The 60,948-nt window shown below is 43.4% G+C and overlaps 1 protein-coding gene across 1 annotated transcript; it reads right to left on the bottom strand.

The window, feature by feature from the left end:
• Nucleotides 1–5,280: 5,280 nt before the first annotated feature.
• Nucleotides 5,281–31,283, bottom strand: SNX18 (sorting nexin 18). The gene is made up of 2 exons (XM_012756750.3): nucleotides 29,456–31,283; nucleotides 5,281–7,914 (listed from the first exon to the last, which is right to left on the bottom strand). The coding sequence occupies exons 1-2, from the start codon at nucleotides 31,074–31,076 to the stop codon at nucleotides 7,661–7,663; spliced, it is 1,875 nt and encodes a 624-aa protein (XP_012612204.1). The 5' UTR covers nucleotides 31,077–31,283; the 3' UTR covers nucleotides 5,281–7,660.
• Between the last annotated feature and the right edge of the window lie 29,665 nt (nucleotides 31,284–60,948).

The following is a 60,948-nucleotide window of genomic DNA, read 5'->3' as shown; positions in this document are numbered from 1 at the left end:
CATCTTATTTAGGGTTTCAGACTCCAGAAGCTCTGATGGCGGTACGTTCCTTGGCCTTGTCCTGGTGACCCTGGGGCCACCCACCGGGAGGCCAGCCTTCCTCGAGAGTGCTGGGGCTCAGCCTGTGCCTTTCTTTCCCACTCTGCTAGTTGCATTTAGGGAGAACGAACAGCAGCAACTTGGCCTAAGTGGATTTGACAGTCAAAACCACAGCTGTTCACAAATGTCTCAGCAGGGTGTGATGTGTGGTGATATGTCACGACGCTGAGGCGCACATTTGAATCCCGCAGGCCGGTGCACAGATGAACAAAGCCAGCACTGTGGCTGTTCTCTCCTCCGTTCTCCTGCAGCTAGAACAGAGGTCTGTCTGTGAAAAGCTGCTCGAGTAAAAAGGCCGACTGCTTGTGCCAGGGATGCCAAAACTGAGGGCTAGCACACCACCAGTCTCTTTCTTTCACCAAGTGCAATTTAGTATTATTCGCAAATCTGGTGAGTCACAAAGGTCTTCTATCCTTAAAAGCACAATTCTGCTGTATTTACTGCTCATGCCCAGGGTGCTGCAGGCAGCCCAGGAAAGTGTAAGACAGGGACAGGCCGTGTCTCCAGACCACCCCGTCACCTCCTAGCCAGTGCACGCATGTTCGCCTGCTATTCTCAAGTAAACTGCAAAGTGATCAAGAACACTAGCTATGGAGTCAGGTGACTGCATACAAATCCCAACTCTGCCACTTTCTGGCTATGTGACCATTATGGAATATCTATAAGCCTCAGTTTACTTGTTTATAAAATGGATTGTCAGGAGAGTTCTGTAGGTGAAATAATGGTTGCAATCGTAGGTAACCATACCTACCGTTACCAGAGCAAAATAAACATTCGATATATAACTGGTACAAAAAGAAATTGAGGTTAGCCCAGGAGCTATAGGTAATTAGTTGCTAAGGGTAATGGTTCCCAAGGGAACTATTTTAAAACTTTGTATTTTCTAAAACTGCTGGATTGAACAAAAGTGAACAAGGTGTCAAATCAAATTTGGTCAACACTAATAACATATTTGAGTCAAGGCACGGTTGCTCCAAAAGTCACTCAGAGGGACTAAATTCAACGTCCCAGAGTGACTGCGCTGGCCATCATTCTAGAATGTCTACATGCAGCATGCGGTCAGGGCTGAGATACTAAGCATAGAGTAGGTTGCCCCTCTTTGTCCCAGGTCTCAAAGTATGTATTTTTAAGGTGTGAACGAATTCAATATAGTCACTATTAATTTGGTGAATAAAAACAAATTCTGGGCCAGGTGCAATGGCTCACACCTATAATACTAGTACTCTGGGAGGCCAAGGCGGGAGTATTGCTTGAGGTCAGAAGTTCAAGACCAGCCTGAGCAACATCAAGACCCCATCTCTACTAAAAATATTAAAAACTAGCCAGGTGTGTTGGCACACGCTTGTAGTCTGAGCTACTCAGAAGGCTGAGGCAGGAGGAGTGCTGGAGCCCAGAAGTTCAAGGTTGCGGTGAGCTATGATCATACCACTGCACTCTAGCCAGGGTGATAGTGAGACTCTGTATCAACAAACAAACAAACAACAACAAAAAAACAAATTCTGAATTGTCTTCTTCAGATATTCCTGGCTAGAGCTACAGTACAACATCCTAAATGTATTATTACTTAGTCCTCAGAGACCAAGGGAGAGTCTTACTGAAAAGGGGGTTATCTTCGGAGAGCCGAGCCCCTCCCCACCCTCACAGGAGCCTGGGAGTGTGAGAAGCGCGGAGAATTAGGCTGCTAGGCAGGACACAGAGGGATGCAGTGCTAGAGTTCTGGGAGGCAGGAGGCCAGAGTGGGGTGTGGTCCTGTGGCCCCGCTGGGCAAGGTAGGTTAGCTGGTGAAGGAGTCAGGGCTGAAGCAGACCTCTGCCTGCTGGGACCCAAGTGTGGATTCTGAGAATTCAATCAACAGAGGATTACAAATATTCTAAAAAAAAAAAAAAAAATCCAATAAGAAGTAATAGTACAATAAAAAATAATGCAAATTTAAAAACACAATGTAACAACTATGTACATTGTAATACGTATTAAACACAATCTAAAGATAATTTAAAGTATGTGGGAGGAGGTGCATAGGTTATATGCAAATAGTATGCCATTTTATATGACTTGAGCATCCATGGATTTTGGTATCCACAGGGGATGGGGTGGAGGGTGTCCTGGAATTGAGGGACAACTGTACATTCCATTACAGAGAAAACTGGCTCAGAGAGGTTAAGTGACTAGCCCAAGGTCACATAATGTTCAGCGATATAGCTATGATTTATTAAGCACCTACTTCTGGAATTTTTTAACATTTCCCTTCTTTTCTTTTCTTTTTTTAGAGACAGGGCCTTACTCTGTTGCCCAAGCTGGAGTGCAGTGGTGTGATCATGGCTCACTACAGCCTTGAGGTCATGGGCTCAAGAGATCCTCCTGTCTTAGCCTCCCAAGTAGCTGGGACTACAGGCATAAGCCACCGCACCTGGCTGTTTCCCATGTTTTTTATTTAGAGAGTGAGTATTGCAAAATGGTTAAGGACTTCACATGATGGTTAATCTAATACCCTCAATAATTTAATAGAAGTAGGCCTACCATACAATTGAGGAAACTGAGGCTCAGAGATGGATAGTGAGTTGCTCAAGCCATAGAGGGTAGAATCTGACCCAGGTCTCTGGCTCCAAAGTGTTCCCTTTCTCACTGATATGCTGGGTCAGCTTGCAGAGAAGCCCGACAACTCAGCAACTTTTTAAGTTCTGAGAGCCACTTCCTGGAGTGACTGAAAATTTAAACCACTGGCAAAATAAGGTCTGATGCCTCTGGCCACTTCAAGCTTAGAGATCAATTCTGGACAGGCTGGTGGTCACACAGCAATGAAGTAACACACAACTTGAGTTTTTTCAAGCCTATGTGAAAGGGGCAACTTGGCCTTGCCTTTAGCACGTTTCTGGCACAAGTCACCCAATGAAGCTGAACTGTCCTGTAAGACAGACAGGCCAATGTGGCAGTTTTGGAAGCTCCATCTCTGCCACAGAAAAGATGGGATTGGGACATCCTGGGAATCAGGGCCAAGTGGGGAGAACTCGTGATCCCTGGAAAGGCTGGGGCCATGGCCCAATCCCAGATTAAGCAGCCCCACCCAGACAGGGGCAGATGGGCCTGGCCTCCACCGCTGTGTTTTTCTGGGTTCCTGCCCCTGGAGCCCCAGCACAGCAGCACCCTTCTATACACCACCACTTCTCAGCCTCCCCAGTGCTTTCTAATCAGAGAATTCTCTGTTGCTCCCACCTGTGACCAAGTGGTACTCATGGCCAACCCGGATTCTGACCAGCTGGAATGAAACATTTGACCCGAGGTTCTGCCGAGGCCATTCTATGGCAATTGAAATGCGTTTACACTTGCGTGGAGGTGAAAGTAGGGGAGAAGGGGAAACAATCAGGTTTTGGACCTTTTCCCTCTCCCTTCACAACAATCTGGGAGAGTCACACCCAGCGGGCTTCCCGGCCTACGTGGGACTGTAGTCAGCCTTTCCCACCGAGAAAAAGCAGAAGTTCTCTTGGCACCTGCTGTGCCCAGTGCCCAAAGAATGGCAGACTCCCTGTCAATCCAGCAGTGGGGACCTGCAAGATGTTAGGGATTTCTGAAAAGCAGGGAAATGGCATCCAAAGTAATCCCAACTTGAACCTCAGCTCCATCATTTAGTTTGTGTGATCTCAGCAAAATAAACAAGACCTCTCTGATCTTTTTAACTCATCTATAAACTGGAGATATTCTATTCCTCAGTAGGTTTGGATTATCAGATAAAAGTCAAATTAAGAGGTAGCAATCATTTCCTTTCTTCCCTCACATACCCTTTAAAGAAATCCTCTTCTTCTCATAGTCTCCCCAAGCCATGGGTGATCTGTCCGGGTGTCCACCACTGGTCCAAGCAGATCTGTGAACTGAAAGATGTCTTAGCCATTTTAGACATATTGGAAGATGCTAACATAGCCAAGCTACAGAGGAAAAAAGAATAAAATAGACCTGTAAAGATAAGCAGATGCCAGATCACAAAGCCCCCCAAAGAAGGTAAACGCTTAATTCCAGATGGGACTCTGGCCCTTTGTGAGATGCACTGGGTCCTCATCTCCATTCTATTTTGGTTTAAGTGGGTTTGAATTGGCCTGTTTCTGGCAACCAACAGAGACAGCCAGTAACTAATTACTTAAGCACCTACTTTGTGTCACGGGTGGGACTCATGGTAGCTATTATTTCAAACCATCTCACTCACAAGTCACTGCTATATGCTTAATTCCTGATGTTGCTAACATAAGCAGATACTCCATGGGAGTACTTGAATGACTTATGGTTTTAAATTAATCCAATTAGCTATAAAGTTTCATGAACAATTTACATGGCAACTACATATGGAAGCTTAAGCCAGGGAACACACTCTCCTATTTTTCTAAGCCTTCACATTAAATAAATGCCTCCTTGATGAATGGAGAAAAAAATAATTGTAATATTCCATTGAAGCTGAGAAATAAAGCAATCTTTGTTTATTTTTTAAAAGAAATAAACATGACTGATCTGCACTAATCATAACATTTTGAAGGAAATAAAATAATATTAAACATTTCTAGTCTATAAATAAATAATACCCTGTTTTACTTATTCTGTTAACCAAAGATAAAGTTGGAAATGAGGGAACTGAATAATGCTAATGGATTTAAAGGTATCAGACATGGTATTTGATTCTGAGAAAATGAAGACATAAATGGGAAAAATGGCTATAGTAACGAACTTAGTAAAGAATGACATTTAAAGGTTTATACATAAACTTTACATGCTTGACTTGACAGACTAAAACATTTTTCAAGTCCTTAACTATAAAAACAGCAGCAAAATTTAAGACAATTAAAAGTCGGCATTTAAGAATCTGCTGTACTGTTATGAATAAACACAAGACAAACCATATCAGTGAAGCAAAAAATAATCTCAATTACTACACTATTCCAGCCAATGTGTGCTGGCTTTATGTTTCACTTTCAAATGCATTCCCTCATTCTGGATGTGAACCATGTACATCAGATACAACAGCCTGGAACAGTAATGGGGTTACAATGCACAGCTGTAGAACCAGTCTCACTGCATTATAGTTACAGCACAAAAGCAACTCCGCCTGTAATTACAATAGTACAACCAGGCTCAAGTAGACACTCTCATGTTATAAACACATCCAATAGCAGAATCACAAATTATAGAAATAAAGACAAATAATGGAATGAAGGGCATGATAGTTTATTTTAAAAAATTGTACCACACTGATCATGATGACCAGCATACACATGATAATGGCTTTTCTCTTGGGTATTAACATTGCAGTATTTCTGTATACTGAAATGTTTCAATAGGACCAAGAACGTTAGAGAATAAAGATCTTAGATGAAAATGAACATAATAATTCTGGTGTCCTCCCCCATAGAATTTAAACTCCTTATGAAGCAGTGGCATTGTAATGTTACATAGTTATGAAGACTGGAAGTTTTCTTAGAAGTAGGCAGCATGAACTTATACTTCCTTGCATTTTCATCTTTAGTTTTTATAATTTATGTCCACCCTGGCTAAAGTACAATCATACAAGATACCTCAGATAATTTCCATGCTACCATTGCACAATTTTAGTGATTTTACTTAAAAAAAAAGAAAAATCAAACCACCATCAACGTAAAGAGGCAAATAAAAGTGAATTTCAAATTATTTGAAAAGCATAGTGCTTATCTGTCCAATGTAGACTCAAACTTAAATGCTATATTTATAATTTCCAAACTTCTGTAATAAAATTAACATTTATATATATGGGTTTTGTTTATAGAATTGTATTTTGCAATCAACAAGAGAAAGTTACTTTTTAAAGAGCAATATATTTGGTTACAGTTCCACATACCTGTAGTAAAGACAAAGCCACATGATGTTAAATCTGGCTCTAAGTAACCTAAGGTACAAAATTTTGACAAATATCAAAATTATGATAATCTGATCTTAAAAATTCAACCCATGAGATTATTTTTTAGAGAGTAAATGTGCTGTTGAGTTATAATTTCAATAACCTTTTCTTTTTATGACTATCTGCAAACTGACCCTTTTTTTAATCATTGTGACTCACCAATGTTTCAAACTGACCTCTTTACTTCTGTGTTACCACTTTAGTACCCAGGGATTTCTGAGGCAGCATAAGTCTGACTTCATAAAAACAGTAGATACTTTAACCTTTCAGTGACAGTTTTTAAATCTGTAAACTCAATAATCACATTATTTAGCTCAGCAATTATAAAAACATTGAGATTTGGGCATTTAAAGCCAAAATCTCGTTGTGCTTTTTAAATTAAGCTGCTTTTGAATCTTTTTGGTATTTATCAGCCATTTGTATTTCCCTTATAATAATAAAAGAATATATTTAAAATAATTTTTAAGGTTAAATGTTCTGGGGGCTTATCAACACTTTTTTTTAAAACACAGTATAAATTGATTATTCTTTTCCTTCAGTATTTGGAATAGTAGAAATTATTTCTGGTCCCTCCTTAGATCAACCAACACCACTTTTCATCACGAAAAACACTGAAATTTACAGACATCCCTGAAAAGTTTTTAAGTAAACGAGTGAATCACAGTGGAGTCTCAATCAGTTAACAGTGTAGATCCATTAAAAAAAAAAACTGACTATTAAAAGAAAATCTTCAAGCTAAAAACAAAAACAAAACCCTCCTAAGAACTAAAACCAAGTGTGTCACTGATTCTATACTTTCATCCCCTGATTGATTAGACTCCTCCTTCTCCGTGTTGTAAGACATGTTTGATGAAATCTTCACACCAAGTTTTTGGGACACTCGTGTGAAGAAGCTATGCTGCTGTAGCATCTAAGGGAATATAGTGGCACCATTTCTTCCCTAATAGACTTTGTATCCAAGAGGAGCACTGAGTCTCACTCCTGTGTTCACCAGTATCTTATCAGGAGATAATACTTGCTGTGCAGATCAATGACAGCTGATACTCGCACTCCAGCCCCACTGCCAACATGAGGTTACCATCAGTTTGTCATTATATGCACTGGCCTTTCCCTCTTTCAATCAGAAAAGTTGTGTCTTACTTAAAAAGGGGGGAAGGGGAGGGGAGAAATGAAAAACCAAGAGTCTAAAGGCACAAAGTCGCATAGCTGCTCTAGTTGGAGTTGTAAACAGAGAACAGGTTGAATTTAGGTAATCCCAATCTGTGAGAGTAAAAAGGCATCCACAGCAGGCTTTTATCCAGCCAGCTTCTTTGAGACCCTTCGTGGGTTTTGAGGTCTACAAAGTATGCACTAAAATACCCATACTTCAAAAAGCAATAAGGCAAATAGTATAATCATTATTCCAAAAGTTACAATGGTAGTGTAGGCATACATAGTATAATTTAGTTACAATGTGTGGTACTGTTTCTATTACATAACCATATTAACTGTTTATTTCCTACATAATTATATATTCAGCTGCGTTTCAGTTGAACACAAAACCATCCTTGTACCACCACCGATAGTTGGCAATAGCTCTTTGATAGCAGTTTTTATTCTGCTGTAGAAATTATCCTTGAACTTGAAAAAAGTCCACAATCCAATGTCCAGTCATTAAACACTATCGTATTTGTGAAGAGCTTCTTCCAACTTCTGGGTCACTTTTTGGAAAAATATTATTTGTTGTTGTAAGAAATGTTGCATCTGTGATTTAAAGTCTCTTACTCGAATTTGATGGAAGTGGTGAATTTCAGCCAAAGTAGCAAAAGAAATAGTGTTACAGCGATCCTGAATGCCATCAGCCTTCTGGACTTCCATCTTCCCTTCTTCCACGTGTCGCCTACTCTCCTTAACTTTGGTAAGAGCTCCTACAGTTAAAATAATAATAATAATCAATTAATTAATTGCAAATATATACCAATGACACCAATGACCACATACCCCAATGACATAACTACATATTATACAGAATATGGGCATTAATAAATTCCTCTACAATTTAAAGTGATAACTGTAATTACTCATAAAAAAAAGAAGGAATCTGGTAAAGTTTCTGAAAACACCCTCATTACTAAAACTTCTCTTCAAAAAACTAGCATTTGCATATTGACAAAGTATCTGCAGTATTTTTCATCTCTTCCAAGTAAAGCTGCTATATATAACAGATAATAAACTGTAAGGAACTGTCCTTAACAAGACAAAACAAGAAACTGAAGTTTTCACATATTTAAAAGGTGACACCATTATATCCATATATATTAAAAGAATTATATTATATATAAAAATACTCCATAAAGGATGTAAACTTACTTTCTCAGAAAGTCTCACTAAGGAATCATTGTATAAGACTCCAGAACCAGTCTCTGAAACAAGTTAGCACCGACTCAGGTTGTGTTTTGGAATCACGCCATGGTTGTGGGGGGTGTTTGGCAGTGTTGCTAGTCTACACTGGAGCCCTCAGGAAGGCTGGCCAAGCCCAGGTCTTGTCAGCTACAGTAAACGCCCAGCTCGAGTGCTCGGCACATAGAGCGTGCCTTATGAAGAGCTGAATTATGCATGAACGTCTGATTCTGACTCCCCGTCCTTTCAGGAGACCCACCTGGAGTAAAAGTTCCCTGAGCAGTAAGGATTCACCAGTTTTTCTTTAGGGGCTGTAAGGATCAGTGAGTGGCCAGTCCACCTGAATGATGACTTGGGAATGATGCCAGAGGTGCGACACAGCCTCTTGCTAAGAAATATCACCACAGAGTGCTGCAGGGGTGGAGGTCGCATATCAGCCTTTCTGGCAGGCCATATGCAGACTTTTCCCCCAGAAGCAACAGCATATAAAGACACACGGAAGACCAAGGATGTTCAGGAGTAGGAAATACAGGCCCCTCCTCGGTTCTTGGGAATGAGTAATGATAAACCTCAAATCCCTTGAACAAAGCCAGCTTAAGAATTCAGACTTCCCAACTCCACATAGCTCATGCCACTAAATCATGCTGAAAGACAAGACAGAATAGAAAGAGACACAGCTGGGGCACCTGGCCTGGCAGTCTGAGAACATGGCACTACTGAGGGGGACACAGTTAGACTAGGGAGGAGGAAGTCAGGAAGCTGAGAGACTCTGGTTCAGAATGTCCTGTTTTACCTAACAGTGACATATACAAGGGAAGATGCCCTATTTCTAAATTTCTTCAAATCTCTTGCAAAATAATATTGTATAAACCTATATTACACAAAACTCTTAAAGGGCTGGGCATGGTGGCACATGAACTGTAATCCCAGTAGTTTGGGAGGCTAAAGCAGGAGGACTGCTTAAGGCCAGAAGTTCAAGACCAGTCTGGGTAATGTAGTGAGACCCCTATCTCTACAAAATTTTTTTTTAAATTAGCCAGGAGTGGTGCCATGTGCCTATAGTCCCAGCTATCTGGGAGCTGAAGTGGGAGGAGTATCTGAGCCCAAGAGTTCAAGGCTACCATGAATAATGACCACGCCACTACACTCTAGCCTGGGTGACAGAGCGAGATCCTGTCTTAATAAAAATAAGAAAACAAAACTCTTAAAGGTAAAACTGTGGGAGTTTTTTTGCACAATTCAAGGACCTGAGAAATGAAAAACCACTGACAATAAATTTCATACATACATATGTATGTATAGGTATGTGCATACCCACACTTATTTTTGTTCATTTATTCTAAATGAGGTCTTGTCATCACAGTCCTAGAACAGGAGGACCACATGGATACAACAAGGGCCAAGTGCACCGAATGCCCACGTAGCACACCGCTTCCACTCCGCCTGTGGCAGAGACGTGTGCTCCGCTGACCGCAGAAGACCCTGCCCCAGTTCCACTAAGAAGCCATCACTCAGAAAGTATGGAGCTTTTAAGATCTCTACCACGGCTGACACAACCAGAAAAGTGCTAAAATGTGCTCATTTATGTTAAAAAGAGAGAAAGCAGCTCGGGTGACAGAGCAAGACCCTGCCTCCATAAGGAAAAAAACAATAATTTCTTGCATAACACTTCTCTTTGTTATATTTGTACCAGTTTTACATTTTACATACAGAAATGGAAGTTGAAAAGACCAGGACAGTATAGGAGGTAGAACCAAAGGGAAAAATTTTTCAAAAAGACAACTGAGAATATGAAATGATGAAATGCATGTTTAAAAGATGGTAAAAAGAGAACAGGAATTAAGACAAAAATCTCATGTGATTTGACTATTTTTTCGCCTGATTTCAATCTAAGGTATCCAAGGAAGCCATAGTCCAACATTCGAACACAGAGGACAGGCACACAGGGTCCTATCCTGCCTGGATTCTGATCTACCTGGGTAACGGCTGTTGCCCGCATTGGTGATACTCTCCCAGTACTCCCTGCTCTAGTCAGTGAGCCTTGCTTTTCATCAGAGAACAGAGTCCAGCGTGGACAAGCTCTGAAACCTGGCCCAGAGTTATGTGAATGTCAACTAAGGTACAGCAAAACTCCAAATTAGCTCACCATATTTTTAAAAACTACATTCTATCATTTAGAGTTGCAGATGTGCATCTACAACAACCAATTTATAAAGGGACAACTATTAAGTTTTCACAACTTACCCCACTGGCATACACTTTCAAAACTCTTAGATACAGCAACTAGTATTAAAATCTCTCTGAAGCCTAAGGACCTTTCGGCATTTAATACTTTTAAGCCCACTAAGTGTACATACTAACAGAGCCAAGGAAAATTTAAGACTTATGTTTTTAAAAAATCCATCTCACAACCTTCCAATTAGTTTTTCCTACATACATTTAAACAAACAGGGTATTAATATGTTTTCCTCCGTAAGAAAAAGGGAAGCTAATTATTGAAGTTAGTTTACTAGTTTACTGACTAGGAGTAAACAGAAAAAAAATACGACATCTTTTGAACAGCTCAAGCTATCCACAGGAACCAACAGCAAGGGAGTTTTAACACTTGGGGGCTGACACACACAACTACTTCCTAGGGTTCCCAGGAAGCTTCCCACTGAGCTCCTAAGCTCAGAGTTCACTCAAGAGGAAAGTGGAAACATATTTTTCTAATAGAAACGACATTACAAGCATTGGTTAGATGTTAAGTGAAATAGCACTATTATTAGAACTAGAATTTGGGTTTGTTACAAATGGCTAGGTTCTCACCATTGATTCTACACTTCTCAAACTGGGAATTATCTGTACATATTTCTAGACTTCATGTATGTTCATATTCAAAATTTTAAATATTACAAGAGGGCAGAAACAGCAAAATTTTCATTCAGGTCTAGCATTTTGGAGAAGAAAACCAAGGGGGCAGAGTTAAGATCATTACAGACTTGCTACTTCAAGGATAGCTTTAAAAACTAAAGTAACTCGTAGCTGCTTAAGAAACTGCAGAGGCACAATACAACCAGCTGCAGAGCTATAGCAAAGCATTACAGCATCTTGTAAGCATTCTCTCAGCTGTACTGAATTTTTTACCAAACCCAAGAGGAGTGTAAATAAAAGCCTAAAAACATTGCCCAAAATCTAAACAACAAAAGGGACCACACATTTTAATCATGGAATCAACACAAAAACAGGCAAAGGTTTCAAAAGCTCTAATTTTTCGGTGGCTCGTTTAGCAGGAACCTGCCCCCAGCAGCCCCTCCCCTCACAAACACCATATTGCCACACTGCTTTCAAAACAGGAGAGGGAAATGAAAGAGCAGGGTGAGAAATTATACAATGAAGTCTAAGGTCAAAGGCGTCACTGTTGGAACAAACGAAAGGTCCCAAGATACTCGCAGTTAGGGCAACAGTTTTAAAAAAAGGAGAATAATAAACAGGAGCAATCAGACAGAAAAACATTTCAGAAGGATGATGCCAGTATATAGCTATGAAACTGCTTCTTGGGCTAACCAACAGACATTATTAGTTACTTGGATCTGGAATAACATGGGCATATTAAAATTTTATTATGAAAAGAAAATGTGAGCAAGTATTAAGTTCTGGGATTAAATAAGAACAGGCTGGCAATACACAGCAGTGTGGATGTATTCTTAAAAACAACCGTGAAGTAGTAACGTTCTAGTTACCAGAAACTAGTAGAAAAATACTACTTACAAGAAGGTAACACATAAAGTAGTACAGCCTGCAGCAGTTACACAACTGAAAATAAATTCTTAAAATGAATTTGAAGGACAGGAAAAAGTATTATTGAAAGTGAGGCAATATGTTTCAACCACATCCCTTTACTATCATCCCAACAGGCCAAAGGAAGCCAGGCTGTCCTCCAGGGTGCCAGGCTGAGCCTCCAACCCATTTCAATTGTCTCTTCCTCGGGGGAGCTCTGCTAAGGAGGCAAAAAGGAACAGAAAGACCCTCCTAAAAAAGGTTTAAAGGTTGAGAATGAAGCTTCAGTTGGGCATTCAATTTAGTTATTAAATTAGTTTGGCACATTATTAGAATTCCTTCCCAGGATAGAAACTATTCCGTTCAGGAACTAAGGACCGACCTCATTCCTAAAGGAGGAGTAGGAGCCCTGAGGACATTTGTGACAAGACACCCTCTGGGGAAGTGGAGCTAGAGCTGATTCCCAGGTGAGAATGGCAGACTCGGTTCTCAGATTATTTTTTCCCCCTTAAAGTGGAAAGGGCTGTATGAAAACGTTTGATGCAATTCTCTCAATCTTACAAACAGGAGGCTGAGTGACTTGTTCCAAGTCCCACAGCTAATTCATGCAAAGAAGCCGCTGTTTCTACCTGCCTGTCAACCATTCCCAGCAGGGAGTCCTCGTTCAGGAGACCCCTTCTTTGCAGGTACAGATTGAGTGGATCTGTGTTCTCAGGCCTGAGACAGGACTTAACCCTGCTCCACTCTGGTCCTTCCCTTTCCACATTCTGAGAGTTAAAAGGAAAATTTAAACCCATATTTTTACCTTGCTTTAGGACCTGTTATTAATAAAATCTCCTAGACAGCCACGCAGACTCTACACATCCACAATTCCTAACAGGGCTCATTTTCATATTTACTGCAATTGCCAAGGCTCAGAGAAAGGCATTTTGCCCCACTTTTCCATCACCCATCCCAGCTCCACGGAAATCTAATGTAATGTCCTAAATTCACTTCCACTCCCTCCTACCGTTTTTCTTTGTATCTTACCAATGTTTTAGAACATGCTCAGGCTGGAAAGAGCAAAGCAAGAAAAGAACTGCACCCTTGTTTATAATACATATGTACTCAATTTTGAAGGATTATATTACTCATGTTTGCAGTAAATATAAAACAATTAAAACAAAAGAATCTAATCATATGACAAGGTTCATTAATATTATCACTTTAAAGGGCTCAAATTTTAAAAACTCTTAATATAAATGAATTATGATCCATGAAGTCAGCACTATTTTCAAAAGCATCACACTATTTTACACAGTATATCATTAAACTATTTCCATCAGTAAAAACTAATGCCAAAAAAGCATTCCTATGTCGTCGTTTTTCTTCTAAAATGAGAGTAGTGAAACTCTTGGGTCATCATCTAGTCCACCAGCACATACTAAGAAGCCACTGCCAGCAAACGCATTTGAACTACACTAAACCAAACTGTCGATGTTGCTTTGCTTCTGATTTGCAGGGAGGATTGACTTTCCTAGCAACTTCAGGCCCAGCAAAGTGAGACAAGGAATGAAAACCCCTCACACACTGTCCTGCCTCAGCCATTTTAGCCAGGCAGGACCCTGCCCTCCTTTAAAGAAGTTGTTTGGTCTCCCTTTCCAGTTTTCCCTCTTTCTACCCCTCTTCCCCTCTCCTCAGGCCCTGGCAGGGCTTCCGAACCAACCCTGTCCAGTTCTTGCACCTGAACTTTGCCTTCCTTTCCTCAACCAAATCTCTTATTCTCAGTCTGTTTTGTCCCTCCTAAGACTGATTATACAAAAGGCCCAGTCACTAAGCAACAGGAATCCAAAGGCTACACTTTCTCCCTTTAACCAAAAAAAAAAAAAAAATCACCTAATTTTGAGATCATAAATGTGTGTGTGTCAAAAACATTAACTAGATGTCCTGTCTTCCGAGAGCCTTTCCCCAGAAAACTGAAGCCCTGAAGCCCTGGTATAAGGGACAGAGCAGGAGACAGGCTGAAGGGCAGTAGGGACAGCCAGGAGCAATTGCTACAGACTGAATTCAGCCTGTTTTTCTTCATTCCCTTGTACATGTAAAATGTTGAAAGAAAATGCTAATTTGGTCAATGTGGCCCATTTGGTCCTTACCCCCCCCACTGGCCTCCACACCCCCACCTTCCCAGCTCCCTGCTCACTCCCAGTAACTTCTTCCCCTCCCCATTCCTTCCTCCCTTTTGGTCCCCACCCACTTGGTTACCCTTTCCCCCCTCTGCTTCAATATTTACTTTTCAATATTCTTTTGAGTAAAATGTCTCAAAAAACCAAGGCCAACACCCACCTAACGCAGACAGGTAGGATGGCCACCCATGCAGGTGACAATCACACAGGAGCACCTGCTCTGTGCAAACCTGTGCTCTGCACTTTGCATGTCTTGTTTTCTTCTCTTTAACCCTGAAAGAAAAGCAATCATTGCCCCATTTTCAGAGGTAGAAAGTGAAACTTGGGGAAGCTAAATAATTTTACTAATAGTGTCTAGCTGCACGTGAACCCGAGTCTGCCCAACTCAGGCAGTTCACCTGCACATGGCCTGATGGGACTGTTTCACCCATGGAGAGCTCAAAGCCCCAAAGGTCAAAGGTCAGCCTCAACACACAGAGCACAGCACCTGCAGGCCAACCCCTGCCCTGCCCCATACTGTCTCAGGGATACGCGACCCACAAACCACCTCCAGACCCTCAACAATCTATTCCTGCATCACATCATACTAAGTGGGCATATTAATAAACACATTAATAAATCTCTGGAAGGTACAAATACTGATACTGAACTTGAGTAGTGAAAGCGATTTTTTGAAGGGACTAAACATACGTAAGGCCAAGAATTATCAAGATTCAAAGATAACTTAATTTAAAATTCACTTTCAATTATATTTGAATAAATATAATAAATGACAAAGAAAACTTTAGAACCATTTCTAAAAGGAGGTAAGAGGGTCAAGACAAGGACAATATATTGCAAATAGGAGGAAAATAAACCTGGTTGCTTGATGATCAAAAAAAACCAATCATTTAAAGAATTCAGGCCTCTAGGCTTGGTTTGGTCCTAAAGAAAGAGCAAGTAAGGCCGGGCGCGGTGGCTCACGCCTGTAATCCTAGCACTTTGGGAGGCCGAGGCGGGCGGATCGCTCAAGGTAGGAGTTCAAAACCAGCCTGAGCCAGACCCCGTCTCTACCAAAAATAGAAAGAAACTAATTGACCAACTAAAAATATATATACAAAAAATTAGCCGGGCATGGTGGCGCATGCCTGTAGTCCCAGCTACTCGGGAGGCTGAGGCAGTAGGATCGCTGAGCCCAGGAGTTTGAGGTTGCTGTGAGCTAGGCTGACGCCACGGCACTCACTCTAGCCTGGGCAACAAAGTGAGACTCTGTCTCAAAAAAAAAAAAAAAAAAAGAGCAAGTAGTTTGTTCTAGGTAAAAGCCTCCTTAGGTCCTAATTAAGTAGCTTTCACAGCTTCATTCAGCAATCGGCTAATGTCTAAGAGCAGGATGATGTTCAGTATGAATAAAAACATTCGCTTGAGTATAAACACCTTAAAACAGGATTGCTTTTACTCAACATGCATATGTGTGTACATATATATAACCCCCCCCCACATAGTTCACCTTGTTCCAAAAATGGAGACGGAAATGACATGATTGTATCTCAAACAAACTGTTCATTGCCGGACAAATTTATATATATATAATGGTTCTGTGTTTTAGCTTATAATGAATATTAAATATGTAATAAAATTACTAGGGTGATAGTTTCAAGAGTTCTGTAAACACAGTTTTGTCTTTATTTCAGAAGAGTCTTTGGATACAATGGTGAAAATGTTAATTTGTCTATGGTCAAGCAAGGACAGATGAAGACTTTAAAATCCGAGAATAGGAAAGACAAGAAAAGTATATATTGTTTCTCTTCTTAAAGATGTGATACCCATAGAATCTTAGTAAAATGAAGTAGAAATAATATCCTTGATAATGGTGAATACACCATAAAACTTTTAAAAAACTGATCTGGCATAGTAAAATCCATATAATGGCTTAAACTCAGAGAACACAACTGATGCCTGAGGCCTGCAGCTCAAAATTCCTAACTTCCTAATTCTTTTGCTGCCTGAGATGAGCATGGGTACTGGTCTGCACAGACAAAGCGGCATTAGATATGCCTGTGAGCTGCCAGCACTTTGGGTTCAGTAGAGTGAACTCTGAAAACTACCTTTAATTAAAGGTAAAACCGTACTTTCTTTTATTCTAGAAAGAGAAAGGGAGACCCAAGCCAAATTGAATCGAAATAGAAGCTGCTAAACAGACAAGCCCCCTATCCCGGGCAGGAAGAGAGTAGAGTGGCACCTGCTCTTTAGAAGAGACAGCTCCATGTGCAGAGCCAGGGCCCTTATAGGATCCCAGGGTCTGTAAAGCTTCTACAAGCACTGCAGTTCATGCTGCAGCTAGGAGAACATTCTCAAAGAACGTATTTCTTGTTTGCAAGTACTGTTCCCAAATAATGTCTAGTTTTTAACTGAAATTGTAAACCCTGTTGTCACAAACAGCTGCCTAAGCAATGGTGGTACTAACTGGTGAGCGGCACAAGCATTCACCGTTTTCCTCAGTGCCACCCACTGTGGCATCCACCACTGGAGCTTCACCCACTTAATGATCACTAAGCTTTGGAGATAGTTCCGAAATCAGGTGTTCTGAACTTAAGAACACCCTCCACGCTGTGGTTTTCCTGCTTCCTTATGCAGGCCAGGAACCAGGTGTCTGGTGGCTGTGAGTCTTTACTATGGCCACATCTGCACTTCCTTGTATGAGATCAGAAACAACCAACTCAACACAAAACAAAGTACCTAACAATGTATCAAGTTTTAATATATACACGAGAGTCATAAAATGAAAACTTATGGATTACCCATGTTAACATCTATTAGTATTTAAAGATGTCTTCTGCAGACGAGGTGGCTTTTGTGAAAATCACGAATGTCAATATAACTAAATACAATAAAAGGCCTGGAAACTAGGATTTTCTAGGACTCCCCTCAGCCCCATTCCTTGTCTTTCCTTCTAATTCTGCTCTTCCTCTTAGCCTGCCTGTTTCTATCACTGGATTCCCCACTTTCTATCACCCAAACTTAAAACCTCAAAGGTTTTAAGGCACTAGACTCCGTAGGAGAACCAGCCCCTCACCAAGTCCCGCCATTCTTCCTGGCAGTTGTCTCCGGTCCACCTGCTCCTTTCTGAAGCCACTCTCTCACCTGGGCTACTCCAAGGGCCTCCTCATCTCTGAGCACAGCCACCAGGGAGAATTTCCTAAAGCCCTGCCCCGGAGAGCCAAGCTGCACCAGGGAAGGATGCCTCCTCCTAAATTTCTGCCACTCAGTTCCGGTTAGCAATGTGGGGATAAGGAAGAGTATTTACGTCAAAAGCTCCTGTGAAGTTTAAATAGACAAAATGAATACAAAACACAAAGTACCATGTCTGGTACCCAGTAAGTCCTCAAAATATGTTAGGATTTTGATTATGATTAAAATGTCATTCTTTAGTTTAAAACCTGTAGTGTCTGCTGACTGCCTGGAGAATAAAAGTCAATTTCTAGCAAGCACACTAGGTATTGTGTAGCATAAGGAGCAATAGTCTCAAGTCAAGGCAAAAAGTGCACTGAAATCCTCGCTCTCCTTATTAGCTAGATGATTCTGGAAATCACTTAACTTCCTCCAGCCTCAGTTTTCATAGCCACCAAAAGCAGGTAACACCTCTTTAGGGGAGTTAAGAACCCTGTGGGTTTAACAGTATCCCTCCCACACGATTCATATCTACCAGGAACCTATGACTGTGACCTTATTTGGAAACAGGGTCTCTGCATATGTAATTAGTTGAGATAAGGACATTCTGGATTACGGTGGGCCCTAAATCCAGTATGACTAGTGTCCTTAAAAGAAAATGAGAAACAGAGAGACACATACAGGGAGAATGCCATGTGACAATGGAGGCAGAGATCGGAGTGATACGTCTACAAGCCAAGGAACACCAAAGATTGCTGGAAACCACCAGAAGCTGAAAGAGTCAAAGAAAACGGCTCCCTTAGAACCTTTGGAGGGAGCATCGCCCTGCCGACACCTTCACTTCAGATTTCCAGTCTCTAGAACTGTAAGAGAATAAAGTTTTGTTGTTTTAAGCCACCCAGTTCGGCTCCCTTAGAACCTTTGGAGGGAGCATCGCCCTGCCGACACCTTCACTTCAGATTTCCAGTCTCTAGAACTGTAAGAGAATAAAGTTTTGTTGTTTTAAGCCACCCAGTTGGTGGTAATTTGTTACACAGCAGCCCTAGGAAACTAACAAAAGAGGTAATTAATGCTTACAAATATTAGGTACTAATACCGTAAGACAGTTATTCCATGTTACAAAACGGGAAACTGAGGCTGGGAGAAGATAAGTCCATGGCCCAAAGTTACACAGCAAAGCTGGCAGGAACTCAAACCCATGTGGTTCTAGTCCATGGTCACAAGTACTCTGTTGTCATACCCACTCCTGCCTGGAATTAAGACATAATGTAAGGCCGGGCGCTGTGGCTCACGCCTGTAATCCTAGCTCTTGGGAGGCTGAGGCGGGCGGATTGCTCAAGGTCAGGAGTTCAAAACCAGCCTGAGCAAGAGCGAGACCCTGTCTCTACTATAAAATAGAAAGAAATTAATTGGCCAACTGATATATATATATAAAAAAAAAAAATTAGCCGGGCATGGTGGCGCATGCCTGTAGTCCCAGCTACTCGGGAGGCTGAGGCAGAAGGATCGCTCGAGCCCAGGAGTTTGAGGTTGCTGTGAGCTAGGCTGACGCCATGGCACTCACTCTAGCCTGGGCAACAAAGTGAGACTCTGTCTACTAAAAAAAAAAAAAAAAAAGACATAATGTATATACTATGCCTGGAATACTGCCGCTCACATAGCAAGTACTCAATAAACTGCAATTACTATCACCACTCCCACTTATCCTGCTTATCCTCCAAGTCAAGGGTCAGCAAACGTTTTAAGGGCTAGATAGTAAACATTTTAGACTTTGCAGGAAGAAGCAAAATTTAGGCTATTGTGTGGGTACTTACATAACCATTAAAAACAGAATCATTTAAAAATATAGAAACCATTCTTAGCTCAAGTGTTGTAAACAGGCACCTGGGCAAATCTGGTCCTCGGGTTGTAGGTGGCAGACCGCTGCTCCATGCCATTCCCCAAGCATCTCTGTTGGTGACTCCAGTCCGTAGTCTACAGGTCATTTTATACTCCTCCCTGCCCCTTGCCCACTCCTGTAAGCAAGCAGTCCCTTCTCTCTCCTCCTCCTCACCCCACCACCCCTATTTAGGATTCCATCCTGTCTTGACTGAATTATTGCAAGAGCTCCCCATTTCACTCTATACCTGCCATGAGGATGTGTCCATCTGAAGTGTGAGACTGACCTCGTCAATTACCTGTCTGATCTTTCGTAATGTTTCCTCCACACCTCCAATGGCAGCTGTCAACCCAGCATATCAAAAACACAAGAAGAGCTTTTCAAAGAGCACCAATGTCTAGGCAGCACAGACATTCTGATTCAATAGGTCCAGAGGGCAGCCAAATTTTCTGCTATCACCACTCCACAGCTGATCTGAGAGGCAGCCAACGCCGAGCCCCATATGGTTCCCTCAGCCCAGAGTGCCCTTCCCCCGCTCTGCTTGCCTGGCAAACTTCCAGTTGTTTTGAAACCTCTTCTTAGACTGAGACTGTCAGAAACTACCCTGAACCCTCCCATCCACTCCTTATAATTACTCCCTCCTCTGTCCTATGTCACATCATGGCACGTGTCCATGACTGTGTCACACTATATGGTGACAGTCTCTCTCATTGACCTAAGCACTGGGTGCCTGGTTTATCAACTACTGCATGCTTATTAAAGCTATTCTAAAGCATTTTCAAGACTAAGAGTGCATTTTCCACCTCCACTCCTCCAAAAGTCAAACCATGACCATCTTTCAAGGGGAAAACCAAATGCTACCCACCAAGCCAACACAAATGGAAAATTGCTCTCCATCCTCTGCACTCCCATGCACTCTCTTACTCTCAGCACTTAGTTAAATCTACTTTTATTTCAGTTCTCTGTGCACACATCCTACCTTCCTCATGGAACTGAGCCTTCCATGAGGGCAGGTATGTACTACTCAACAGGTACCTATGCTCAGTGCTCCGGGTACCTAAGTCAATCAGCATTGACTTGAATGTGAATGTACTCTTTTTGGATGTTGTGCACTGAATTAACCAAATGGGACTCCTGTAAATGTATTATAATTAAAGCTTACCAAAGAGGAAAGTGTGTATATATGTGTGTGCATGTAAGTTAAAACACCAAGAATGAATATAAAGTGAAAGCATGAGGAATATAATATTAATTCTCTGGCACCTAAGGTAGAGTTTTCAAACTTCCCCAGTAAATTTTAGAAAATCATTTCATAGACACCTAAGACTTTTAAATCGCTCACATGTTAATAAATGGCTTCATCCATAAAATACATCTAGATCCTATCTTTATTTCCTGTACACTTTTAAACTGTTATCTATCATCATATAAATGAAAAAACAAAAACATTCTATAAATCACAGAGACATCTATCTCAAAATCAACCAAGAAATAGCTAGAGTGCCTACTTAATTCGACAAGCATTCATTAAGTACTTACTAAGCATGTGTAAAACAGTACAGCTATATAATAAAAGAACACACAAACTCGACCATACTAACCAGTGACTGAGCACTGCATACAATGATTACTCACAAAAGGACCAGTGTCTGAATGGGACACTCCAAGGAAGGGGAGTAGAGCTAAAGCTTGACTGTGCTTGTGTTGGGGTGGGGAAGACTTGGAATGGAATACAGGAGCCCCGTACATCTAAAAGGATAAAACTGAAGTCCTGGTTGCCCATCCCCATGCCTGTTCTAGCAATTCTTATTGTTGATCAGGTTGAAAACTGTGGTGTCACCCTGGATGACTCCTCTTTCTCTCACATGCCACATTCCATGCCTCAGGAAAACCTGCTGATTCTATCTCTAAAATGTATCCAGAGTGGGACCCACATCCACAGTCTCCACTCTGGTCCAGCCCACGAGCACCTCTCACTTGGATTACTGGAGAAGTCTCTGGCTGGCTCCCTGCTTCTATCTTTGACACCCCTACAATTCTATTCTCAACACAACAGGAATAAGTCTGTTAAAATGTCCAGTTGGATGTCATTCCCTGGCTCAAAACCCTGCAATTGTTTCCATCTGACTTACACTTTTATTCCAAGTCTTGACAGTGGCCTGCAAAGCCTTACAAATCAGACCTTCCATGACCTCATCTCCTACTAGGATCTTCTTAGCTCCAACCGCCTGGCCTCCTTGCTGCTCCTCTACCTGCCTGGCACATGCCCACCCCAGGGCCTTTGCTTTAGCTGTACCCTCTACCTGGAAAGCTTTCCCCTCATATGCCCGCATGGATGACTCCCTCACCTCCTGCAGGTCTCTGCTTGCAACTCACCTTCTCAACGAGACCTACTTGCCCATCCTTTTTAACACTTCATCCTGCCGCCCGTGCCCTCTTTCCCTGCTCTACTTTTTTCTCCTACTGCATACCACATTCCAACATACATTATAATTTACTTCCTGTGTTTGTTTTTCATTGTGTCTCTCCACCCTGCTAGAATGCAAGCTCCACAAGGGTGGTGATCTTTGTTTTGGCCACTAATGCAACCCTAGCATCGTTAATAGTGCCTGGACAATGATGAGCACAGAAATATTTGCTGAATAAATTCAGGTGCATCTTTTAGAAGGTCCTATGAATAAATCTAATGATTTTGGCTCCCCTACCTAATCAATGTCTCCCTACCTGCTAAATAATACATCTGATTTTTTCAGCAGAAGAGGAAAGTCAAATCACAATAAGAGATAAAAAAATTCTAAGAAAAGGGACAGAAATGACCGTGTGGACTAAAACTCATTCACACTGAGGTTTAATAAAACTATAAATATAAAATCAACATCAGATTGTTTCCACTTTTGGAGAGAAGACAGTTTTAAACACTCAAAGTGAAGTCTGTTTTGCAGGACTGAAAAACCATGACAATTTATCTCTTTGGTGGCCTTATTAATTACATCCCTTATTAGGGTCAGAGAGAAGCTGCTTTGGCTATCCACCTCTCTGCAGCTTCAGAACACAGGGAGCTCTCACCAGCAGGCAAGAGGACAGGTATGAATCACTTTCACATTTGACACACCTGGTGGGGTAATCCCACCATGCATGTCTGCTGATGTGGACTAAATGTGCATAAATGTGCCTTCACATCAATTGATAAAGGATATTCATGCTCCCAGATTATAAAGGCACATAAGCAGACAGAACACTATTAAAAACAGCCTGAAACAATGTTATTAAAAAAACAGTCAACCAATAAAATGGTACTTAGGAAATCATGAACCTTATATTTACAAATGAGGGACTGAAGCTCAGAAATGTTAGTGATTTTTGCCAGAACACAAATAATAAGGGGGGTGGGGCTGGAGACAATTTATATACACTCTTTTACATCAACAAAACTAGTGACTCCAAACAAGAGCCACATTTATCCCTCTATTAACCCTTATCTCTGCGGTGTGATATAAGACAACCTGATTAAAATATATATTTAATTGCTAGAATGGAAGGTTCCTTGGGCCTTTGTACTTGTGCCTACAACTGGGGTAGTAATAGGCTGCCAGGAGGGATAAGATTACTGGAACTATCTTTAAAGGACAGTGCTTCCCCTTTTAAAAGGACCTTTTGGCCAGGCTCAGTGACTCAGGCCTGTAATTGCAGCAGTTTGGGAGGCTAGGGCAGGAGGATCACTTTAGGCCAAGGTCTGAGATTCCCTCGGCAACACAGTGAGACCCAGTCTCTATAAAAAAAAAATTTTAAAAAGCACCTTTCTACTTTTCAAAATTAAACATTTAGTGAGTAGCTATGATGAACCACAATATTTAATTCTTTGAACTGTTCTTGCTTGGCCAAAGTGAGCACTAAGAGTCAGAGAGGTTAAAATAACTTGTCCAAAGCTCCCCACACCAGTGCACTGGCCCCCTAGAGCCCGGGCTGGTCTGCAGACAGGCCTGCTCCCGCCGCAATGAGACTCTGCATGTGTGACTTCTTGCTTGGCAAGCAGCTCCTTCACTGGCATGGCCAACTCAGCTCCCTCTCCTTGGCACAGCCTTAGGGAGCTGTCTCCAGAGGTGGACCGGCCCATCCTCCAGCTCTCAGCAATGTGGCACTCAGCACTGCCCCAGCTGGGGGGCTGAGCTGTCTCTATCCCTAGTCCAAGAACTCACTGAGGCTCAGAGTCTGAGCCATCCACCGGTGGAGCAGCCAGATTCTAGACTGTGTGGGATGACAAATGGTACAGGTGTGTCTTCTGGATATAATCTCACCAAACAGAGCTAAGCATCGCTGTGCCACTTTATTCGTGATAGCCATTTAGTTAACGACATCATGGATCTTCAAAATAGATAAACAAACTTGATTTTTTTTTTCCTTTTGAGTCTCCTGCTGTTGCCCAGGCTGGAGTACAGTAGCCTGATTACAGCTCACTGCAGCCTCAGACTCCTGGACTCAAGTGATCCTCCTGCCTCAGCCTCCTGAGTAGCTGGGACTACAGGCATGTGCCACCAATACAGCTAATTAAAAAAAAATTTTTTTTTTTTTTTTTTAGAGATGGAGTCTCCCTGTGTTACTCAGGCTGGTCTCGAACTCCTGGGCTAAAGCAATACTCCTGCCTCAGCCTCCCAAAGGGCTGAGATTACAGGCCAATGTGCCCGGCCCAAACTTGATATTTAAACGCTGATTTAAAAATACTTAGAGACAATACAACAATAAGTTTTTATTCAGCCTAAAGAACAGAAACACAGTTTAAGCGAAGTGTCATCTTTGTAAGTGAATCACAGAACTTCTCAGTTGTCTGGGTTCCACCGTCATGCTTGGAAATCACAGGATGACGAGACCAGATGACATTTCTGAATAAAGAGGAAAGCTCAATTGAGCCCATGGGCTCCAAGAGTTACTGGGAGAACACGGGTGGGAGGGTAGGGCCTTGGCCTCCTTTCAGTTCTGTTGTGGTAAGTGTAGTAGAGTGGGCTTGGGCTTCCCAGAGCAATTGTGAGGAAGGCTTCATGTCTCACAAAAGACGTCTGAGAAACCACTGACAGGGTAATGTAGGCAGTGTCCCCACCTAGCTTCATGGCCAGGACTGTCCTTGGCCAGTTACATTTCCATTTTAGCCAAGGAATTGAGTCATCTATTTCTAAAGCCCCAAAGGTTATTTTCATGAAGAAAATACAAACTGGGGCAAAGGGTGAGGCTAGAAGTGAAGTTTCTAGAAAATAGCTGGAGGTGGAGAGTAGGGGAGAGGAGAAATGGGTTTAACAAAGACAGGGCTAAAACAAAAAGGATGAATGACTCAAGCATTACAAAAAACGATCCATGTAAACTAAAACATTTGTACCCCCTTAATATTTTGAGATTAAAAAAAAAAAGAAACCCAAATGAATGTTTCCAAATTATTCAGATAGTATTTGATTCCAGCAGAGAGAAGAAAACTAAGAGTGTATGATGTCATTTGAAAGCAATAAAACCAATTCGCCTGTGAGGCTCACAAGGGAAAAAAAAAAAAGGATGAATGGCCTCAATTTCTAGCCCAGAGGTTTCAAAATAAGGATGGATTTACAAACAGCCCCAGCTTCTTAGGGCTTTTCTCTGTCTTCCTGGCACCACCCTCTCAGGGCTATTTTTAGCCCAGGGAGCAGACAGGGCAGACAGGGAAGGTCTCCTTGCAGCCCAGCCTTACCTAGCGTGCCCTGCCTCGACTCCAGCTATCTTTAATTAATGTCTGGGGGACATCAGGCCAACTCTACTAGTGGTAAAAGGGAGCACAATGGTGAAATTCTACCCAGCAAGACTGACAGGCCCACTACTGGTGTACCATTCCTGAGGTCCTGGGGCTATTCTTTACTGAAAAGCAGCCTCCATCTGGAACTTTTAGAGAGCAATCAAGTAGACTGAGCATATTCAAGAGTACAGAAAACAGGACTGCCTGTTTGTTTATCTAATTCTGCCTCCCTGCTTAACACAGCTCAAACCAGGTTTTATCAACAAATCAATTTAACATGATTTTATACCTTTTCTTTGCAATAAAGGAATTTCACTTTAAGTAACTTCCTCCAACTATCTAGTCCATGTTCATAAACAAAGATGAAACCAACATTTCTCATAATCTAACTCTTATAATCTTTCCTTTTTGCAAAAGCCCCCAAGAGATAAGCTTAAAGCTTTTAAACCACAACTTGCTGCCAATCCAGATTTAGTTTTATTAAGTATTAGAGATGAATCATATCTTTGGAAACAAAACTGAATAGCTAAGAAACTGATAATAAAATATATTCTACATACTACTCCAAAATCACCAACATCAGAATACTGAAGGTAGCGATGATAAAGAGAAGATACAATGCTGTCATTTCAAGGAAAGAAAATCAAGACCACAGGGGTTACACACATCAGTGACAAACACGCGCTGCCTATGCCTATGAACAAAGAATTGAAGGGACTCCTGTTAGGTCAAAGCAAAATGCAAATAAAATTCAAACAGATTCTGAATTCCCATCTAATGTACTTCAGATTCTGAATTCCCATCTAATGTACTACAGCAAACTGCCTTCTCCCTTCCCTCAACTCCATTAACCTAAATAGGTCTGTTTATTTAAGACTCCATTAGCTGATGAAAAAATTTAAATTCTAGAATTCTCTTTTAGCTGAAGGAACCATATGGCTTTCTTCACTTTTGCAGGAAGTACTTACACTAAAACCATTATTAGTTTAAGCAATGGTTTCAGTATTGAGTATAGTCAGAAAAATGCCAGCTACAAAAATACTCTGCTACATGTAAGAGTATTTGAGTCTTCCACCCTCATCCTGTATTTAGGTCCTCACTGGGGTGGCCTCAGACATCCACCCGGAGATGAGTGTTTTTTTCTGAATGGATGGAAGACAGGCTGCAAGCAGATGCCCGCTCCACTGAAACATTACTCGTGGTTGAATGCCTGGGAAGTTCTGTAAAGAGGGATATAGCAGGACCTGCTTCCCTTTCCAGGTTTTATATAAGCCAATATGGGAAGGAGGAGATGCCATGAGATGACTAAGTAACAAGAAAACTATTAAGGAAGTATATTAGAAGATAACTGATTTGCTGAAGAAACTTATGACAAGGTTGGTAGTTAAACTACAGCCAATTGTCTAACACAGCGTTGTCCAATAAAACTTTCAGCAATGATGGAAACGTTCCATGCCTCTGTTGTCCAATAGGTAGCCACTAGCTATTAAGTACCTGAAATATGGCTAGCGTGACTGAGGCAATGAAACTTTATTTTAAAATGAAATAGCCACTGTGGCTCCTGGATACACCATCGAATACCAAAGGTCTAGAATGCTTCAAACGCTGACTGACCACAGCAGTCTTCTGGATAAGAAAAAAGCTCAGAGGAGCCTAATGTTGCTTTCCTTTCCCCTCAAGAATTAAGGAAAAAAAAAAAAGTCTAACTCTCTTTCATAACTTCTTTAAATTACACTTTCAACTCATGGTCTATCTCAACTCAGTGTGGACCTCCTAAAACATGATTACAACATGTAAAACGTGGAAGTAGTGAAACTGCTTGCCTCTTAAACAATGAGAACTCAAGAGGTGAAATAATCACTTTGAATTTTTTTTTTGAATTCTCACATTTCTCTAAAGTTGAAATGTAAACTCTAGAACAAATACAACAAAAGATTGGTTAAACTGCTTACGATTTTCGTCTTTTGTTGTTGTTCTGTTCTTAAAAGTCATGGCTTTCAGAACTTGCAGGAAAAAAAAAAAAAAAACAACCAGTAAACAAAGTCCCCAAGTGCTCAGACTGAAAAAGATTCATTCCAATAGCAACTGCGTAGTTAAGGCAGGGGTGCCTGCAGGGGAGTTATGCTGCTCTTTACAATCACAAGTCTTGAACATGCTCAAAAAGCTTATGATATTTGTCTATCTATACTCCTAAAAATTCCCAACACCTAGCATCCTTGATAAATACTGGCTGTAAGCAAATGCTTTTAGCCTCAAGTATTGTGTACTGTCTCTTTAAATGGCAGTACATTCTAAAGACATGTCATCTAGGGACATAGGCTCACTGTACATTACACACCAAGGTTACAGTAGAAACAAACTATATTGAGTATCAACTGGTGTTCTTTCCGAAGTTCCTAGAGATTATGTTCAGTGCCCTTGAATCTGTTTAAGCCAATCAAATGATATTGGTTTTAGTGAAGGAGGTTTTTCAAATCCCAAGCAACAACAGACGATTCCAGTTCTAAAACTAAAAAAAAAAAAATAAACTAGATGGTTTAATAGACTAAGTAGACTACTGGGGTAAATTCAAAATAGACCTGAGGACAAACACCATACCTTTTCCAATACGTAATTTCAACAGCAGAGCACTGAACAAAGGCTGAATACATGGCCTGAATGAAAGTAGTACCAGAGTGTGAACTGACACCAACCTCGAGTAGACAGATACCTGCAGCCACTGCAGGTGTCTGTACTTGGTTATGCACTTTCAACTACTTAACAGCAATTTGTATAAACTCACAGAAATTTATAAAAAGGCAGCCAGCGTGGGTCCAGAATTAAGTAACAAAATGGAATTTAAATGTTAAGGTCCTATATTAAAGGCTCAAAAAGTCAATCCCACCAATACCAGCCAAAAAAATCAAAGATTCATAATAATTTATGCAACAAAGGCACAGGGAATGCAGATGCAGGTTCAATATAAGCCAACAGCAATGTGATGGCTCAAAAAGCTAATTCAATCTTAGACTGCATTTACAAACTGTAAATTACCAAGAAAGTTACTATTGTCTATTAAAATTTGTACTGATGTTCACAGTACTGCATTTTAGCAGCAGCAACAACATATTCCAGGCATTTGACTGCCCACTGCCCCCACCATGGTAAGAGTCAGATTAGTCCATCGAAGGGGAAGGAGAAAAACAGAGGAAGTGAGAGTGCTGTCTACAAATGTCTGCAGCCCTGACACACTGATGAGGAATAGATTTTGTGCAGTTCCAGGGAACAGAAAGAAAATCAAAAAAGGCAAATTCAAATTCAATACAACAAAGGACATGTCAAAGGTCAGGGTTGTTCATGAATGGTCTGGCCCACTTGGGAAGGCAGTGAGTACCTCATCATCTTAAGGCCAGACTTGATGATCCAAGTAGGTTTCCACCAGGCAGGAGGTGAGATTAGATGACTCCCTCTGCCCACTACCCCCAACACTAGACTTTCACAGGCAAGACCACCTCCCTAACTCCAACACCTCTCCATTCTCTCAGTCAAGGCATGATATGAGTATACACATTAGTGAGTAATGTTACAACAGGCATTAGTGGTATATTTTATTTAAAAAGAATAATTTGCAAATTCCAATACTATAACAAAAGTTGGAGACGATAACTACTAATAAAAGTCTAACTGGATACCTAACTCACTGCCATGCCAGAAACACTGCTCTCATGCAATACTCATATTCTATACAGTCTCCTTAATTTCTTAATTTCAGTTGGCTAGTAGATTCTAAACTCAACAAAACTAATCTTTTCCTGAAATTATAGCAAGCCCTTTAACTCCTTTTACAAAGGTTGAAAGCAAGAAACCTATGTGGAAAGTTCTTAAACTGTCCCAATTCACAGAACAGATCCTAATTCCTCTACCAGAGCAGGAATTGAGGCATGGAGAGTGTGAAAACGGACTCACCTTTATTTGCAGACATCCATTCTTTTCCATAATTTCCTCATTTTCTGAAACCCATCGCTAAGTGACACTGCAGAGTCAAATGGATGTCTGACATAGTTTGGGTCATCACCTTCTAATTCTACCCTAGTCAGTAGATTACAGGTCTAAGCAGCTCATTACTGAACTATTCAAACTCTAAAATGATAACACTGTCAAAAAAAAAAGTACTCTCAGAATCTATTCTGAAGAGGACTCACTCCCCGACAGGAAGATACTCTCAGGAGGAAGCTGCCTGCCAGTCCACCTACACTCTAGGGAACGGCCTCGCCTAGCCATCCCACCCCTGCTGGCTTCCCGACTTGAAGGACAAGAGTCTGAGACCGACAGAGGTCCTACTGTCACAGTCATCCCTTTAGCCCGTAGCATGTGCTCTAAAGGCCAGGCTTTACCTTTCTGAACGTGGATGATGTCCGGGAAGTTGGCCAGGTGCCCCTGATACAGCGCTAACAGGTCCATGACGGGGTCCAGGTCCTGCCTGGGCTGCTCCGCGAAGAGCTCGCCGATGGCATCGTAGGCATCTCCGGTGAAGGCGATGGCCTGGTTCAGGCCCACCGAGAAGGCCTGCTGGTCCAGCTCAAAGGCCTGGCTGAGGCCGCGGAAGGACTGGCCCACCTTCTGGTACTCCTTCTTGAAGCCCGTCACCTGCTTGCGCGCGAACTCGTTGGCGGTGTGGTTGAGCTGCAGCGCGCTGTCGTCCATCTTCTTGGTGAAGCACTTGAAGCCGTCGATCTTGCTCTCCACCTCCTGCAGGTCGAGCGCGGCAGCAGGGGGCGTGCTCAGCGTCAGGAAGAAGTTGGCGCCCACCATCTCGTCCTTCTCCGCCTTCCTCTTGCCCTGTTTCCAGGCCTTCTCGTCCGTGCTGCTGGGGCACGTCAGGAAGTGCTGGAAGACGTCGCACTGCGCCAGCACCGGGTGGCTGGCCATGTGGTTCATCCACCAGATCAAGCCCTTCCTGCGCTTGGAGATGAAGTCCTCCTCGAAGCGGCCGGTGGCCTGCTTCTCGGGCAGGTGGGGCACCGAGATGACCGGGAACTTCTCGGCCAGCCGCGCGTACAGCCAGTCGAAGTGCTTGTAGCGCCGGTGCACGGGCACCTGCGTGTGCGTGGGCACCAGCTTGTAGGAGATGTAGCTCTTCATGCCCTTGAACTTGGTCTGCTTGGTGGGGTCGTCGATGGTGCACTGGAAGGGGTAGGGATTCTCCTGCCACTCGGGGCCGTAGGGCCCCAGCACCACGCACAGCTTGTCCCCGTCCTTCACGAAGCCCGACGCCTCTCCGAGCACGAAGGCCTCGCCGCCGGACTTGACGAAGGTGGAGAAGCGGTTGAGGTTGCGGCTCACGGTGGCGGAGCTCTTGGCCCCCGACGGGTGGTGCTGCGGGGGCGCCGCGCCGCCGCGGGAGCCCAGCGACAGGTCGGAGCGCGTGGACAGGCGGTAGCGGCCGGCCGCGCCGCCGCCCGCCGACGAAGAGCCGTCGAAGTCCGGGTACGCGCCGCTGCCCAGCGCGCCCGGCTCGTCCGCCACCGTGGAGCTGTCGTCCCACTCGTCGTCCCAGTCATCGTCGCTGCCCTGGCTGGCCTGGTAGCCGCCGTAGAGCTGCTGCGGCGACGGCTGCAGGGCGCCCCCGCCGTACGGGAAGCCCGCGCCCGGCGGCTGGAAGCTGCTCGGCGGCGGCGCCTGCTGCGGCTGCAGCGGCGGCTGGAAGGCGTCCGGCGGCGGCTTGAAGGAGGCGGGCGGCGCGGCGGGCAGCGGCTCGAAGCCGCCGGGCGGCACGTTGGCGTAGCGGGCCGGGGCGCCTGGGCCGCCGTCGCCGGCCGGGCCGGGCTCGGGGGCGCGGATCACCTGCACGTACGAGGCCGGGAAGAGGCCGCGGTCGCCGCGGCTGTTGACGCCCTCGAGCCAGCCCTCGATGTCCTGCTCGCTGCACAGGCTGAGCACCTCATGCTCCCGCAGCGAGATCTCGCCGGGGTTCTCCGACCTGAAGTCGTACAGCGCCCGGGCGCGCAGCGCCATGGTCCCGGCGCCCCTGCCGGCGGTCCCGACTCCCGGTGCCCAGAGCCGGGCCCGCCCGAGGGGCCCGCCGTGCTGCCCGCGCCCTGGCGCGCGGACTGGAGCCCCGAAGGCAGCGCGGACCGCTCCGCCCGGCCCGCCGGTCGCGCCCTCCGCGCCGCGCAGCTCGCAGTGCCGACTGCCGCGCTGGGTCGCCGCCGCCGCCGCGGCCGGGGGCGGGGCCCGCCGCCTCCCACGTCCCCAGCTGCGCTAATCCACGGCCGAGAGCCGCGTGCCAGACGAGAGCAAGCGATGGCCGAGCCGCCGAGCCTGCCGCCCGGCCTGGCTCCGCAGCCGCCACTGCCCCCTCCTGGCTGGTGGTGAGGAGTGAGGCGCCAGGGTGAGAGCGCTGCGGGTAAAGGTTTCTATTCATAAGTGAATTTCTGAGAATGTTTTAGGCTTTTAAGTAAAAAAAAGATTTTTAGAAAGCAAGTATAGTATTTGCGTGCCTAATGAACGTTCCCGCTCTGAGCGTTCAGTGAATGCTCCTAGAATGGCTTAACCTAGCCATGTAATATGGGATCTTGCCATGCACATTAGCGAGTGCGCTGAGGACAGGATGCCTGTGCCAGGGGGCTGTTCACTGATGGAGAGACTCCCTTCCCTCCGCTACTCACTGGAGCTTTCTGGCAAAGAGGAGCTAGAGAATTTCCAATACAATCTAGCTGTATGACCTGGAGCAAGTCACTTACATGGTACCTACCTCCTGGTGTAGTTGTGGGGATTCCATAATAATGTAATCCCTATTTTACAGATGAGGAAAAATGAAACCTTATTATATGGCAGACACCATACATGGTGAGCACAGTTTGTTTGCTGCTACTATTGCTGCCGTTATTGTTATTTGGGCAAGCAAAATCCCTGGCCTCTTTCATAAAGAGATTAAGGGTTCTAAAATCACAATTACAGGGTGGATACATCACAAAGGGGCCCAATGTTCACATTCCTACTCCTAGTCTGGGGTCAGGGACCATTGCTCTACAGTCATCTCTGTGTTTCATTACATTTATGTTATTTTTAAGATAAGTAGATCAAAAATCACTTTCCAAAATATTAATCAACTCCAATATTCCATAGTTGCCTTGTTTCATATCTGTTTTTCCTTCAGTATATAATTTGCTCAAAGCTTTTTCTTTTCATAATCCCCTCTTTTTAAATCTAGCCTAATTATTCCTTTGAAGACATTTCTAATTGGGGTTCAGCATTCATATGTCATTAATTTCAGCCTGTCCTCTGACCCTTTTCAAGCAAATCTGGGAAACAGGCCAGAAGAGTATACAATTATTGTAAGGGCTGTGGTTTTAATAAGCATCCTGCACAAAACCACCAACCCAGAATACCAGAATTACTCCCACAGTGTTTATTCTAATACAAAACCTTAATTCAATTCAGTAAGCAAATTCTAAATTACAACTTTTTTAGCTGAAAATTCTGGGTTATGACTATTCTCCCAGTAAGTAGAGGTCATTGTATTTCAATGCCAACATTTTATGTGGTCAGAAACATGAAGTAAACATTAACTAAACATCTAGAATACAATTTATTTTACTTACTAACTCATGAGAGACTAACCTAGAAGATTTAAGATAAATACATTTAGTTTTGCCCCTTCTATTCATTTGGTAGTTACTTTTAGATTAAAGTGTTAATTATAGTAACTTCAGGTTTATTTCAGGAATGAAAATTCCACAAGTTTAAAGTGATAGTTTTCACAGACTGGTTGAGCCACTCTGTAGAAGCAGCGGTTGAAGAAGTGTTGGGTGTCTGAGGTTGTTTGTAGCACAGGTGCACGGGTATCTGTAGGTGCTCAGTTTGCAGAAGTCCAGTGGGGGGCCTTTGTGCTTGCCAGGCATCAGGCTTCCAGAAGGATGGGGACAGACCATCATGGTGCTTGGCCTGTGGCCAGGAAAAAACCCTACCTCTGAAGGGTCTTGGATGTGTAGAAAATGTGTTCAAGTATTAAAAACTTATAACCATTCACTCAGGGAAACAAATATAGCAATACATTTTTTAAAATTTCTCTAGAAAATGGAACATGGTATTGATAATTTAGTTTACACCGTCATTATAACCATCAACAATTTCTATTTCACAATGCTTCTATAAAGAAAAGTCATTAGGAGGACATTAAGTGGCCCCCAACAACTGTATATTCTCACTTCCTCCCTTGGCCTGAGAGGCCTTAGGTGGCCTGGCCTTTGACTGTCTGTCCAACCCTCTCTTCCACTGAGAAAAGCCACAGTGGTTCCTTTGCTATTTCTGGAACAAGCCAAGCACATTTCTGCCTCAGGTTTTTGCCATTGCTGTTCTCTTTCCCTGGAACCCTCCTCCGCCAGAGATCCACTATGTCATGCCATCTCTTTACTTCATTCAGAATCAGTGTGCCTCTCCAGCCCTCCTTTCTTCTCCTGCCTTGGAGAACCTGCAAGTAAGAAGAGGGAGCCTGGGTCCCTGAGTCACCGACCCCAATTGCACTTTGTGAGAGAGAATCCTTTGTGGGGCTAAGCCACTAAAATTGCAGGTTTTGTTTGTTGAGGCAGCTGGCATTAATTATCCTGACTAATACACTCTCCCTCCCTCCCATCCCCCCAGTCACTCAGTCTCACTTTTCTTTGTAGCACTTACTACCTGAGGTAAACACATCTCCCTTTATTAGAACGTAAACCTTTTCAGGGCAGCAAGTTTGTTCTGAACATAGGATACAGCAATGAACAAAACAGGCATGGCAGGCAACCAGTAAATATTTGTTCAATGAATGAATGAGAGAAGGTCCACTGGTTTCCCCCGAGATGATGTCACCTCTTCTCAGCGGCCCTTACTGTGTCCAGATCTATTTGCCTGGGCCCCTCTGCTGCTGGCTGTGACTATTTCTAAGGGCAGCTAAATAACACTTCTCTTTAAATCAACAAACTTAAAATTAACTCCACCACCCAGAATACCACTCCACGTTTTCTGAGATTGCTGGAAATTTCACTATTGCTGAGTGGGTCATTGTTTTAAAAAATAACTCTATTATTTATATTTTACTTGAAAACTATTCATATAATGTGTCACATAGTACAGGAATGTATGCATATGATTTTATAAGCACTTCCACCTTTATTGTGTTATTTCCTGGGTATCTTTACAGCAGCTTGTCCATGCACGGAGCAGATATTGTCATCTACATTGTCACAGATCAGGACAGCCAACTGCAGAAAGGGCTGTTTGCCGAGGTCACATCCCTGGGGAGTGGTCCAGCAGCTACTCAGCTGTCTTGAGAACTTCCATCCACTGGGTCATAGGTCTGCACTCTGCTGGCTCCTCAAAACTGCTATTATTAAAGAGGATCAGCCACTTACTAGAAGGTATGTGGCTGAGGTTTAATAAAAGACCTGGATTCAAAAAACAGTGCTGTATCTGAAAGGAAGGCTACTTACTGTGTTGGTGTCAACTTGGTTTCCCCTGGAGTTTGAGCTCCATCAGGACAGGGACTTTTGTCTGCTTTGTCCACCACTATATACCTCTGGCATACTGAATTGAACAAATATTTGTCAAATGAATGAATGAACAAAACTTTCTAAACCTTAGTTTCTTTGTCTGCAAAAATGGGAATAAAAGTAATCCACTTCATAGGGTCATATCAGGATTGAATGAGGTAATAAGTTTGTACAGTGTTGTACAGAGCTCAAAGTGAAAAATTAATTTTGATATAATTAAATCCATAGTCCAATTAATTAAAATCAATTTCCCAAATTGTGTGATTCATTAGTGAGATGAACACTTGAGCAATTGACTTGGATAAATCTGCATGTTTAGATTTTATGATGGTAGCTTCTTCTGCAGTGGTATTTACAGCTGGGAATGTACAAGTACCTAAAAAAGTATCCACCACTATTGAAGAAATCCCTCATTTTTTATCACTGGACCTCTTTCATAAACAGTTCATTTCTACTCCAAAATCAAATCAAGGACCTGATTTAATATTCATTACCTGACAGATCTCTTTATAAATTTTCCTCTTTCCCCAAACATATGTTTGACTAAATTAACCCAGCTATTGACCAAATGAGTGTGTTATTGCAGATACATTTCCCCATTTGCTCTGTAACTTCAAATGTTTTCTTCCCATTTTCAAAATAGTCACATCATTTCTACATCATAATTATTAACTTGTCCCCTTTAGTTCCCCACAGTCCCCCCTACTTTTTGGTGTCTTATACCCAGGACTACCTTCCTTCCCTGCCCCTGTAGGCATAAGAGTCTGCCCCATACCCATCTTCCAGGGCAGGAGCAATCACTTCCAGGGCATCACCTCAGGTCACTGATGTTCCTCTCTGCCACAGCCCTTGGAGTATCTAGACAGCTCCCTCAGAAGGTCTGTCAGTCTGTCCTTCCTTCCTTCTACCAAACAAGTAGGCACCGGCTTCATCCCTCCAAGGAGCCGGTGGGTGAGACAGCAGTGGAAGCCATATGCTGTGTATGTAGTTAAGGCACATGCAGGAAACTATGAGGCTTCGCAGCCCAGGGTGGGAGGAGGTGGTGTGATCAAGGAAGGATTTTGGAAGCAAACAGTGCCTAATTTGATGAATTCAAGCTATAATGGGATGGGATAGAGAAGACTCATATTCCTTAAGAGTTGACAGAAGCCAGAAACCTAAGGGCCCATTCAGCCTCCTTCCTTTACTATTTATTTATTTATTATTTTTATTCATTCATTTATTTATTTTGAGACAGAGTATTGTTCTGTCACCCCAGGTAGAGTGCAGTGGGGTCATCATAACTCACTGCAACCTCCAACTACTGGACTCAAGTGACCCTCCTGCTTCCACTTCCCGAGCAGCTGTGACTACAAATGCGCATGCCACGACATCTAACATTTTTCTAATTTTAGTAGAGACTGAGTCTCGCTCTTACTCAGGCTGGTCTCGAACTCTGAGTTCAAGGGATCCTCCCGGCTCAGTTCCCAGAATGCTAGGATTACAGGCATGAGCCACCACGCCTGGCCCTCCTTTATTTATTGTATTAATATTTGAGTGTCTGCTATGTGTGCGCCACTCACTGAGCTAGTGGCACTCAAGACTGCGATGGTTGCTGCACTCGTGGGACTTGGGGTCCAGAGGCGCCTGGGTAAGCAAGTGGCTGAAAAGGTCATTTGCTGAGAGGAGGCACACATGGGGAGAGGCAGGTGCTGGCTAGGGAAGATGAGTAGAGCGCTGGATATTGATTTTTGAGGTGCCTGTAGGACACCCAGGCGGGCATGTTCAGTATGCAGTTGCACAAAAAGGTCTGGAAAACAAGAGAGAGGTGTAAGTTGTGCCTTGGAGTTAGAAGTCACCAGCCCATAGCTAGTAACTGCAGAGCTGTGAGGTCGGAGATCACCAGAGAATGCCTGAGAAGGAGGGGCCAGACAGGTGAGAGGAAATTTAGAAGGGTAATATCTTGGAAACTAAGAGAAAAGAGAATCTCAAGGAAGAGTAAAAGGTGGTCACTTCAGAAAAATACAAAGAACATTCATTTAGATTTAGCCAAAAAGGTCATTCAACAGATTTACTTAAGTGTCCCAACCCTGCTGGCTGACCCCAGGTCTGCTTGTCTCCTGGGTTGCCTTTCTCTAATCATGGTTTTAGCAAATAATGACTCTCTTAAGAGGGAAACTCCAGTCACCCTTAACTCCTGCCCACCTTCATCTCCCACCTATATCCTGCATTTATCCCCTATCTGTTTATCCATTCTGCCACACCTGGGTCTAGGCTGCATTTCTTATTCTAACAGATTATTGCAAATGCCCTGGCTTTATTATTTACTTTCCAGTTTAGCTCTACTAGCCTTCCCACTGTTCCTCAGCAGGTTACATGCCTGTCAAGACTGGGGACTTTGACACATTCTTTCCTCTGCCTGTAATGCCTGCCCTTCCCTCTTCTTCTGTTTGGCAAAACTGTTAGTCTTCCTTAGAGACCCTGTTCCTTTTCACCTAAGATGCTTCTCTTGGAAGCCCTGAGGAATAACTTATTCCTTCCCTTGTAGTTTTGCCACATTTTGTTCATACCTGTTTTATGATGTCTGTCCCGCTATTGTGAGGATTTGTTACCAGTGTCAACAGAAAAGAACCCAAACTCTGTAAAATAATTGAAAGAGGTTTATTCTGAGCTGAATATGTGTTACCATGGCCTGAAGAGCCATGCCCAAGAAGCCTTGAGCAAGTGGTCTCACCATGGTTGGTTTTATACAGTTTGGTTTTATACATTTCGGGGAGACAGGAATTACATATAAAGTAATAAATAAATACATGGAAGGGACACATTGGTTTGGCCCAAAAAGGTGGGACATCTCCAAGCAGAGACTTACAGGTTATAGGTGGGTTTAAAGATTCTTTGATTTGTAGTTGGTTAAAGAAATGAAGCTTTGTCTAAAGACTTGGAATGTTTTAAGTTAAGGATGACTCAAGTGGTCTGTTAAGTAAATTGTTGACCTGCAGGTGTGGTTTAAGTTTTGTCCTGCATAGCCTTAGGACTGTTAATGAGCTAATGAGCTACAAAGGACATCTCCAAGAAGGGAATAGGGCATGAAGAGGCAGATCTGACCTCCCTTTCCATGGCCAGCAACTCAGCTTTAGGGTATTTCTGGGTTCCCACTGACCAAGAAGGTGTCCATTCAGCCAGCTGGGAGGACTTAAGATTTTATTTTAATTCACACCAGTCTCTAGGTCTGCCTTCATTTGTATGAATTTCAGGTGTGAAAATTCCAAGAGTTTGAAGTGATGGTTTTTACAGACTGGCAAGATCCTCAATTTATAACCTGCAATCTCTATGGCTAACTGTAGGGCAGGAATACAGGAGGTACTCCAATATTTCATGTTGGAAGTGATCAAATCTATAGTAGCCATAAGAAACATAGCATATTATTAATATAAATGTGGATATTAGCCAAATTTGGGAGAATGGAAGGAGATGTTTGGGGATAAATACCATCAGTTTCAGTTTCTGGATATGGAAGTAGAATCTTCTCATCCTCTAGTTCAGAAAAGATATAAGTCATTTGCAAAGTTAGAAAATGGGAGGTCAGGAAAAGAAGAGGAAAAAAAATGAAATAAACACCCAGCTGCTCCAGGAAAAGAATCTAGTACTCTAACTTTCCCTCATTACTAATGACAGTGGCTCTCCCTGGAGCAGTTGTTATTAGCCGGTCTCTTGAATAAATTCTAATGAGGCCTTTTTCTCATTAACACAGCAGAACTCCATTCATTCACCTTTGCCTGGAGGTCAGAAACTGCAGGAGAATGTAAAATTCAGAGAAACAAATCAACAAGCAAACCTAAAAGAATAAACAACCAAATAAAACCTAAATGAAAATTTACTAAAGATTGATTTTCACAATACATGGACACCTCTTCTAAGATGCATATCAAGTAGCGAGTAATTAATGTGTCTCTGAGACAAGGAAATGACTTGGAAGAGAAATGAATATGTACATAATAGAATATCACCCTGAGAGCTTAACATAGCATCCTGGGAGAGTATTGCCAGTTACAAAATAGATTTAGTAAAGATAAAACTATGTACAAATCCAGTAACCTAACTTACATGAGATGGGTATCAGCAGAACTATTATTTAAGTATGAGAGGTAGATGTCTAAATAGAAGAGATAAATAGCATTTTAAAGAAGCCATTAATCCACATGCCCTCATGGGACAGGCAAGTAACTGGGCCTGGCGCAGGGGTAGGAAGTGGCAGGGAGTTGGTGGCCTTTGGTGCATTGAGGAACACTTGTCCTATCAAAAGGAGCAATGGGCTCAGCCCCTATCCTTGGGTGACCCCTCTCCTAACAGAAGAAGACCATCTACTTGTGAGTAAACATTTTCTCCATCTCATTCTATGCAAATTGGCCAAACTCTGAGAACATGCTTATAAAAACTAGAGGAGTAGTGGAAGAATGGGTCAGATGACTTTTCAATGGCACGAATAGCACTGATGTCGACAGATTTCACATAAAGATCTACATGTCCACTAAGTGTCATTGTCAGCTTTCCAAACTGACTCAAAAACATACCCCAGAAATGCTGACTTTATATCAGATAAGTCAAAAAGATTAAAATTCAGGTAAGTAAAACATTTTAAGTGAACGTGGGCACATTTTAAGTGAACATGCCTTACATAGGAAATCTTATTATGAATATGTTCTTTAGTAAAAATTCTTTTAGCATACGAAACAGTTATATAAAGGGTCTTAATAAATTCATATATCATCATTTGTATATTTATTCATATAATAAAATTATATCATATATAAATTCATAAATTTATATAAAATAAATTCATGTTTTTACGTAAAATAACACCTCAGTATCTAGAGAACAGTCTAGTGGCTAAATCAAGCACCCAGAACAATTATAAACCTAAATTTTGTTTCTTTTGAGATAGGTTCTTGCTCTGTTGCCTGTGCTAGAGTGCAGTGGTATTATCACAGCTCACAGCAACCTCAAACTCCTGGGCTCAAGTGATCCTCCTGCCTCAGCCTCCCGAGTAGCTATGATTACAGGAATGAGCCACTGTGCCCAATCTAAAATAGTTTTTACAAGGCAAACTTTATCTCAAGTAGCACATAAGAAGTCTGAGCATCATACTTTGATGCAAAGAGGTATGAGGGCTCAGAAAATGGTACCTAAAATTTAGGCATCTGAGTGAAATCACCAATCATTGAAAGAGTGGGCTCCCACAGTTGGGTTTCCTGTGCAGCAGGTCACTTTTCTGTCTTTGGATTGTTTTAAGCAAATAATTAGTTTGTTGCAAATGGGTTTTTTGAGGTCCCACCAAATTAAGGCATTAATTAAGGCATCACACCCCTTAATGTGTGCATTCATGTAGGCGCCTCATAAGAGGTCCAACCAAAGCTTCAAGGAGGAGAACAAGTCCATGCAAATTTTGTCTCCATTTAGCTGTGCCATCCCAAATATTGGAGCCCCAGTCTTTAATTTTAAATGGGATCTAAATCTAGCCAGGGTATCAAGGCCACAAGGAACTTTTAGCAGCCTCCTCAGCAATTCTCCCATTGGCCTGATTTCTTTTGCAACATAAGTGTTCCCCTTTTTGGTGACCAGGACAGTACATGATGGTCACCCAGTTGGGCTCAGCCAAGGCCTATATCAGGGCCACTATTTCAGTGGCATACTGAATATCCTTATTTCCTGCTGTCAGGGGCCCTCTTTTCTTCCAGTGGCACCGTGAGCATGCACAATCATAAAAACATATTTTATTTCTGCATAAATATTTACCCTTTTCTCTCTGGATAACTGAAGAGCTCTGGTTAAAGCAATGAGCTCAGCTTTCTGGGCTGAAGTCCCAGGTGGCAATGCCACCACCATGATCACATATCCAGCCCTTTATTGTCCATAAAGCTGCTCCCGTTGGTGAAAAGATCCCGATCAGGCTATGGCATTGGATGACCTGACAGATCCATCCTGCTACAGTAGCCTCCAGAACCTCCAAACAGTCATGCTGCAGAGGCCCATTCTCTTTGGCTGGTGACAGGGTGGCAGGATTGAGAATAGACACAGTCTTTAATAACAACTCACAAGTAGCTGCTACTGCCCAGAGGCAAGGAGGCCATCCTCTCACAGGTATTGTTCAGTGGCTTTGACGAGTATGCCACTGGCGGTACGATGTCTCCCAGCACCTGTACTAAGGCTCCAAGGTTCATATCTTGTTTTTCATGAACCTATAATCTAAATTCTTTCTTCAAGTCAGGCAACCCCAAAGTGGGGACAGTCATAAGACTCTGCTTTAGTTTTTCAAAGGCATTTTGACAGTCAGTGGTCGAGAACAGGAACTCCACATCTGTCCCTTCAGGGGCCCCAGAACAAGGGCTTTGCTATTTATTAGTCCAAAGTTTGGGATCCAGATGCGACAGAACCCTGCCATTACAAGAGCCCCAGATAAGTAACCTGCTATTTGCAAATATGTCCAATTGCAGGCTCCCGGGTTCTGCAAGTCCCGCTAAGGTCCCATCAAACAGGGCAGGAGAGCCCTTTTAAACCCATGGGGTAACACAGGTCAGCAGTGCCACAAGACCACTCCAGTCCCAGGATCTTGCCATTCAAACACGACGGAGTGCCATTCATAGTCAGTTGAGGGTGAGTTCCTTAGCCGATGCTTGCCTGCGGCTGCCACACTCGTGGATCACCGTGTGCAGCTGGTGCTGGGGCGCCACAGTGGTGACCCGGGAGAGGCGCCTGGACCACTTCTGCCCAGGCATCTGGACACCCGTCAAATCCCCACTGCCAGTTTCACCCGGGGCTCCAGTGGGGAATAGTTGGACCGGAGCTACCAGTGAAGCAGGGGCCCGGCCCCCTCCTTTGTCATCGGAGTCCCACACTTGAGAAAAAACTCATTTGTCTTCTTGGGGGTTTCTTGCTACCTGGAGCAATTTGCATTTTTGGGGAAATACTCTTTCCAGTGTCCTTCCTCTTTGCAAAAAACACACTGATTTTACCTCAGTCTGGGGTGGCTTTTTCCCCCCTTTCCTAGCGCATCGAAGCCCTCTATCTCCAATTGCCGTAAATCGCTCTGCCCTGGCTATGGGTGACCTCTGGCCAAAGCGAGCTCCCTGCTGTGTCTTGGAAGGAGGGACCGTCCCCCCAAGTCACAGCCCAGTGGGTGTTGCCCAGTCGCGCCCTCCCCGGCCCCTCTCATGGTGCCAAGACGGTGGTGGCGTGTTGGGAGGGTGGGTCTGATGTTTCCCTTCATTCATTCGAGGTCACGTCTGTCTGGGTCTGATGTTTCCCTTCCAGAGAGAAGTGACCTCGAATGAACGAACCCAGAGAGAGGGAACCGAACCCAAGGAGTTCCACGTGGGCCCGTCTCCCAAGCCAGCTGGGCCCAGATCAGAATGCAGCCGGGCCTGTGGTGCCTTCCGGTGCCAGGTATGGCAGCTGCCCTGGCATCCCAGCGGCGCAGGTGTCCAGTGGGGGAGGGCAGTAGGGCGTCGCCCTCTTCCTCCCTGCCTTCCACTTTCCGCCTCCTGCACGGCCGCCCTCCCCTACGCTGGCCAGTCCCCTCCGCTGGGACCGCCCTTGGGTATGGGGCCCCGTGTGGCACCTCCCCTCCAGCCGCACTGAGCAGCTGACCCAGAACTCTTGCAGAGCAAGGGAATCCGACTGTGCTAAAACAAGGCATCACAAAGGCCTGCGGCAGTCTGAGCAGTGGGGACCCTGGCAGCATGAGCTGCAGCACTGCTGAGCCTGTGGCTGCTCCCCAGCTGGTGGGGACCTGGCAGCAGCAGAGCGGGTGTATGAGATCCAACCGGTTAATCCCTCTCCAATTCTCACACAAGATCTGACCATCCCACCCACCACCAGTAGAGGTCTCTCTTGTACCATTAACTTTAGCCCAGGCTTTATGCAATCGCATGGAAGACTATACAGGTGGGATCTTGTCCCATTTACCTGACCTTTGACAAAATAATTCATTTTAATTTAATGTTCAATTCGACAGCCACTTTTCCTCACACTCTGGCGTGCACATTGGATTGTAATAATACCATTCTCTTTTAGACATAGATTTATAGCTATAAGTTGGCCATTCAGCCAAGATTCTCCTTAAGGGGCTTTCAGATGGAATAGAAACAGAGCCTCCCATGTTGACAATCAACAACAATGGAAACAACATGACTGGTAGACAATGCAGGGAATCCCCAATACAAATCATCTTAATGCCAAGGTCTTACCAAATTAATGGGAACCATATAAATAAGCTCCAAATCCAAACCAGATCCTCCGTTTCCATTCAACTCTGTGCCTTCCACCCCAAATGGTGCCTCCAAACAAATGCTACAGGAAAGTCTGAAACCTCCCCTAAATCGGTGGAATCAAGGGTTTCAGCGTGCATGCCGGGGAACTTACCAAACAAATGGCTAAAGTGCCCAGACATTTACCAAATCCCTTTCCTTCTCCTCAACTTAGTTCATGTTGCAGGGAGCTGCATCTACTTGGGAGGGAAAGAAACAGAAGTTCCCAGGAGCTAAACACGCTCTGGCAGCTTCTGGAGCAGTCCCTGGCACTCTCACTCCGAAAAGACTTTGCTCCTAATGCCGAAGACCCATGGCTGGACTTGGGGCTGCTCCCTGTCTCTTCACCAGTCAAAGTGTGCCGTGCTACAGGGGTGCTGATGGGTCACCCAGGTATGCCAAATTCTGCTACCAAAAGTTCAGCACAGGTCCCCGAGGCTGCATCAGAACAAGGACAAATGGTTTCAGGAGAAGGAAAGGGAGGTTTATTAATTTGCTGGCAAATGAAGAGGTTGGCAGACTACTTCCTAAAGTCCTATAAGCAGTAATACAGAACTTTTTAAGGGAGGGTTTTAACCTTCAGGGTATTATTGTTTAACTACAGTTGATGGTTCTGATCATCCCATCTCTGGCAAAGACAATCTCTCTGGGACCCACCCAGACAATTCCATTGAGCTATCTCCTATGTACAAAGAACAAAGGACACTCCCTGGCCCCTCTGATAACTGGGCCAGGCAGGAATGTAGGTTTTAATTCTCAAGGAGAGTGAGGGAATTTTTAAAGAGACAGCTTGTAAAACATTTTACCCTTTTCCAGGCCATTCCCTCTGTTACACTTGCAAAGCCCATGACCTCCCTTAGTTGGAGAGACAGATCTGTGACAGCTTCTCCTGACAAGATGTCTGTTGTATTAAAAATTCCTTTCTTCCTTGACAATCCTTATCTCAATAATTAGATTTTTGTGCAATGAGCAACTGAACCTAGACCAAAACCTCCTATGGTTTTGATAATACCATTTCAATGTCCAGAAGGAAGGGGTGTCTGCACAGCTTGGTAATGGATGTCAAAGTTGAGCTCTCAGTAGCAAGAGATGTTGTCCTATTGAGATGATCATGCTTGCTTGTACCCTAAGGACTCTCAGTAGACCCAACTTTAATGTTCAACTAAACTGCTACTAGAAGGTGATGTGGAATAGATTCCTGGCTAGCTAAAGTGGGATTTTTCGGTTAAAGTGAATCCAAAGGAACCTCAGCATTGCCTATTTGTGCTGTTTATTGAAATCTAGGCTCCCACAGATATAAGCCAAATGGGAGCAGCAAATTTTGTGTAGTTTGGATCTGAAGCTTCTTAAGTACGAAGGCCTAGAGGAACTGCTTGCTTGGAGACCACTGAGAAGTGCAACTGAGGCATAGAATTTGTCTTTCATTCAACCTTCAACTGTGTCTAGTGAGAATCTAGTGTATGAAGGGAAAAGGCTCTCTATCTGTGGCTCAGATTGATCCATAAATACTCTTCCGGTCTCTATGGGGAGCAGGGAGGAGGGGAGAAGGAGTTTGTAATAATACCAAGCTTAAGAGTTTGCATGACTTGACAGAGTTTTCAGAATGTTACTGTTTTTGCTTTCTCTGTTCAGAGGGTTTAAGAACTGGCCGTGCTTAGCTTATCATGATTTAACAAATATTTCTTAAGCACCTACAATGTACCTATACTAGAGATAAAAATATGAATAAATCTATTGAGGTATTGATAAGGCTGAAAACAAAAAAAAAAACGAACAAAATATGAATAAATCATAGGAGTGTATTGTCTAGGGATACAGGTAGGAGGAGTTAAGGCAGAAAGTCATAGACATAAACAGATCATTTGATCATTTCAATACAGTGTGTCAACCATATGCACATATATAGAGATATACCTGTGTGAATGTTAATAATACAGATGAATATGTCTATGTATATATATTTCATATGTATGTATAAAATACCAACTGCTAATTGTATATAAAGCATTGTATCAGTCACATTAAAAATATTATGACACTTAATATTGACCCAAAAGAGTTTTAGGAATTGTCATTCCCAAATTACACAGGAGGAACTGAGACTCAGAAAATATGTAACTCTTTCCTGAGGTCAAAAAGCTGAGAAGTAGAGGTGTTAGGAGGATAGTGAGCAATTCCGGGTCTCCTAGGGATGAAAGTAGGTGCTGTTGCCTTGGTCCAATTGCCCCACCTGGGAAGAAAGCCAAGGGTGGGCCTCAGGCCCCCATCTTGGTCCTGCCCCACCCTAATCCTCTCCTGAGTGACTGCCATACCTGGGGGAGGGGGGAATGCCCTATGAATCTGCTAATCATGACTTAGTGTGCCAGCTGCAAAAGAATGCAGAGGACTCTGTAGCCCACGGGCCAAGCAACATAGGTACCATAGAGTCTAGAAATTGACCTAGAATAACCTGCATGCGTAGTAATGCAACTCCCAACTATCCAATCAAAGTGGTTCCACGGTGATGTCTGAGCCACAGGGAGGTCCCGATCCCAGCACTATAAAACAAAACACAAACTATACCAGCCCTCCTTTTGTGGCCCTTTCCTTTTGCTCTCCCTTTTCTGCAACAATGGGTCCAATCATCATTTATGGGATATGCATCATGCTCTGTAAACCTCTATCTTGCTCTTGCCCTATAATCCTCCTACCTTTCTCTCCTCAATAAACCTCATTTTCATGCTTGCCTAACTTTGACATGTCTGGTCATTCTTCGGCCATGAGCACACTAAGAACTGACATTTCAGACTGAGACCTGACAGAGGCATGGGATTAAACCCAGGCTTGCCTGATGCCAAGCCTTTGTTACTAGTGGTAGGGCTCAGAAATGGATACCCCCAAATATGACACTTTAATCTGAACCCAAGAAGAAGCCTCGAGGTCTCTCTGACCTTCTCCCCTTACCCCCCACTGTCTCTCCCAAAGCACAGGATGAAGTTAAAGTTCCTTTATCTCCATAAGATCCAGAGCCATCCACGAGAACAATTATTTTTTCTACCCCTCCCTGTTATTTCATTATCTATGGTAGTAAAGAAGACCAAGAATGTAACCACAGCTAAATAGATCCTTTCACAAGGGTCTCTCAGGATCATTCAGATTCCAAAGAGAATTATTTATAAGTTGGCCTCTGTTCCAGGTTCATTTATTCACCCTAGTGGAAAACCTCAGGAAATTTCATCCCAAAATATGACTCCTTGGCATAAAGAGTATTTAAGGCCTAAAGGGCACTGGCACGTGGTGAGGGCTTCCTGCTGCATAACGTCATAGCAGCGGGCATCATGCAGTGTGAGGGTACAAGTGCAAAGAGCCAGAGAGAACTCCTTTCTCTAACAAAGCCACTCCTGTGATAACAAATGCACTCCCATGATAGTGACATTAATCCATTCATGAGGACAGAGGGATCAGTTTTCAACACATTCAAACCGTAGCATAAATGAAACATACACTTTCTGCCCCACAAAGTACAGGTCTCTATTCCCACCACAACTCCTTAGACACCTGCTCTTGCAGCCTGTGTCCCCTTCTGCCCCCTATCTCAGGACAGGGAACCCCTCTCACAGCTTCAAAAGCCTGAGGATGGGACTCATGGGCTCCTCTCCTTGACCCGTCACTCTCTAGCTCTCAGTCATCCTCCCTCCATGTGGAGGACACTGGGTGACAAACTACATGGGAGAGCCACCACTAGACACCTTGCTTCTTCAGGAATGATTCCAATTAATCTAACTGGTTTTGGGTGGCAAAAAGCAGGTGACAGGACTGTGGTGACTGTCCAGAGGAATCTTCTCACTCTTTAGGTTGGCCTGTGCTCTTCTGTCCCAAGAAAAGGCCATCCACACAACAGGCCAGTGTTACTACAGTGCTGTGCAGGTCCAGGGTGTGCTTGTCCTTGGGTGTCCCTGGTCTGTCCCCTGATCTGTTCCATCTTGTGTGGCCTATGAGAGTTTGCTAGGGCTGCCATGACAAAATACCACAGACTGGTGTGTTAAACCACAGAAATGTGTCTTCTTGCAGTTCTGGAGGCTAGAAGTCCAAGATCAAGGTGTTGGCAGGGGTGGATTTCTTCTGTGTCCTCTCTCCTTGGTTTGCAGATGGCAGCCTTTTTGCTGTGTCCTCAGGTGGTCTTTCTTGTGTGTGTGTGTTTGTGTGTGTGTGTGTGCCCCTGTTCTTTCTTTGTGTGTCCAGATTTCCTCTACTTGTAAGGACACCAGTGAGATTGTATTACGGCCTACACTAACAGCCTCGTTTTAACTGAATCTCCACTTTAAAGGCCTTATGTCCTACTCTGTTCCAGCTGCTACTTTTAAAAAAAAAACAAAAAACCATAGACTGGGTAAATATAAACAACAAAAATTTATTTCTCACATTTCTGGAGGCTGGTAAGTCCATGACCAAGTCACCAGCAGATCCAGTGTCTGGTGAGGACTCACTTTCTGATCCACAGACGGAGCCCTCCTGCTGTATCCTCACATGGTGGAAGGGGCAAGGCAGCTCTCTGGGGCCACTTTTCTAATAGCACTATCCCACTCATGAGGATGGCACCCTTATGACCTAAGCACCTCCCAAAGGCTCCACCTCCCAATACCATCACATTGATTAGGTTTCAACACATGAATTTGGGGGGAACACCAACCTTCAGACCAGGGCACCTTATCTCCAAATACAGTCACATTCCGAGCTACTGGGGGTTAAGGCTTCAACATATAATTTGGGAGTTTTGGGAGACTCAATTCGGCCCCTGTTGGCTGCATTTCCCAGGCTCCCTTGTTAGCTAATATCCAGGTAGGCTTGGCCACTGGAAGGTTCTGGAAAGACTGTAGTGTGGGAGAAGAGAAAAGCCAGAGTGTCTCCCACATCTGTTCAGGAAATGCTCTGGCAGCAGCTGCACCTCTTCATTACTCACCTTTCCCTGGACAGGTGCACCACTACCTGCTTCTGCTGGGTGAACCTCCCTCCGAGTTCCACTAACAAGGCCTCTTCCCTCTGATTCTCTAGACTTGGAGTAAAGTGACTTCCCCTTGCTGCTAATCACTAGGTTGGCTCACTGTCTGCCGTTGGGTTTCCCATTTCCATCACCCGTATAACAAATTATATATACGATATGCATATCCAAAAAATATAGGATATGCATCACATCCCTCTATTTCAAGTAGTTATAATGTCTTCTGCTTTCTTACTGGGAAAATGACTGATACAAATGTCTTCTGAAAAACATGATCATGGTATTAATATAGGAAGGATTATGGGCTGGGGCATTCTATGAAGTTCTCCTATCTTAAAAGATCTTTGAAAAATCCGCAACTCTTTCCTAATTTCTTTTTATCGCCAAGCCTCTCAAAAGTGTATCTCTTCTGTGTGCCTCCCTCAGTTATCTATTGCTGTGCAACAGTTGACTTCAAACTTAGCAGCTTAAAATACAGCTATTATCTCAGTTTCTCACCGAGGGTCAGGAGTCCAGGCACAGCATGGATCCATCCTCTGGTCAGGGTCTCACGAGGTGGCAGCCAAGGCTTGGCTGGGCTGTGTTCTCATCTGGAGGTTTGACTGGGGGGAAATCCACTTCTGCTCTCAAGCTCTTTAAGGATGTTGGCAAAATTCACTCCCTGGAGATTGTAGGACCAGGGCCCCCCTTTTCTTGCTGGCTGATAGTGGGGGCTACCATCAACTCCTAGAAGCACCTGCAGTTCCTTGCCACATGGCCCCCTCATGACAGGGCAGCTCACATCTTCCAAGCCAGCAAGGAAGTCTCTCTCTCTCTCTCTCTAGTTGGCTAAGATGGAGTCTTACATAACAAAACATGATCAAGGGAGTGACATCCCATCACCTGTACCAAAATTCTTTTGGTTAGAAGCAAGTCACAGGTCCTACCAGCACTCAGGAGAGGCGATTACACAAAGGCATGACTTACTGGGGCTCACCTTACTGTGTGTTCACAACACTGCCTGTGGGGTGAACAGATGGGCAACAGATGCACAAGGTGACAAGTCTCCAACCACAGCTGATTTTTTTTTTCAAGATAATTTGGGGGTTGCAGAGAGGGAGCCAGAGGGGCAAAGAGGATGGTGGGCTAGGTAATCCCCACTAGCAGGAGTTGAAAGATCCAGGCCTGGCCAGGGCAAGAGCTGACAGAGACATGGGGCAGGGCTTCTCTTGAAGGTAGCAGCTAGACAGGGGTTGGAGCCAATAGCTCTACTGCCTATGACATGGCAAACCCAGTTGACAACAGAATATCAAAAGATTAAGAGCGTAGACGTAGGAGGAGCCCATTGGAAAGAGCTAAGGCGTGATGCTAAGGAGGAAAGCTGAATGTATAAAAAAAGTATTCCAGTTTTGTAACTTGAGGACTCAGTTTCCCCCTCCCTGCACCATCCTAGCCAACTGAAAAGAGGGCAGTCTGATGCCCTGGGAGGGTGGGAAACAGTGAGGAGCCACGCATTGCCAGACAGTCCTTTTTTGACCCTATGTAACAGTGTCATAAGGGCAGAGCCCAGTTTCATTTCCTCTCTACAATGTTCTTAAGCTCATTGTTAAATTTCCTGGCTTCATCCCAGTTCTCATATTCTACCACACTTTGAAGTAGCTGACTGGGAACTTCTTAAACTGTGCAGACCAGCTAACTTCCTCAGCACTGGGCTGCCCCTGATCCCTCCTCCCTCGGTGTTTCTCTTCTGCCTCCTTTAGGGTCTTTTTTTCATGGAGTTTTACATTTTGTAGTGTCAGCTCTCAAATCCAGAGGAAACTTCAAATTCATATCTCCAGGCTTGCTTGTCTTCTAGGCGGGCACTTGGAAAAAAAGGATGAGAGACATGTTTTCACTTTTCAGCCATGTGCCTTCCCAGAGGTGGCCCAGCTGATGTGTAAAGGATCCAGTTCTGTTTTTTTTTTTCTATCATCTCCTCATATATGTATAACATCCAGCCTACCAAACTGAAACCCCTGAAATCTTCTTTGGAAATAATATGATGAGCAATATGGAATTGTTCTTGAGCAGGGGCATAATTGGATGTATCTTCCATTTTTTTCTCTATGCACATCCAAATTCTTGTGCTTGGATTTTCAACTTCTCCACTGGCCAGCCCTACCTAGCTCCCAGCCTTGTGTGACAGCCTTAGAAACCTTTCACTCTGATCAGCCTTGGACTCTTCAGTGGTTCCTTTTATAAGAGAGGACCACCCAACTTCTTCCCTTGGATTGAGAGATCACAAAGCAGATGATGTGAGAATGAGTTCTGGAGCCACATTGCATGGGTTCAAACCCCAGTTCCATCTCTTATTGGCTGTGCAACATTAGGAAAATTATCACTCTCTGTGCTTCAGCATACTCACCTATAAAATGGGGAAATGATATCTATATTATAGAGTTGTCGTAAGGAGTAACTTAACATTGCAAAGTACTTAGAACATTCCTGGCAATTAGATCACATGTGATCAGAAAACCAGGCAGCGAGGACCTATGTCACCTATTCCTTTGCCATGGCTTAACTACATTACCAAGTGTCATCAAACAGAAATATGACTTACTATTAATAATTTTAACCAATATTTTATATCTTACTCTGTATAGAAGTAAAAACTGCTATAAGTCTTAAGAAAAAAATTGCTCTGCTTGCAGAAGGGCTCTTTTTACTTCCTTCTGCCCATCCAAACTCTATCCCATTCCTCAAGGGCCAGCTCAAGTCTGAGCTCCATAAAACTCTTTCCTGTTGCTTCAGATCATATCAAACTCTCATTTCTGGAAATCTTTGTATAGTATGTCCACACCATGGGAGTTAGTACTGAATTGCTTTTGTGGGTCGGTGTGTTCTGTTGGGATCTCCAAGAGTCTCTTCAGTTAATAGCTCTCCACTTCTCAGACTGAGTTCTGAAAAACCAAAGAAGTATAACAGATATTTAACAGGTGGAGCCCAAGTTATCACTTTTATTATTGATCTAGCTAAATTGTAGGGTGTACTATAGATTGAAGGCCAAATGCACCTCCTAATTATGTTGGAGAATGCATTGCCTTTTCTTTGTAGGATCATACCCAGAGTCACTCTACTCCAAGAAAGTCTTCTCCCAGGAGAACAAGAATAGGAACATGAGAAGCCAGAAATATGTTAAAAAAATATTCCTCCCCCTGAAAACCAACAGGTGGGGTAAAAGCCCATTGTTCTAGCAAGATTTTCCCATGTAAGCTATAAAGTCTTTGAGGGCAGGGCCTAGATTTTAAGTTTCCTATGCATTCTTTGTATTCCCTTGAAGGGTATATGCACATCACAGCTGCTTGATATTAATAATTCTAGGCTTTGTTCTAATCACTGTCCATGTATTAGCTTAACCCATCCTTAGAACAACTCTATGGAGTAGCTGGTATTAACAGTGAGGTTTTATAGGTGAGGAAACTGAGGCACAGAGCTCACACCATCAATAAATGGTAAAGCTGAGATTTAACCCCTTTCTGGCTTCAGAGCTTATGCTTTTAACCACCATCTCATACCGCCCTGACTGAATTTCCAGGGCTGTAATGTCGCTAGAAATGGAGATCGTGTGAGTTCAGAAACTGGATGGAAACCAGCCCTGCTAATGTCCAGTTGAGGGACACTTAGAGAATGTCATTAGAGAAGCTCCCACAGCATGTTTTCTTTTTACTAAATTGTCAGAAACTATCAGAAATCCTGTGAAATGATCAATTATGTACTATTCTGTGTACTTGGAAAGAAGTGTGTAATGGAACTTAAGGTACTACTGAAGTCATTTCTTTAGGCAATACCTGGTCATCTGTGTGAAAATGAATCAAAATGGCTCACTTTTGATCGACACAAAAATAGCTTCTGGCTTGGATTCTTTTGTTGCTCATGTGATTTAAACTGCAATTTTTGGTATAGTAGTAGGATAAAGAAGTTTCCTTTATCTCATTGTGTTACAGGATGGCATGAAGGCTAAAATCCTATCCAAATATGACTTATATTTGATCCTGTAGCTTTACATTGCATTTCTGTGATCAATTTCAGTCTCAGCCCTAGGTAAGAAGTTAAAAAATTCAATGGCTTAAGGCGATTTGTCTGTTTACCACTAGAGGACACTCTCTAGTCTTTCATCTGTAAACACCAAGCCCTAAGTGTTCTGTTTCCTATGTGTTTGTCAAGGAGAAAGGCATGAAAGGCTGTTACATTATGTCTCAGGCTTGTTGTAGTGAAGTCATCAAAAGTAGAAATAAGTTTCAAATCAAGCCTGCTGATCCCCTTTATTTGATGGCGACTACCACTGATTCAGGGCCTACTGCCAGCCAGGTTCTGCGCTGGGAGCTCTACACGCATCACGCCTGAAGCTCAGGAAAGTCATGCGATTTCCTCAACATCACACAATCGCACAACAGGACTTAATTCAGGCAGTGAACCCAGCTCAGGACAGGTGAATAAAAAAGGGAAATTTCCGTTGATGCCTGAGAAGAGGCCTGAGGAGTTTATTCCACTTTGTAGAACATTTGGCATTCACTTTGATGATGGGAGATTAAAAGGAGTTAAAGATAAATAATACCAAGAACTCTAAATGGAATTTACAGCCAAACAGATTCTACCAAAACAGCTATCGAGATGTACTAGAACCTTTATTATAAATTCTACCAAATCTAATTTGTCCCCAATCTTTTTACTTAAATGTAATTAGTAAGATCATTCAAAGGACCAGATGTAACCAGACTGTTTATTTAATTAATAAAGGAGCTGTGTTTCTGCCTTAAACCTTCAACCACACTATCTTGGGTGATCAAGATATAAGTGCATATGCTCAGGAAAGGGCCATTTTTACGTGTCATGTCTACACATCTTGATAGTATGATTTCTGGTATGAAATTGTGCTGAAATTCTATCTTTCCACAAACTTGGCTGCCTTTGTCAGTGATGTGCATCAAATTTATCCCACATGCTAAGTAATAACTCCATTGAAGTTGATCGGGCATGCACTTCAGGCCATCAATGTTAATAAACACCAGGTCTAGTACTGTGCTGCATCTGAACCTGCTCGCTAAGACTGCAATGAGCTTAGACTTATTCGTTATAATGCCCTTGTATTTCCTGGTCTAGTGCTGTTCAATAAGCTGCTGATACTATTTTTTATATGAGGAGATGAGCCATAAAATATCAGTCCTTACTACACCAATTACATGTAGAAAAAGGTATCCAGATTCATTCTGCGTGAAACACATCCTCTCCAAAATAAAGCTACCTAAATCTTAATCTTCGAGGATAGGCATGAAGAGCACACTACCCATCAGTGAGGGTTGTCTCATATACAGGACCAAGAATTGCATTTGTTCTATAACTTTAGTCTACTGGGACACTTCCTTTATATTAAGTCTGTGAAATGAGAAGGTATAGATCTAAAAAAAAAAATATCTGGGGGAAAAAGTACATGGAAACTTTATATAGTCCAAGTACTCATTTCTATTGAATTAGACATAAAACACTTCCAATCTAGAAATGTCTCTGGGATCAGGTATTTTAATGCCTCCTTCTCATCTGAGATCTTGGAGCAGCTGTTCTTCCCCCAAAAGAGCCCATTAATGTAGATTTTTAATTACTATTTTATTCTAATGATAAATAAGCTAGTTAATTCCATTAACTGAAAAGCCTGTAAGAGAACAGCATCATGTAAGGATTTTAGAATCTTTCTGTAGAGATTTTAAATTTCTAGAAGAGAACGGGCCATCCTGCAGAGGAGTTCTCTGAAAACATTGATGCAAGAAGTAAACTCCTGCACACATGAGGCAGATCCAATTACGGTTTACTTTGTTTGCTGCCTTTCCAAGGTCTCAGGCCTCTCCCCTGGGCCCTGGATTTATTCTTCCTATTCAAGGCAACAACAGACCTGTTAGACAGAAGTAAAATTCGAGTTGTGGCAAATCAAGTAACTCAAAGATTTCATTCCACTAAGATTAGAATACAAACTAACTCGGTCATGGCTAGGGAACTCTACATCAACATTTAAAGCCTCAAATTTAATTATCATAAGTGTGTAGGGAAAGCAAAACTTTACCTCTACCCTCGTAGGGTTTTTCAGCTAGGCCTGAGGATTACATTGACATAAAACAGATCAACAGGAAAAAACCCATAAAAATGTACTACAAGTTTCAGGCGGCACAGGAGCCTCCATAAGGAAACGAAGCCCAGTGATGCAGTCAGAGTTGAACACTTACACCCAATTGGACAAAGAGTAATAAATTATGAAAACGTGACAAGGCAAAGGAGCTTGGGCTAGGGTGGAGGAGTAGGAAAATAAGGGTTAGTTTAACAAGTTTCACTTGTGCAGATTTCCCACCCTGGATGATAAAAATAATACTTTTCTTCTGGTACAAGAAGGGCATCTTTCGCTTGGGAATTTCATCTCCTGCTTTCAAGAAACAGAGGATGGTCAGAGTGATTTTCTTGTACCTGCTGCTTTTCAAGTGCCTTTAACCCTTTGCACTCGGATGTCGAGTGTGGATAATGTCGAGTGGATGATGAGAAAAAAGCTAGTGCAAAGAGTTAACTCAAAATAGTCAATATGCCAGAGTATCGTATTTTGGAGTGGCATGTTCTTAACTGCTTCAGGTAGAATAAGTGAAATATAAGTGAATATAATTTTTATTACATTTTTTATCTTGAGATGATTATAGATTCACATACAGTTATAAGAAATAATAGAGATATCCTGTACTCTTAACCCAGTTATTCCAATGGTGACATCTTGCAAAACTATAGTACAATATCACAACTGGTATATTGACATTAATATAGCCAGTGATAATCTCCTAGGAAACTGAATATAATTTCCTGGGAAATAATACTTTCCTGAATCAGACCAATGGTTTCTTTGGCTAGGATTGCCAGGAATACTTATGGAAAGAGAAAGTAGGCTGGGCCCAGTGGCTCATGCCTGTAACCCTAGCACTTTAGGAGGCCAAGGCAGAGGATCACACAAGGCCTGGAATTTAAGACCAGCCTGACCAGCATAGCAAGACCCTATCTTTACAAAAAATAAAAAATAAATAGAAAGTAATAGTTTCTCTTCTGATTTTACTCTTCAAATTTAGTAGTACACCCAAACATTTGCAATTTATTTTAAATTGCTACTAAGAGGGAGATTAATCATGAACATATCTAATTATTGTCTGCTGAACCTCTTTCATTTTTGCCCTTGCAGATCTACTTTCTGCCCTCCTTTACCCTTCCTGGTGCCCCGTGAACTGCACCAACCTTTTTGTTGTTGTTGTTTTTGAGGCGGGATCTCACTACAGCCTACAGGATCTCACTGCCCAGGCTACAGCGCAATGGCCTCATCATAGCTCACAGCAACTTCCCAGCAGGGGACAGCTTGACTGCAACGACATAAGGCCCAACTTGGGACAACTCTTACTCTTCATCTATTGTCACATAAAAAATGACCCCCAAACCAGCAACTTAAAACAAAACCATTTATTATCTATCTTATACTGTGAGGAGGTCGGGAATCCTGGCGTGTCTTAGCTCCAGCTTCTGCCTCAGGGTTTCTTATGTCGTAGCAGTCAAGCTGTCCTGTCGGAAAGGGCTGGTGGTCCACGTTGCCGTTGGCAGAAGGCTTCGGTTTGTCACTGCCTGGGCCACGTGGTATTATAATAACTGCTCCCATTTTCCATGGAAAGCAGACTTCCTTAATAATTTTAGCCTAATGCTATAATTTTCGGTCACTTTCAGTTATTAGAATAGTTACTGCTATCTGTTAAAACTATGATTGGCTATTCTTAAGCTTCAGTGACTTGACTTTAAAGCTTTTTCGTTCCATATCCAGGTATGGCTCTCCCCCCACCCCCCACCCCGCCGCAGAAGAGGGGTGCGGTCTGGCTCACACGCACCTGTCTTTCCACTACGCCCCCTGCTGGTAATGGCAGGGTGGAGGGACACAGAAGAGAGAGGTACCCTGTGAGGTGCAGCTCGTTGTCCTTCTGCTAGGTTTGGATAGATGAAGGCAGACATCGTCATTTGACCAGAGGTTTGCTCTCAAGCAGCAGCTCAAGGTGCTGGAGGTTCTTCATAAGAGACTCATTCTCAACTCCAAGCCCAGCCCTGAGCTGGCAGCCTCACGTCCCACTCCACTTTGCCCAATGTCCCAGACAAGACCAAAACTCTAGATATGATCTGCTCACCACAGCCAACTCCTAGGTCTTCAGGCTTATGTGGAATCCATCTTCCAAGCCTCCAGGACACCACACGTCAAGTGGAGACAGTCGTGGCCCCTGCCCTGCCTGGCGGTCCCCCACTCTGCCATCTCTTCCCAATGTGCTTTCCCTCCACTCTGGCAGCCCAGGGGCCGGGCGGTGCGCCTAGCACCCCACAACTGCCCAGGCAGGGACGGTACATCAGACACCCACAAACTATCGTGAGGAGTTCTCTGGACAGCTCCCTCCCTTGGCTTTGAGGTTGAGAGGTGACCCTGACCCATCCCCTGCCCTTGTTCTGGGGAATGAATAGTCCCACATGAGTCTTGTACTTCTGCAAAAGGCAACAGCCTTCTCCCCTTCTCCCTCATTTTACGTTAGGGCGTGAGGCACTGGCCCTGGTTCTGCGTCCTGGTTCCTCCCAGCAAGCCCCGTCAGGGCAGAGCGGGCCCCAACAGCTGTGGCTCTAGGAATTTAGAACGTGAGGTGTTTAACCCAGCTGATCCCCAGCTATGAACATTAGGATGGCATGAGTCACTGATATTTAGCAGCTGTTGTCATGTTTAAAATTTATTACCTCTCCCCCAACCATATGCTGGTCCTGTATTTCCTATCTTGGCAAAGGCTACCACCATCCTCTCTGTAAGGTGACCACATATCCTGAGATGAGGGACATTCAGTACTAAAACCAAGAAATTCCCTCTCAAATTAGAAATATTTGTCACCCTGCTTCCCAGTTTCAACGACTCCAAGGAACCCCAGAGTCATTCGATTCCTCCCCTTTCTTTATGCCTCTGCTCGGTTAGCTGCTCATGTCCCCCTACCTCTAGCAGCCCCTGCATCTGTGCCCCCTTTTGCATTCTGCAACTGTCTTAACTTGTGTGGTGATTCTCCCATCCAAGTACTAACCAGGCCCGACCCCGCTTAGCTTCCAACATCAGACGAGATCAGGCACGTTCAGGGTGGAATGGCCATAGACTACTGGTGAGTCTCATTAGAATCACCAGGGAAGATTTAGACACCACTGATGCCTGGATCCCATTTCCAAGAGATTATGATTTAAATGGTCCAAGGTGGGCCCTGGACAATTACAGGGGATTCTTAGGTGCATTCTCCCACCTGAACTTCTACAGAACTAAATGGTCTTGCCAGCTCCGGAGTCACTCTCCTCTCCTCCATCCTTCACACTGCAGCCAGAGCTGCTTTCTAAATGCAAAGCAGATCATATCATGGCCCTGCTTAAAACTCTCCTGTGTGTCCCCATCGCCTTCAGGATAAAGCCCAAACTCTTCAGCAGGACTGAAGGGGCACAGCACTCAGGAGACGAGGCTGTGAGGGAGCTGGGGCCTCATCACACAGAAATTTGACTGTTGGGCTAAACTGCTTGCATTGCTTCATGTCCACCATGTTCTGCTGCAACACCAGCTTTTGCTCATTTAAGCACTACTCCCGAAGCACCTGCTATGTGTGAGGCAATAGGGATGCAATGCTGAATAAAACAATCATAGTCACAGGCCTTATTCTCCAGGGCTAGGAGGCTGGATCACTAAAGGGACCACAGCCACCCTCTCCCAGTCCAAGTAGAATTGACCATATCTTTCTGTGAACCTACACAATGACCTGAACATGATTATATAATAGCACCTGTAACCCTCAGTGCAGCTCCTAGTTATGTGTATGTACTTTCTAAAAATCATTGCATAAGTGCCTCGAGGTCAAGAATTGCATTGTTTTCATCCTTTTATCTGCAACACCAAGCAGAGTGCCCAGTACGCAGTAAACATTCAATAAGCAGTTTGCTAAATGAAGAAGGCAAGGAAGAATGGCTTCGTCTGACTTCCATGTAACTACTTGAGACTGATCTCACAGTTCAATGCTTTCCTCTAGGATGGATGAATTACAAAATAATTTGTCACGTGTTCAGAGTAGTCTAGTTAATTTGTCAAATGGTCATTGTGTGTTTCTGGAAGCAGAAATCATTTCTGACAGGCAAAGTAAAGGGGCAACTAATCCATTCTTCATGTGGCTCCTCAAAATACCTCATCATCAGTTAACAGGGATTACTTATATTAGAGCATCACCTCTCACCAAGGATATCGGCATATTCAAAGACAATCTGACGGTAAGTGAGGAATGACCCTTCGAATGGTAGAATAAAAGGGGTAGTGGAACTTGTGTTTTGGGTCAAGGGTTTCAGCCCTTACTCCTCTAATCAGCCCTGGGCAAGAACACTAGTGAGAGCCACAGAAAGGCCTGTGCAGTTCATCTGAGCCCCTGGTAAAACTCCCACTCAGCTCCCAGTGGGAAGCCCCCAATCCTGGAACTCAGACTAGTGTGACCGCTCGGCTCTGCCACTGCTTCCAGGGGCAGAAAGAGCCATGTTGTTACCTCCTCAGTGTCTCCCCTGTTTTTGTCAGTTGCTCTGCAATAGACTGCATTATCTGTACAATTGTTTTTATGCAACTCCAACTCCTCTGTGCAAAAGGTATCCTGTTTTCCCTGGGGTGGGGCATCCAGTAGTGTAGGCTGCACATGAGCTTTATAGCCTATGGCTCTAACGACCAACTCAGTCTCTTGCTCTGAGCTTCAAAGCCTATTTTACTCACATTCTTGGTTTCTCTGGTCCCTTAGGTAACCAGAAGCTTGCTAATAATTAGTTATGACCCCTATTTGTTTTATTTGTGTTTGCATTCTCTTCCAACAATTACTAATTCAAAAGCAACAACAACACAGCAGCCTGATTCCAGTTACCTCTCCTCTCCACCTGAGTGTCAGTGTATTACTCCCCCAGGTTACTTGCTAGGTAGAGTGATCAGCCATCCTAGTTGGCCCTGGACTGAGGGGTATTAGTATAGAGCCACCCAGAATGGTTGGTCACCCTATACCAGGTACCTGGACCATGCAGCCAAGAAGTAATACAGGGACTGCGGACTCTAGATCAGAAAGCTGGGAGGGAGTAAATGCTAAAGAGAAAAAGTAGGAGAGGGAAGTAGATTGACAGAAAGTAAGCACAGGGGGAAATGAAGGTATCTGTGGAAGAGGAAAATACAAGAAGAAAAATCAAAATAAGACAGAACCCTGAGCAAATGAAAACTTGACAGGTATAGAGAACAAGTTGAAAATATCTGGGAACAATCCTAGGGATAATAAAAATATAAGTAGAAGAACAAGAGCTATGCACGCCCTGCTGATGAGCAGTGAGTAGGAAGAGAATAAAAAAGACCTGTCAAAACATATCCTTTTACATGTGATCATTTCTGTGTCTGTCAGAATGTCCCTTCTGAAAGGAACAGTAAATCTCCTTCCTGGTGTTATATATAAAACATAGCATTGTATGATGTTTGAAGAAAAGAAGAGCAAGAATAAATGGGTTAAAAATAATCACTTGTACAAAAGTAGTTTTCCCTTCTCTCTCAAAGAGAGTGATGTTATCATCTGCTGGAAAATCACCACGTTGGCCTATATTTAGTCTAGCTCCTGTGATATCTAATTTTAAGTCCTATAGTTAACAAACAATAATGAAGTATCTGAATAGTTTCATTGAATTATTATTCAGTAATTGTCCTATTTCCAGTGTTCTGTTTTGTTTCCCTCTTGCCTTTCTATCTGCCATCAAGGAGGGATACAACTTGATCCTGTTTGTTTTATAAAAGATCACCTGAGTGGACTTTTCAGTTAGTACAGCTTCAGGCTAAGTAAACAGTCGTGGAATAAGAACATACAAGAAGGGCTGGGCGCGGTGGCTCACGCCTGTAATCCTAGCACTCTGGGAGGCCAAGGCGGGCGAATAGCTCGAGGTCAGGAGTTCAAAACCAGCCTGAGCAAGAGCGAGACCCCATCTCTACTATAAATAGAAAGAAATTAATTAGCCAACTAATATATATAGAGAGAAAAAATGAGCTGGGCATGGTGGTGCATGCCTGTAATCCCAGCTACTCCGGAGGCTGAGGCAGGAGGATTGCTTGAGACCAGGAGTTTGAGGTTGCTGTGAGCTAGGCTGATGCCACGGCACTCACTCTAGCCTGGGAAACAAAGCAAGACTCTGTCTCAAAAAAAAAAAAGAACATACAAGAAGAAAAATGAAATGAGGATGGGCATATGCATTCACAGAGTCGCTTGGCCAGGCTGGGCGCTGAGGGAGTGGGCACAGTCTCCCTGTGGGCACAGCCTCCCAAAGACTATGGAAGGCAGGCTGGGTCCTGGCCCAGGAGAAACCACCACGAAGGGACCAGCGATTCCTGGGGCACCATGTTCTACAATGACATGGGGTATAATTACTGCAGCCAACTCACAAATATGGAACACAATCGTCATCATGCACCACAGCCCACGTGATGTGGGGACTTTATGGTAACTTTTTGTGATGCCACATAGAAGTGACAACAAGCTGCAGGTGATTTCAGGGCTGAGCCTCCTCCTCATTCATCTTGCCAGCAAGTCAAACTTTCACCTTTTTAAAATTTAAGAATAACTTGACCTAAGCCAAACACAAAAGGCCACATGGTATATGAATCCGTTTATATGAAATGACCAGAATAGGCAAATTCATAGAATCAGAAAGTAGAGTGGGGTTGCCTGGGGCTGAGGGGGAGGGAGGGCCAAAGGGAAATGGAGAGTGGTGGCTAATGGGCACAGGGTTTCTGTCTCAGGTGATGGAAATGTTCTAAAATGTATTGTAGTGATATCACACAACTCCAGATACACTAAAAGCCATCAAACTGTATGCTTTAAATGGGTAAATAATAGTATGTGAATTACATCTCAATAAAGCTATTATTAAAAATAAAAACAATAACTTGACCTGAAGTCTCATTATCTCCCTGTCCTTTGTGAGTTTAGTACTGGTTGGGAAGAAATCTGTAGAGATCTGTTACCTGCAAGACAGCACAT

This window comes from Microcebus murinus, chromosome 11 (assembly GCF_040939455.1).
Source record: "Microcebus murinus isolate Inina chromosome 11, M.murinus_Inina_mat1.0, whole genome shotgun sequence".
Lineage (NCBI taxonomy): Eukaryota > Metazoa > Chordata > Mammalia > Primates > Cheirogaleidae > Microcebus > Microcebus murinus.
This window is presented reverse-complemented; position numbering and strand designations above follow the sequence as displayed.

Bases quoted from the DNA above. Each gene is read 5' to 3' on its own strand.
- SNX18 (XM_012756750.3), bottom strand. From the start codon at position 31,076: ATGGCGCTGCGCGCCCGGGCGCTGTACGACTTCAGGTCGGAGAACCCC. The intron at 7,915-29,455 runs GTAAAGCCTGGC...TTTTAACTGTAG, and splicing joins CATCATCCACGTTCAGAAAG to GAGCTCTTACCAAAGTTAAG.